A 72089-nucleotide genomic window follows, 5' to 3' on the forward strand; every position below is an offset into this window, starting at 1 on the left:
ATTAAAGAAAAGTATACACAAAGACCTATACTCAAGCAATCAAAAACACTCAAACATAGACACCGTTCCCCGGCAACGGCGCCATTTTGACGTGGGAAAATTAGGTCGTTGGACTAATCCTCCTAAGCCAAACAAAATTTATAAACACTCAACAAACCTAAATACAAGTATAGAGGTAAGTCAAGGGTCGAACCCAAAGGAACGGTAATGTCTAAGTGCTTTCAATTATGTGCCTAAGCTAGGTTGAAGACTAAGGGTAAAAGAGGACACTAACAACTACTAAGACAAAGAAACCAAACAAATAAAATGCTAGGGATTAGGATTCACTTATAATAGCAACGAACAATGCAAATTGGTTTAGGAAGTTGACTAAGTCAAGCAATGTGAGGGAAGATCAATTATGCAACCAAAAGAGCATATCAAGCTATTCTCCTAGAGGTCTAACTAGCGTCAACTACGATAAACTCTAGCTAGGAAACATCACAAGACACCTTAATCGTGTAAATGCAAGCCACAAATCAATGGTCCGTATCAATGTGAACTTACAATGCAATCTAGTGTGAATAACTAGGGTGATCAAGCCTAAATCAAACACACACATGCACATAATCAATTAACCAATTTAATCACATCATCAACTCCATCAAAATCCCCAATCTACATCAATCCATTACATAATACAAGCTTCACCAAATCCCTAACCAAACAACTACTCTAGAAACATCATCAATTCAACAAACAACTAAAGTAATCAACAATCAAGAATCAACAATCAAAGAAGAACAATTACTCTAATCAAACATCAATCATCAAATCATCAAAATCCAATCAAAATCAACAATCTAAACATGAATACTAAACAAAACAATAAATGAGATAGAGTTTAGAAATGCTCATTGATAATAGAGTAGATCTCAAATACAATTGTCACCATTGGATCTTCAATCTCTCAATCACCATTGAAATTCTTCACTTTCTCTCTCTAAAATCTACTCCTAAAACTAACCCCTAAATCTAGAGAGAGAAGCTCTCAACTAAGCTAAGAATATGATCTAATTCTATTATGAAACTTCTCTTTTCAAAAATAGAAGGAAAATAACTATATATACAAAGGAGAAGGTCGGTTTTGATGCCCAAGAAAAGACCCACGCAGGTGCGGGCGCTCGGAGGAGAGAGAGAAGGGCGCACGGGACACACCCAGAAAGGTGCGCCCGCACACACCCCATGTGCGGCCGCACACGACATATGTGCGGCCGCACATACCCCGTGTGCGCCCGCACAAAACTGGCAGCCTCCTTTCTTCTTCTTCGTCCTAGCTCATGTGGTGCACACATCCTAGATGATGGTGATGGAGGACAAGGTAGGAAGTAACTTTCTTGGAATTCTTGAAGAATATAAGCCATGAAAAGAGCATAAACAAGGCCTTGAAGCATGCTCCTTGGATCCCCCTTTGACTTGAAACTCTTTGCACAAGCATTAGGCATGAAAAACGATGAAAGACCATGGAGAGGAAGCTCGGGATTTCTTGGACAATCAATCACAACCTACAAACAAAGGAGAAAAAGCAAATAAAAGGGAAAAATAACAAATAAACTAGAAAATGCACAAAATAGAGAAACTAACCACAAAAAGCATAAAATGAAGAAAACAAGAATAAAACTAAGGAAAACTAAAGAAAGGAATAATAAAATGGAATGAAATTCATCCAAAAAGGGACCAAATGAGTGCCATAAATGTCACTCATCAATTAAAAAGCAAAGATTGAATGTGTCTGCATCAGATTCTCAATTATCTGAAACACAAAAGCTGATGGAAGACCCTAAAATACAAAGGGCTATGGATGAAATAGTAAAGCTTTATGATGATTTGAGAGATTTATCTCATGTGTTTCTGTCAACATGGGAGGAGCATCGCAAATATCCTGACACTGATGGTAATAATCAAGAGGATGGCAAAAATCAAGAGGTTGCAGATAAACGTTACAATTTTGAACTTAATGCTATAAATCTGGATGATGAAAAGGAAGAATCTGAAAAAGAGGAGGAATAGGAAAATTCTAAAAAACAGAAGGAAAAGGAAGTGGATAAAAACAAAGATGACAAGGAGAAAGAGAAGAATGAAAAGGAACAAGAGAAAAATGAAGAGAAATAAGAGAAAGAAGCTGAAGTTGATAGCCAAGCAGTTGATGCTGATCTTACTAGTGTAGTAAGCTCGGTTAATAAGAGTATCCTAAAAGATAATGTTGTTCAAGAAATCAGTCAACACTTACAAAGAAAGGAATTGAAAAAACAATTGAAGGTAAGATGTTAACAAAAGAAAGTAAATATTGTATGAATGTAAATTCAAATCAATTAAATGTAGATAGTGTATGATTTCATTGATACTAATTCTGCTGTTTTATTTCAAGTGATGGTGATAAACAACCTATTACACAACTAAACATTGTGCTTAAGGAAATCCACGAAGAGATAGCTTCAAAGATAAACATCAATATAGATTGTGGAGAAAAAGATGTTGAAATTGATTTTGTTTCAATAACAATGAAAAGCAACAATTCAAGAATGAATGAAATGCAAGAGCTGTATCAAGTAGTGGTTGATTAATTCTTTGTGAAGCAGAGTGCATTCAAACGGTAAGTTATGAATTTTTTTAAATTTTAAAAATATTCTATCTACTTTACTTAATATTTAGTTTACTTTAAATAATATTGTATTTACGTTACAAACATTGTAGACCATATATATGGGAAGAAATAATATGGTCAAGTATATACAGGTTGTATGCATGATACATGCCAAACATTAAAAAAAAAAAAGCTTCATTAAGTTTGAGGCATGAAAATTTAATGAAGAAAAATAATAGCATAAATCTCAGGCATCTTGGTTGTTGGCCCTTGCTGCATCAGCATAACAACATAGAGTCAATTTTCCCATATCCCACCTTCAGCATGAGAATCTCTAGAGACATTGGGGTTATGCTGATAATCATGAGACCATGCCAACTAATAAATGTCAATGAACAAGTTCAACCTATTAAGCTGACCAAATTCTGCCACATCTCTATCAATTGCCAACTCAAAGTTTCTTTCCTTATGCCTCACAGTGAGTCATAAACTATTATTGTGTTTAGGATAAGTTGAAGTCAAATCAAACAACTTAATCTACATACAAGCACATCAACATCTGTTTCTTGTTTTAGAGATCTTGCCACTTTTTTACATAACCTTACACATTAAACTATCAAAGAATAAGATGTATATGAGAAAAAAAAATTCACTTATAACACTCTCAGGCTCTCAGCTATTCAACCACATAGGCAAGATCTAATTAACTAAGCATCATTAGATGAAATTTTTTTAATTTTAAAAATATTCTATCTACTTTACTTAATATTTAGTTTACTTTAAATAATATTGTATTTACTTTAAAAATATTAAAATGTGTGCAGTGAAGAGATTGTGAAATATAAAGCTCCTCTCATGATAGAAAGGGATGACACAGTATCCTTAGCTCCAACTGTCCCCCCTCAAATGATAAAGTCCAATATACTTCAATGTTGGTCATTTCTTTTGAATGATTCACGATCGAAAGAAGATCCATCATGTTTTTTCTTTGGCATTGACCACAATGTAAGCATTAAATTAAATGTTTATCATTAAATTAAATGTTTAACTAAATACATAATTAAATGTATATGATCTAATTAAGTACTTTTTTTATATCCACATTAATATGCAGAGACCTCTAGAGCTGTCTCTCATGTCACTAGATCTTTCACAGCCAACTCCAAATGAAAAACAAAAAGAATCTCTTTCAACACACGCAGCAGAATTGAATCAGGCATGGTATGATTAGATGTGCCTCTGTGATGCAAAGGAGAAAATTATGACAGCTTAGTTGGTATGTTTAATTATTTATGTCAATTAAACTACATTATAAGGCATTATAATTTTGAATTTGTAGACTAATAAGTCAAATTTTAATCGAAGATCTTTGTTCCAATCTGTCTAAGTGACCACTATAGTTTGGTAGTGGTTAACTTGTTGAAACATACCATTCAATACTTGAATAATAGGGAGTATGATGACAGGCATAAGCTAAACTATAGAATTCTTGCATCTCTTATGGTAAGATTTTTTAATTTATCAAAAGTAAATTATTATTAATATAAAGTAAATGACATTACTATTAAAGTAAATAAGTTTGTATTAAAAGTATACAATATAATGCCTGTAAAAAAAATAAGATAAAATATAAAGTAAAAGATATTCTCATTAAAGTAAATCATATGTTATTTAACATAAATCATATGATAAATTTATTTTACTTATATATTGCTTAACAAATGTTATAAGTGGAGGAAATGTCAAACTTTCTAAAGAGAATTAATCATGAAAAAGCTAATGAAATACTAGAATATGAGTTTGATTAAATTAACTTCAAGTGGAAGACACCAAGCTATACACTTGATTGTGTTGTTTTTGCAATGATCCATATGATGTGTTTTTCTAGAGACACTTTTGATTCTGACCTTGATTTAGCAAATAGGAGAAAGGTGTATCGTGTAGAAATATGTGCTGCACTTTCTTTGGCAGAGATAAACACTAAAAGAAAACATGCTGTGGAAAAAGTTTCAGGGTTCAGAGTAGTTAGGAAACTTGAGAAGGAGAAAGGGGTGGAAGATATGATATGTGTTTTTGATTTCATGAAAATACACAAGGAAGTAATGGAATACATGAGCTTGAAATGTCACCAACTGATTAAGTACTTAGCAATCAATGATGATGAAAACTTTCCAAACAAGAGGTATGTTTTATACTTGCAAAAAAATAAATACTCCTGTTGCATTATATATTAAATTGTTTGGCATAAATTTAACTTTATATTTAATTTAACATTACAGCGAAGTAGTAGGTTGGTATATAGATTCAATTGAAATAGTAAGGGAAGATTGTAATACTTTGCTCAATGAATGGAAAGTTCAACTAATCTGATCACCGATTGGGCAAACCACCTCAATAACAATGAAATGCAAAAAGACATGTCTGAAAATGACTTGGTCAGATTCTTCTTTGGATTAGACTTCATGGTAAGTTATTTACATTTACTTTAATTATATAAATATTGCATTGAATAAATATTTGCAATAATCTTTTGAATTTTTTTGCAAGATGCTTTAACTATGTGTTTGAATGCTCATGGGAAAAAGGGAGTAACAAGTTTGCAAAAACTATGGATTGATTAGAACAATTCACAATCATTGGACTTGGATGCACCTTAATATGTAAGACATAGAATAAATATTTAAAGTAGAAAAATATATGTTTAAAGTAATAAAAAATAGCTTTAAAGTAAATATGTGTTAAAAAAAATTATGTGCAGGTATTTGTACCTCTGAAGAAGGAAGATCATTACTTTCTTGTTGTCATAAACTTCAAAGATGAAACAATTGATCATTTGGACATCACTTTATACGAGAACAATGAAGAATATGAGCCTGTACAGAGTTTTATCTTAGAAACGGTAAAACATCAATAGATTAACAAAGTGTCTTTAAATTCATTTTTTAATGTATCATATTATATTAATATTCATTCCATTGAAGATCATACAAATGCAGAAGTTGTTTTAAAAAAGAAAGCATCCAAAAGCAAATGATATATTGTCCTACAAGCTGAGAATAATTGAACTTGCATTCCAAAAAGAAAGAGAAGAAAATTACTCAGGAAGCTATCTAATGTTGCACATGAAGGTGTATGATGGTGTTAATGGGAAAGGATTGGGAACAATAAAAGAGGTAATTTAACATACTTATCTCTGAAGTACTTAAATTCCTTAAGTTAAATGGATTACTTAGAGCATAATTCATTAAAACTAAATTAAAGTTTTTTTTTTATAGGAATTTCAAAGATTGACACACCATCATATAAAGACAGTACTTGACCTACTTCTTAATGACAACAATCATATGCAAGAGAAACTGTTGACAAATGTTGAAGATTGGGAAGAGAAGAAAGCAAAAACAGCATCTAGTGTGTACATGTTTTAAACATATTTGAATATATCATAGGCATTATAGTACTTTTAAATTGTATAGTATTAATCCAAAACATTAGTATGAAGGTTTAAGTAGTATGTTTGTATGAATAATACATGTTATTTCTCTAAGTTGAAGTAGTAGAATTATTCTGTGTGAAAAATGGTGCTAGATTTAAATGTAGAAGAAATCAATCAAAAGGTAAATGAAAATAGTGTTAAAGTAATAAGAAGTATGTTAAAGGTAAAAGAATAAAGTTTAGAAAATGAAATCTTTCTGAAATATGATATTTGATTTTAAAGTAAAGAAAAATATTGTTAAATTAAAAGAAAATATACCAAACGTAAATAAATTATCATTATAGTGAAAGGAACAAATTTAAAAGAAAAAAAGTTCAAAATAAAGTTAATATGAGGCGATTTTGGAGGTGGTTGTGCAGCTGGAAGGAGGGGGGTTAAGGTGGTTGTGGAGGTGGTTGTGAGATATGAATACAAATTATATGTTTGAGTTCTTTGTGAAAAATGGTGCTAGATATAAAAGTAGAAAAAATCAATCAAAAGGTAAATGAAAATAGTATTAAAGTAATAAGAACTATGTTAAAGATAAAAGAAAAAAGTTTAGAAAATGAAATCTTTCTGAAGTATGGTGTTCGATTTAAAGTAAAGACTAATACTGTTAAAGTAATAGAAAATGGACCAAAAGTAAATGAATTATCATTAAAGTGAAAGGTACAAATTTAAAATAAATTTTTGTTTTTTTGAAATATGTCATTGTGTAAGAAGGTTTATGCTTAGGTGAAGATACATGTCAAATAAGTGGCTTTGTTGACCCGGATTATGCTAGAGATTTAGATAGAGGAAGATTTACTACTGTTTATGTGTTTAAGATACATGGTGCTCCAGTTGGCAATCACTGTTACAAGCTATAGTGGCTCTATCTACGATAGAAGCCAAGTATATGGCTATGGCAAAAAGAGTTAAGGAAGCATTGTGGTTGCGGGGACTTCTAGATGATTTGGGGTTAAAGCATGATAGTGCGAATCTAAACTATGACAACCAAAGTGCTATTCACTTGGCCAAGAACCAAGTTCATCATGCTCGTACCAAAAATGTAGATGTAAGGTATCACTTGTATGGGATGTCATAGACAAAGGAAGTATTTATCTTGTGAACGTGCATACAAATGAGAAACCTACAGAAAATCCTTGTTTTAACATAAAAGAATCAAATTGCTTGTACCACTGTCAAGGAGATCGACTGCTTTAATCCGTAAAGTGATTTCCTCAAGTGACATACCTAATTTTCTTTACCCTCAACCTTAAATCCTTCGAATTGGTACATATAAATTTCCTCATCCAAGTCACCGTGTAAGAAGGTCCCATGGTAAATGTGGTTCCATGCTATTTTTAGAAATATGTCAAGTATTTTTCAACCGAAAATGGAAATCATGCTAATTATTCTAGGTCGAAAGGAGTAGTATAGGATATTATCTTCAATTTTGTAAATAAGGACATTACATAAATCACACAATTCATATGATATAAAATATCATAACGTAAATGAAATATTTCATAAAGTTAATGTATAATAGCAAAAGTAAATAAAATGTACTTTAATTTTGTAGTACAATTATTTAGAGTAAATGTAAAAATATGACAATAATAAAAATTAAAAAAATATATTTGTTCAGTATATCTTGATCTTGATCTTCCGAAACTTCTTTAAATTTCCAAGCATTATAATAACTGCACAAAAATAAACATCAAAAAATCAATGACAAATTAAAGTAAATAAATTACAATGTAAAGTAAATTAATTTCAACTTAAAGTAAATGAGAAAAGTACAAAGGTAAAATACCAAAAAAAAAAAGTACAAGTATAATAATACCTGCACAAAAATAAAAGTAAATCAAGTTTAATGTTAAAGTAAATAAATAACAGATTAAAATAAATGGAACACATTTAAAAGTAAAATACCTGGAGAACTACTTGTTTGGACAGTTTCTACTGTCATGTGAAACACCGGATTGCCCACAAGCCCTACAGGTTCTACCCTTTTTGGATTTTTCTTCAGAAGCTATTTCTTTTGCACTCTTCAACCGCTTTGAACTTCTGGCAAAACCTTTATTAAGACACTGATTTGGAGGCAAGATGTTTACATCTACTTCATTTGACCCAACCAAAACTTGAACATCAACATCTTTCACCTCTTTTGAACTAGTTGCATTTTCAGGATTATTCTTTGTTAGCATATGCTCCTCAAATGAAGATAATGTCCTAATAAGCTCAGATAAATCATCCTCAGATTGGTCAGATAAACTCACACAACTGAAAATCTTGGACCACACATCACTCACCAATTGCTTCTTCTTATCATACTTAGAAGCATCATCCAGAACAACATTTATGGCTGAAGCGTTCTTCAGAACGTCTTTTCTTCAACGATTAAATATTTAAAAATCAGGAATTTCACGTATAGACTTGCCTTTCATAATAAAAAGAATGTGTCTACATAAGATGCATTGACTCTCAAACATTTTACAGGTACAACTTGACTTATATGTGGCCAAGTCAAAATTACATCAAAATTTTTCCTTTTCTCGTGATCAACAATTACAAAAAACTCCACACCATCTCCATACAGAGAACTACAACTTTTAACACCACATGAGAAACAGGGTGCCTAGGATTCTTCTTGAAAATCATAAAAGATGGCACGAGTATAAACAACAGAAGCGTGCTTTTCCAAGTGTAAATGAGTAAGCAATTAAGGCTCAAATGTATTAAGCCTGTTCAACTCATCCTGTTGATGCCTTTTAGCATCAAGAGCAGTTTCATAACGGACAAAGAATTCAACACAGGTCACATGGGGGTTTGTAAAATTACAAAAGAAACTATTTTCACCTTCAGACCTAGAAGTAGAACGCGGTAACCCAACCATAAATAAGTCCATGAAATATGCAGGGATCCAAAGATGTTTAATCTTAAAAATGTATGCAAACCACTCATGATTGACAAGGTTAAATTCCTCCATAACATTGTTCCAGCCATCAACAAATACATGAAGATCAATTTCTCTATCCCAAACTACTGCACTTAGCTTTTCCAAGAACTCAGTTTCATTACAAAATTGAGTTCCAACCTTTTCAGGTACCTTCCTCATTATATGCCACATACATAACTTGTGTTTAGTCTTGGTAATAACCTTTTATATGGAAATACCCATTGCAGGATCTTGATCAGTGATTATACAAGAGGGTTCTCTTCCCATACACTTCAAAAAAGTTTGTAATAGCCACACAAAATATTCTACATCTTCTTTAGATAATAAAGCAGCACAAAATGTAACACATCTCTTATGATTATCAACTCCAGTTAAAGGACAGAAAACCAATGAATATTTATTTGTATCATAGGTAGAATCAAAAGATAGAGAGTCCGCAAACAATTGATAATCTCTTCTATAAATAGCATCAGCCCAAAAAACACGTGTCAAGTGCCTGCTTTCATCAACACAGTAATCAAAATAATAACACCCTTTACTGGTTTTCACTTTTTATTTAAGGTTTTGAACAAACATTGCACCATCAGCATTAGAGATATAAACTATTAAGTCCCTAGAAAAATTTTTGAAATCATTTTTACTGTCCTTGACATTTTGAAACCCACCACAAAGTTCTTTCATGATCCTATAAGATATAACAGCCCCTATATTTAACTTTGAGTTGTCAAAAATAAAATTCTTATGAGCAAAATTTAAACCAACTTCATATTTAGTAACCTGCCTAATAATAGGTGTAGAAAAAGAGTAAGAATGAGGCTCATAAAAAGAATAAACCATATACTGGCCACCATTACAAAACCTAAATTTAATCTTAGCAGGATATCCAACTCACTTTACAGTCTTTTTCCTTACACATGCACCTTCAACTTGTTTACCAGCTTTCTTATTATTTGTCACATACCCTTCTTTGCTACATAATAAATATTTAATTACAGTAACTCCTTTATCATTAGAATCATACTTATTCTTTTGTAATTTAGTAGTACTAGAATAGACTTTAAAACCACACTCATTGGCATATTTGTAATAAAAGGCAATACCATGTTCAAGAGTATCAAATTTCATTCCAACAAAGGGTTTGTTTTCCAAAGAACAACCTGGCATATACTCTTTATCACCTCCAGAATTATAATATATCCTAGGAAGCACAGGCTGAGTGGGTGTTTAAAAAATTCTTAAATTCGTATCTTCATTAGTGACAGTAGCAAAACAATTCTCTACACTTTCAGTCATCTTCCTGAAAAGTAAATGAAATCAGAGAAAAAAGTAAATAAACAATAACAAAAAGTAAACTAATTTTAAAAAGTAAACTAATAAAAACTATTAGAGATATACTAAAAAGTTAATGACTCAAAGCAAAAAGTAAACTAATTACCTCAATGAATAAAAAAAAAATCGAAGAATACGAAGTAATTGAAGATCAAAATCGAAGAATTTGACAAATCAGTGAGCGCAAGTGACCATTGATCGCTCGCAAAAATCTCCTACGAGAGAATTCAAACGGAGAGGGAGAAAATACGGAAGAAGAGAGAGAAAGAAAATGAAGCAGCACCTGAAAAGAAGGGAGGTCATTCAATGGACGAAATTACAAAAATATATATTACTTATTTATACATATATTATTATTTTTTTAAAAAGAAACCCCCTCATGCATGTTTAAATAAGTAAAATGTTTTTAATTTTTGCACTATTCATCTAATTCACTTTGACTAATTTTTGTGATTGATGAACATCCTCACAGGCTCCCTTTCAGTAGGGACCTCTGTTGGGTTTCAATGAGTCTAACTCACTGCGGAAAATAAAACCCGAGCCCAAGAACAAACTCACAATTAATATTACAAAATGCATAAATCACAAGATTAGAGAAAGACTAAATTACCCTTGTAGTGTGCTTCGTTCAACCGGATGGAGCTCTTACTTGAGAAAGCCGAGCCTCACAAATGGCGAGGACCTCCAACGAAGTTCACCCACAACGCGACCCGACTGGTCTACTACTTGGAGGTTAGCCAAGTCCGACCAAAAAGACTACCCGAGTAATTAATGAGCTTATAAGTTTTCTCTCAAGTGGAGATGCCTAATTGGGCTCTTACTCAAGTGAATAATCCCAACTCCTAAGGTTGATATTTATTGGCAAAGGCTCTCCAAAATTCCCATCATCTTTCCATGTGGGAGAAATGATAGTGTGAGAAAAAGAATGATTTAATTTAATTCTAAATTAAATTAAATATTCATGCAACAAGTAAACGACAAGTGGCACAAGAACAAGGAGGGTAGGTGGGAGGACCACCAAGCCTTGGGGACCAAGGTTGGTTATCCGCCCACCTCACGCCACATGGCAGCAGCCACCTTGGGCAACAAGGCGTGTTGTAGCAGCAGCCTTGTGCACCAAGGTTGTGCTGTTGCTGGGCTTTGTTGCAAGGCCTGGCTAGCAGCCAGCCTTGCTGTGCGACATAGCCAGCCCGTGCACAAGCCAGCCTTGTGTGCTGGGCCTTATGCTGGGCGGCCTTGTTGCTCCATGCGGGCTGCTGCTAGGCCTTGCCGCAAGGCTCGGCTAGCAGCTAGCCTTGCTAAGCGCTGTGCCCCGCCCACGCTAAGGCCAGCCATCGTGTTGGGCCTTAGTGCTGGGCGGCTTGGCAACCTGCTTGGCTTAGCATGCTAGCTAGGCGTTGTGCTACGACCATCAGCCAGCACGCACAAGGTCACCTAGCATGCTAGGCCCGAGTGGTGTGGTTGGTGTCCTCGGCACATGTTCTTGTCCTAAGTCTTGTTCTTTCATCGAGGTATATCAAGACCTTTACACTAGGCATCCGGGCCTAGGTAAATATGTCGTTTGACAAATTAAGTCAATTCACTTGACTCACCACGCTCAGTTTCAACGCTCTAAGCTCGGAATCCGACGTCTTTGTTCGTAATACTCGAGTGACTCATTAATTCCTTCCGAATTAAATCGTCGTGTCGGATCGTTAGTTGCTTGGGTGTGACCCGAAGGGTTCATTCAAGATTAAGCTGTAATATTAATTATACATTAATATTATTGATCGGAAGCAGCCTCCACCTAGGCATTCCGATCACTTGAACTTATTGAATAATTAGCTTTCCATTAGCTCCGAACCCTCTATCGGAATAATACACTTATTCGAAGGACACCATTCCTTTCAACCTCGACCATCTTAGCGGAAGTTTCCTTCCACTTATTGAAGAAGGCAGTAAATCCTTCGTTTTCTTTCTATTTCAACATCTTAAGTTCTCTATGGTCAGTTTCAACTTGAATGTTGCATTTGTACCTATCTATGAAAGTGTTTGTAATGATTTCCCTACAAGCAATCGTTTCCTTATCTAGGGAGAATAACCATTATTGACAAACGATTTCAAGAGATAGTGCAAAAAGCGAGGGGAAGACCCTCTTATCAATTGCCATTATTGTCTCAAAAGCTCTCAAATGAAAATAAGGGTTATTGGTTGGTTTGAACTTAGGGGTGTCATCGGCTTTGAACTTCTGCGGAAGAAGTTCTCTATCCACTGAGACCCCTTGTAAGCTAATCCCATGAAACTTGTAGTCATTGGATATTCGGTTAAGGCTATCCTCCATGTGCTTGATAGTATCAAGTTGTAGTTGTCTGCTAGGGTCATTGACTTGGAGAGCGAGACTCTTGATCATCTCAGTAAGTCCATTGATGTTTTGCTTGATCTCATCAACTTCCTGTTGGGTAACCATTGTCACGAACCTTTTTCTGCGCCGAATGGGTTTGTCAAAAGTAAAACTTGAACGAAGGTGTTGTCCTTGATTAAGAACCCTTCACTTCTTGACCAAGTGTTGTCATATTAAACCATTGACTTTTTTAATGACTCGAATCAAATTGACTTTGACTTTTATTGGTTTAAAAGCAAAAAATGGGTGCATTCTACAGCGGTCATTTGAAATATATATATGACTACCTTATTATTTTAATGATAAATAATATGAGCGATCCATTTTTTCACACTATAAATTGGACACAATTAGTATTCTAATTTCTACAATGCAAATATAATTTTTGAAAATTTTAATCCAACATAAAATAAATATTTTTTGAGAAACTATAAAATAAGAGTAAAAATTACATAAATAAAACTAAAAATTTGATAAATTAAAAAAATGTTGATAATAATATTTTATAGCAAAAATAGAGTTATATAATTAATTACTTGGATAAAAATATGTTAATTATGAACTATATAATCATTAAAATATTATGATACTCATATTTAAAATGACCATTGTAGAATTTTCACATATTTTTGGGAACCAAATATAAGCAACATGGTTATGTTGGGAGGATAATATCCGACTTACCCCCCTATAAAAAATGACGGAAAAACGAGCACACAAGACTCCTAGACATGGTCGTAGACACATATATACAAAGTGTGTGCTATTGATTAGTGAGTGAGAGTGGCATGCTTAACACTTGTGTAAGACCATGGGACTATGTGACTAGACTCGATTAATGACCAAATTATAACCTCGGTTATTAATTAAGTAATAAATAAGGCTCAACACGAAGACCTGAGTAGAAAACTGGACCATCGCATGACCAATGGCATTGTCGAGTCGCATCAGAACCATCGTTGCGCGATATCACTATCACGTCGCGAAGGAAACTGACGCTTCGCGACACAAGCCAAACCTCCGCGTCCATATTGAAACGTCAGTTTTAACTTGTTTCCAGTGTTCTGCTTGAAAAGGGTGAGCCTATAGTTGTGCTAAGTCGTGTTAAGTCCAGAATTATTAGACTTTAATAATCCAAATTAATTAATTAATTAATTAATTAATTAAGCAAAGTCCCTTAGTCATTAAATCAGTTTATTAAATCTTATTTTTAATCACAATCAAACAAACGGTTAGTTTAATCACACATAGGTTATGCACAAGCAAAATATGGACAAGTAGTCAAATAGTCACAATATGATGCAATGAGTTTGCAACCTAACCATGGCTCTAGTTCTCTAAAGTTCAAGGATTATGGTAGTCAAAAGAGGGTCCATGGTTATTAGTCCGGATGCATCGCGCAGAAGCCTTACCTTTGGAAGGATTGGTGCGTATAGATGGGACCCTGCTAGTTAAACTTGCATCCATGGTTTGGTGAATTCACAAACTCGGATGTACCCTTCGTTGCACGGAGCTTTTGTTTGGGTAGATGGAGGGTGAATTCCCAAGGACTAAATCCATATGTAGAACACATATGGGTTTCGAAAAAGAAGAAAAAAATCAATCAGGAAATAAAATCGGCTAAACAGTACTCGAATCGGTCAAAACAAGAAAGCGGATTTCTGGCTTGGTATTGGAAGAACTCGGCGCGAGAAAACAGGACCATCACGAGGAGATGGCCTTATCGCGCCGCATCGCAATAAAGCCATCGCACTGCATATGATACTGCTATCTCGCGACAGTTCCTACATGCCTCAGCAGCTTTCTGTGTTCTCGGGATTTTCCAATTTTCGTAGTGTTTTTTTTAGATTTTAGTTGTGAAAGATATTTCCCAAATTTCCTATGTGTAAAAATCCTATGTTTTTTACGCATTACGGATGATCTTTCCAATGCGGACCTTTTAATGCTTATGCAACAATGTTAATCATAATTACGTACATGAATATTTAGAATGTTTCTAGCCTCATCCACTCATTCTAAATTAATTCCAAAATAAATTATAGGAATTAAAATAGAAATCCTCCCCAGTGGAGTCGCCAAAAACTGTAGGGAATATTTCAAGTCACCCAACTTTGAACCCCACTGTGATCATGCATTTAAGCATGGTGGCATCCAAAGGGAAGGAACCTAGAGTAAAAGAGTCGCCAACAAGTTTTAGGAACTTGTAAACCGTTCATGAGGTGAAGGTTACATCCCATTCACGATAGAGATCGCTAATTCCATAGTTTTCCTGAACCATGACTGGATATTCGGGGATAATGGTACATATCCAACCTAAAAGTGATTGAATCTGCCCTAAATAAGCCTCTACTTTATTCTTCTCATATTCATGTGTGCTTTTCAATTAACATACAATTATCATATTGTAGACACCCAAATATGTCTCCCCAAAACCGAACCCAGTGATGAATATATTTCGCGTCGAATCATGATCGAATGAGGTGAAAGTGTGGAAAGTCTAATGTTGTGGTTAGTTTATATTAAAAATCTTTCTTTCTGTTTTCAAAAACCTGCTCTATTTTATGAAAATAGCCAATCCAGTTTAGTTTGGTCCATGACAGGGGTCCAATAATGGTGTAGTTGGATTGGGCTCGAAGAGAGCTTTCCAAGATATATTATAAGCCCAATTCCAATGAATAATGAGGAAGTTATGACCAAAATAATTGGGCCCGGTTTGGTTCTTATATGCGGCCCAATGATCTAGAGGATGGCCTATTATGAATTATCATTCCTAATGCAATTAGGATTGATTATAGTCTTCTAGAATTTTCTAGGAGGTTCTTTTGAATCCTAAAGGGATTAGAATTGATAATTATGTTTTATGAGTTTTATTTGGAATAAAAGAAGTGTTTTAAATGAAATTACGATTTTACTCTTCGTACGGATTTTACGACTTGATTTTATCGAAAGATAGATTCAGCGTTGAAATGCGTGGAAAACCTTCTGCATCGCCAGACGACAGTTTTGTCGCCTGGCGACGAAGCCTGTCGCCTGGCGACAAGCCCTGTCGTTGACGACAGAAGCGTGTTTTATTCCTTTTCGAACTCTGATTCGTTTCTATCAATTCCGGACTATTTTCTTATAAATAGGGTCCCTAGACCTCCGTTATTCAATAACTGGAATTCTCTAATTCTTCTCTCTCTCTAAGCTAGAAGCTTTCCTTCTCTCTCTATTCTCTTTCTAGCCTAGCCTTTTACAAACATAATTCCTCATACATTAGCACTAGACACATCTAGCCAAGTTTGAAGTTGCCTTCGCCCTAGACGTGAAAGGTTTGATATTTCTGAGGGTTTGGTCCCAAATTCCTATTTCAATTATTTAATTTAATTGTTTGATTTTATATTTTCCTTGAAGTTACTGACGTGTGTATTTTGTTATTAGAAAGAGATACGAGGCATCGAAGTAAGTAATTTAATTGCTTTATTGATCTTTTGATATAGAAATCATCCTTAGATTGTTTTGTTGATTCCTAGTATCATGTTAGGATGTTTTATTGCTTCCTAGTATCATGTTTAGGGTAATTTCTAATATCAAGTATGATTAAAAGAATGCTTCCTATTTCTTTCCTAATATCATGTTAGTATCATGTTAGGAATAAAGCTTTGATCTTTATTGTTTAGCGACATGCTAGGGTTTGTTATTAATCTTGTTAGTATCATGCCTAGGATCTTGCTATTATTCTTATGCTTTATTGAGATTGAGATTATGATTATTATTATTATGTTGCTTGATATATATTATTTTTGTTATTGCTTGATCACGCCTTTTATGCATGTTTAAAGGGAATTTGTACTTGTAATCACGCTTAATAAGATAATTAATAATCTTGTTTAGGCTAATATGATTATAATTCAAGTGATCGCCAATAATAGTTTTATTTGTGCATTAATATTCAACCAACATAGATAAACAGGTTTAGGGTTAACCTATTGATTGCATGTTAGTCAGAAAGCGCACATGAATACAAGAAGAATAAAGTAGAAGCCTAGTTAGGGCAGGTTCAATCTCTTTTAGGTTGGATTTGTACCTTCATCCCCGGACTTCCAGTCTTGGTTCCATACCTATTGGAGTTAACGATTTCCTAGATCGTTAAGGGGTGTAACCTTCACCCTGTGAACGGTTTACAAGTTCCTAAAACTTGTTGGCGACTCTTTTGCTCTAGCTTCCTTCCCTTTGGACGCCACCATGCTTAAGTGTATGATCACAGTGGGCTCAAGTGTGGGATGCTTGAAATATTCCCTACACATATTAATCCTAAACATGTTTAATGTATGTTGGTTGATTATTAATGCACAAATAAATCTATTATTGGCGATCACTTGAATTAAAATCATATTAGTCTAAATCAAATTATTAATTACCTTATTAAGCATGATTTCAAAGTACAAATTCCCTTTAAACCTGCTGGAAAGAGGTGTGATCAAGCAATAACAATAATAATATCAAGCAACATAATAATATTAATATTAAATCCGCAAATCGTCATCATCATAATAATCATCTCATCAAAGCATAATAATAATAGCAAGATCCTAGTCATGATACTAACAAGATTAAAAACACATCCTAGCATGTCACTGAACAATAAAAATCAAAGCTTTAATCCTAACATGATACTATGAATAATAATTTAAGCATGATTTCTATATCAATTAAATAATTAAGTAATTAAATTACTTACTTGAATGCCTCGTACCTCTTTCTATTATAAGAATACACACGTTAGTAATTTCAAGGAAAATATTAAACAGTAAATCTAATCAAAGAATGGAAATAGATATTTGGGACCAAACCCTCAAAATTATCAACCTTTTCCGTCGAGGTCTAAGGCAATTTCAAGCTTGGTTAGGTGCTTCTAAGTCTCGTGAAGGACGTATGGTGTATCTTGTAAAGAGGTGTAGAAAAGGCTTAGAGAGTAAGAGAGTGAGAAAGAATAAGCTTTAGCTTAGAGAGAGAGAAGAGATGATGATTGTGGGTGATTTGAAAACGGGGAAAATCGTCCCTATTTATAAAGAAAAACGACCGAAAAAGATCAGAGTAGAGTCAGAATATGACTCGGAGTAAAACAAGCCTCATCGCGACGCGACAGGGTTATCGCGACGCGATGGCTCCATCACACAGCGATAAGCCTGTTGCAGCGCGATAGACGTTGTACGATAAAATTCGTACGGAATCCGTCTTCCAACCAAATTGGGTTAGTCGGAGTCCGTTGTCTTTCGAAGAAGATCGAAAAAACCTTGTCTTTCGAAGGAGATAAACCCTTTTTTTCGAGGGAGACATTATTGTAACCTAAGAAACAAAAAACTTAAAAGAAAATAAAGATTAGGGCTTTCCACCGGTAAAAATCCGATGGAAGCCCATTCAAAATTGATAATGGAGGCTAGAGTTTAGGAGAGAGAGGAGGCTAGGGTTTTTTTTTTTTTATATTATAAGGCTTAATCTTGATATATATATATATATATATATATATATATATGATGTGAATCAAGAGGGTAATTCTTTTGAAGAGCCAATTACATTGATTTTACGTCCAATAAGGTTCGAACTTGGAGGGAAAAGTCAAGGAAGAAGGAAATTTTATACTTAGTTTTTTTGTAGAGTTTTGCTTGCAAGTTTTTACCTTTCACTTGAGAGGGTTTTTCTTGGTTTAAGCACTTAGGATTAAGTTTATTTTCTCTTATTTAGTTGCTATAAATTTCCTAAGTATATTAGGAAAGTTTTTAGTTAATTAAGTAAAGTTTGTTTAGGATTAGTTTCCTATTCTAATTAGAAGTAGTTTCCTATTTTTGTTAGGATACTTGGGGGGCAAGGTTAGGGGTTTGTTCTAATCCTTGTAGGGATGAAATTAGCTTATTTTTAGTGTATAAATAAGGGATTTTCGTGGCTCTTAGAGACATGAAAAAAAAATTGAGATTAATAATATTGTTTTGGTTTAACTTTGTTTAAACACTTTCTTTGCTAGTTTTCAATTCAAGGAGTTGTTTTGATAATTAGAACGTGCAATTCTTAGTTCTAGGAGTAGTCTAAGAGTTGTTCATCAAAGTATCTAGTTCTAGGAGTAGTCTAGATAATTTGATTAGGCATTGAATCCGTTCCAGGAGTGGTCGTTTTCAAGGTCATATCCAGTTACTTTGACTCGTTTTTGGTTCGAATTTCTTGTCAAGAACGAATCTTTATTCTAATTGTGTGATTTTAGATCTTTTATTAGGTTAAAGGGATTTAATCCACATCAATATATATATATATATATATATATATATATATATATATATATATATATATATATATATATATATATATATATATATATATATATATATATATTCACACTTAGTTCAAAATAAATGCACATTTCATCCTTCTCATTCTTCTCAGTATAAGATCCTCCTCATTGGATCTCAACTATATATATATATATATATATATATCCTCATTGGATCTCAACTATATATATATATATATATATATATATATATATATAATCGACAAATAAATCATACTCGCCTTTGGAACCCTTTACCTTATCGATATGATTAAAAAAGACATAGCAAATCCATTCTATTGTCAAAATATTTAAAAAAAAATTAAAAAAAAAAAAAAAAAGGAGAGAGAGAGAGAGAGAAAAAAAAAAAAAAAAAGCAAAACAAAGTAAAAATGAAAAAAAAAGTCACAGAAATCAATTACATCATATTTAAGGCGAATCTAGTGGGACACTTGGCAATATAATATAAAGAGTTTTCCCTCCAAAATAACTTAATAAAAAAACCTTATTTTTATGCTTGTATCTAAATTTTGACTTTTGATTTGTACAAAATCTAAAATAAACTTCTATAAATATCACATTGCCCATAATAACTAGGAAAATTTGATTTAAATAATCCAAATTTTGACCGATTTATTTTTAATAATCCAACCTTTAGATAATTCTACAATAATCCAAGCTTTACACCCCATCTTTTTCTATTAGGCCAAATTGGTCACCAACCTATAACAGTAGGTTACCTTGCCACGTGGCATTTTGATTTGTCTAATTTTTATTTTTCAACTTTTTTTTTCATTTCCCCTTCCCCTTCCTTTATTTCCTCCATAACTCCCGGCTACCAACACAAGAGCAGCCAGCCTCCCTCAACCCACCACCAGAAATCCCACCCCCAGCAACAATGCCTCTAAATCCACCAACAGCAGCCTTCTACTTCCTCACCCTTTCTTCCCTATTTCTTCACCATCAACCTCCAGTTGCCTACATTACCAGCCACCCTCCCTTTATCCAACCTATGAAATCCAAGAAACTCATAAAAGCACTCACCTCCGTCGAAATCCACCCATCTGTGCAAAACCTAGTCGAAACTTAGAAAACACTCACCTCTATCGAAACGAAACCCAGAAAACCCACCCGCCCACTATCGAAATTCGAAATCGCTAAAACCCACCCCCAATTGAGGAACATCTTTCCAATCGCCATTTGAGTAGCCTTCTCAACCAACTCAGCTAGCTCAATATAATGCGAGTCAATCAAATCGAGTTAGAGTTGATTTGAATAGCTGAATTAGAATTTGTCGACAATAAAGAAGAAGAAGATGTCGATTTAGCAGAACGAGCTGGCAATGCAATAGAAAGTGAGAAGAAGAGAAGAGAGAAAATTAAAAGGCAGCCATTAAAATTAAGGCTACCCATTTCAGCAAGGTTCAAACAACGGTGAAGATCGAAAATGTGGGTGGATATCTATTTATTATTATCCTGATCAAATTAATTAATTTCTCGAAAAAATAAATTGGAGATTGAAGAAGATGAATGGGTAGAAGAAAAGAGGGGGAAGAGAGAGAAAGAGAGAGAGTAACTATGGTTTGGTGGAAGAGTGTCGACTCATTTTAGTTTTGTGAGGGAAATAAAAGAAGAGATGGAGATAGGAGGGGAGGGGGGAGGGCGGCAGAGGGTTGGAGGGAGAGGGGTGGCAAGGGAAGGAGGAGAGAGAGGGGTTTTATATTTATTTTTTTGTAACATTTGGGGGAAAAAAAAAAAAAAACCTTACCTGCTATAAAGGTAACTGGTCATTTTAGCCTAATAGAAAAGAATAGGGTGTAAAGTTGGGATTATTGTAGAATAATCAAAAGGTTGGATTAATAAAATTAAATTAGTCTAAGGTTAGATTATTTAAATCAAATTTTCCTTAAACTATTACATATTTAATTATTATCTTTCACATATATATCATACTTTTTTTTAAACAATACATTTCATACTTATTTTTTTGAAGAAATATATTTCATACTTTTTTAATACTGTTTTATACTTTTTTTGATAAAAAATATTGTCATTATAATTATTTGAAAACCGTGCATTATATGGAGTTTAATCTAGTATATGTATAAAAAGAAAAATAGAAAGGAGAATAAAAAAAATAATATACATACTGTAACACTCCATTCTTTTGGAACTGGAAGCGTTAGCGGAATTACGCCTGAATGGGAGGCTACTTAACTTCGAATGACAAAGTCAAGCTTAAACTAGGTCTAAAAGTCAAGTTTAGCCATTCAAACAATCAAATTATGTTGTATTAGCCTAAACTCGAACTAAGCGAAGAAAAAGGAAAATAATAAATGAACTTAAACATAGGCAAATCAATTACATTCAAAAGCCAAGGGCAAAACAATCCTTATCGGCCAAACAAAAATCAAACTAAACCAAATTCAAAGCACTTAAACAAACAACTAACAAGAAAGGCATACAAGCCTGAAAGTTGGTTTTTAAACTCTCAATTCCCTACCCATCGTCACGTAGATCAAATAATAACAAATAGAACTTGCAAATTACAACAACGTTCCATAATCAGTGGAGAGCAACTAGCAGTTCTCCCTCAAATCAGAAATAGAAGATTTCTGACTTAAATTAACAGAAAGAAACAACAAAAGAAACAACTAGAAAACTCAAATGAAATCACTTCAAACCATCAAACCATACAAACTATGACATATTTCAAAATAAACTTAAAACGGGAAATTGATATTAAATCACTTAAATTCAATCATAAATTTATATATAAACATCAAAATAAATAATAATTCATCCTTTCAATATTTCAAACTCAAAACATTCAAAACTACAGAACTGACATGGAGGTAACGCTAGTGGCCTCGCAATCCACTTCTTAAGGTTTATCAGGACGAACCCCCGATCATCTCACAGAGACTGTGTCTAAGATTGGTCAAATCCAGGTTATGGGTAGATGGTTATAAAGTCTTACACACCCCTAGACGACAACAATTAACCCAGGTTGAGCTACCTAAGACTTGCAATCAAGGTAGTTAGCATGTTCATTAACCATCGGGAAGCAGCTCGGCCTCACACCCGACTATGGCCCCACGCACAATTAAAAATCAATTAAAACAGATAATATAATATATTTCACTCAGAAATCTGCAGAGAAGCCCAAAATGGTCTTACACTCAATTCAAACTGCATAAGAAAATCATATTTCTAAAATTCAATGGAAATTCCATTTCAAAACACATTTCAACTTAGTAAACCACAAAAGGGTATCGTCTGAGTTTGGGAATATAATTAATTATCGGAATTAAAAAATTAAGTTCATTCACAACTCTTGGCGAAGTAACGCTAAAGACTATGTTATTCTTCTCTAAAGCATTACGACATCGACAATACAATTACAAACTCACACATATCAAAACACACGTCAAAATATTTTACTTTAGGGGTTAATATTACCCCAAAACTTCATACACCACTTACTTAAAATATAATTTCAACTAATAGATAATAGTTATAATAAAAATTCCATAAATTCATTTGATAAAACCAAAAATCCTAACTGCAATTTCATAAAACAACCAAAACAGAGCAGCAACATATAAGTCCAAAAATCATCATAAAAACCCTTCCAAACATACTTCAAATGCGAAACAAAAATTAGGGCACATACATATACTCAATAAGCATCATATAAAACTATTTCGAACTTAAAATTCTAGAGTTAACATACTGAAATAAAATCATAAACACAGCAGCCCCAATTTTAATTACAGCAGCACCATTCACACAAATCAGCCCCAAAACCCACCTTAAACATGAAACTAAGCTTAGCCCATTATTATACATGATCTTAAAACATAATAGGCCATAATAAACATCAATTTAAGCTTAGAAATTAGGCAATACACATCTGAAAATCACCTAAACTACACGCATAGACTGACTTTCTGGCAGCTTCTACATTGCTTGTTCTAACCTCTAAAAACATATCAAACTTGTTTGGAATCATGCCAAAATAATTAGATGATATCCTTACATGATACTAATTTATTTTGGGCAATAAAATAAATCGAAACAATCAGATTTAAGACCTTAAACGCACGCCCAACTCACTGTAATTCCAGTTGCGGATTTCAGCTTCCCTTGCCCAAAAACAAGTCCGAAACACGCTCAAAATCAAAGTTTCACTCATGGAACTCATACCTAATTAACCCTAACATGATACTAATTCAATTAATGCATAATCATCATATAAACCACAAGAAATTTCCGTTAAAACATGCAAAACGTTCAGCACATATAACCAGTCCATTAAACCCCTATGTTTCTGTCTGAATCTGATTCCCCCAAGAACTCGGACCTGAGATCCTGATACTCCTATCGGCAAGATGAGAACCTACACAATGAGAAGAAGTTAGCTAACCCCGGGGTGGTCCGGGGATAACCACTCCGATGACAAAGTCAGAAAATGTTTAAGAGAAGAAGATAAGTAAGAGAGAGAAGGTAGAGAGAGAGAGAGAGAGAGAGTCATTAATGCCCTCATTAATGAGATCTTACCTACTATTTATAATGATCCACCTTGACAGGTGGCTCTCATCCATGCAAAGCCTCCTGTGCCAAGTGTCGAGCTTTTGTTGCCACGTGCCGAATTCCGACAAGCCGATATGCCTGCTTTCTGGCGCATATCGGCGCCTTCTCACAATTGTTCAAAGTTTAGTCACGTGCTTTTACAAGATATCGGTCATACCCAGATATCATCCCATACAATTAGCCCCCCAAGTGAGGACGCATGATCATGCATCATCGTTCTCAGTTAATGTTCCTTATACCCGCTTGGCCTATATTCAAACACTGCATCAGACGAAGCTTGAGGACACTTCAGAGACTCACATCTTGTGCTGAGAAGATTTGCCTCTATTTTTAAGCTCTATATTCTTTTGCTGAGAAGATTTATTTTAATTTATTATTATTAATTTTTTGTTGTAACTTTCAGGACAACTTTTGTATAGTTTTATAATCCCATATTGTATCCATTTGCATTATCTTTGGCATTAGCTTTTAAATTTATACTTTTTATACCTCCTCGACGCATTACTTTGTTAAATTCTAGTGACTCCTTTTGTTCCCCCCCCCAAGTGACCTTGTGTGCCGATAGCAGACAAGGTCTACTTGTTACAGAATATATGAGAGCGAAAAACTCCGTTTTCCCCCCAGGTGACCTTGTGTGTCGACAGCAGACAAGGTCTATTTGTTACAAAATATATGGGAGCGAAAAACTCCGTTTTCCCCCCTAAGTGACCTTGTGTGCCGATAGCAGACAATGTCTACTTGTTACAAAATATATGGGAGCGAAAAACTCCGTTTTCCCCCCCAAGTGACCTTGTGTGCCGATAGCAGACAAGGTCTACTTGTTACAAAATATATGGGAGCGAAAAACTCCGTTTTCCCCCCCAAGTGACCTTGTGTGCCGACAGCAGACAAGGTCTACTTGTTACAAAATATATGGGAGCGAAAAACTCCGTTTTCCCCCCCAAGTGACCTTGTGTGCCGATAGCAGACAAGGTCTACTTGTTACAAAATATATGGGAGCGAAAAACTCCGTTTCCCCCCCCCCCAAGTGACCTTGTGTGCCGACAGCAGACAAAGTCTACTTGTTACAAAATATATGGGAGCGAAAAACTCCGTTTTCCCCCCCAAGTGACCTTGTGTGCCGACAGCAGACAAGGTCTACTTGTTACAAAATATATGGGAGCGAAAAACTCCGTTTCCCCCCCCAAGTGACCTTGTGTGCCGATAGCAGACAAGGTCTACTTGTTACAAAATATATGGGAGCGAAAAACTCCGTTCCCCCCCCCCCCCAAGTGACCTTGTGTGCCGACAGCAGACAAGGTCTACTTGTTACAAAATATATGGGAGCGAAAAACTTCGTTTCCCCCCCCAAGTGACCTTGTGTGCCGACAGCAGACAAGGTCTACTTGTTACAAAATATATGGGAGCGAAAAACTCCGTTTTCCCCCCCAAGTGACCTTGTGTGCCAATAGCAGACAAGGTCTACTTGTTACAAAATATATGGGAGCGAAAAACTCCGTTTTCCCCCCAAGTGACCTTGTGTGCCGATAGCAGACAAGGTCTACTTGTTACAAAATATATGGGAGCGAAAAACTCCGTTTTCCCCCCCAAGTGACCTTGTGTGCCGACAGCAGACAAGGTCTACTTGTTACAAAATATATGGGAGCGAAAAACTTCGTTTCCCCCCCCCCCAAGTGACCTTGTGTGCCGATAGCAGACAAGGTCTACTTGTTACAATATGGAAGCGTAACCTACCCTTTTCTTTTTTTTTATAACTAATTTTTTTTTTTGAAGTGGGAAAAGTAGTACACGTGTCGTAAATCCTACCGCTACTTTTTGAAATTAGTTGTCGACTCAGGGCCGTTGGATTTCTGAACCGCCTTTCACCTCAACTGACTTTTCAGTTTCTTCTTTTAGATCAAAATTCCGCCATTTTTCATTTCATTTCTCATTTTTCCAAAGCTTTTTCTCAGTCTCAATTGTTCTTCAACAAAAGGTTTACTTTTCTGACTTTTCTCGATTTCGGTCTACGCTTCTCAGTATATTCGGCGTGCTTTTCTTCTTCGTCACTTCTCACCTTTAAGTTCATCGTATCAACGACTTTCGTCGAAGGTATTGCTGCTCCCTAACCCCTTGATTTTGCATGTTTGTTTTATTTTCTCATTTTTGAATTAAATGTCTGAAGATAGTGTCGAAGAGAATTTCCCTAACCTTAGTACTGCTAGGCGTCGTTTAATTAGACAATCCCTAGGCAAAGAAACCGGTAGTAACCAGGGTAATTCATCTTCCCTTTCTGATAATATTGATTATCCATTTGAGACGTTATCTACTGAAGAAGAGAAACGTGCCTTTATGCTACATAGGACTATTGCCCACCGCGAACGTGCCTATTATCCCACTAACCCTGATATTCCTGCCGATATTGAAATTCTTGACGTCGAGCCTGTTAGTGTCCACTATCACTTACGCAGCTTTGCTGGGAAACGCTATTTTAATCAATACGACACTAACGTTGGCAATATAGGTATAAACACCATGCCAAGGGTAAAGAGAACCAGTTATCAGCCTCGAGCTGCTACCCGTGAGGCTGCTGAGGCCGCCAAAGCAGCTAAGGCAGCCGAGGCCGCTAAGGTAGTTGAATCCAGCAAAAGACCTGGGCAAGGTCAGGTTGTGAGTTCTTCCGAAGAAGAACCAGTGGCTGATATCCCTACAAACCCTCAGGAAGGCCCGTCATCCCCAGTTCATGAGTCAGCCATCAACTCGGTTTTAGGAGATGACGAGACTCAAGAAGGTAGTATCAACAATGAGAGCAGGGAGGACATTGTTGACATGACGGCAGAGGTTATCCAGGAAGAGAACCTGGACGAGGGCTATAACTCCGAAACTGACGGAGCTGAATTCCGACAACCTATTACCCTTGCCAGAGATGGAAAAGTGGCCAAGGCAAAAATAAATGACGATTTTAGGAAAACGGCAATTGAAAAAGATTACTGCCGTCGCGCTAAGAAATTTTTCAACTTACCTGACGGGTATGAGCTGTCAATTCCCCCTTCTGGAGCCTCGGTATTAGATTGCCCAGCAGGTTCCGTGGCCGTTTATATGAAGCATTTAGACTTCGGCCTTCGCTTTCCTCTACATCCCTTTGTGGCAAAAATCCTGAAGGCCTGGAACGTCTGTTTAGTTCAGGTTACTCCTCCTACTATTCGGGCCGTTATTGCCACCATCTGGGTCATGCTATATCGAAACTATCCCCTAACCCTTAACGTTTTTAGATGACTGATTACTCTGAAGAGAGACGGTCAGTCAGATGGGTGGTGGTCCTTGTATACCCAACCTCAAAAATATACCGTCCACCCCAAACTGACAAGCTGCAAGAACTGGCAAGTGAGGTTCTTTTTCATGTCGGTTCCTGAGGACTTTCCTCTAAGAAGAACCTTTTACCAGCCTTACCCCCGTTTTGACTCGATTCCCGAGAGGGATCTCGGTAAACATGAAGAGAGAGCCGTCAATCATTTTGACGTCTCAGAATTTGATGAAGGTGACGGCAAGGTCCGCATAGTTCCTAAGGTGTGGGTTCCGAATGTGAGTTACATTCTGGGCAACGCGTCGTTGTCTCGTGTCGGTCTCTGTTGGACTGACCATTATGGTACTGTTTATTTTATTGAATTTCTCTTTCTTTTTTTTTTTTTTTTAGTATTATCTGTACCTAGCTGATTGAATTTTCATTCTTTGCTCTCAGGTATTGACAAGTTGGACAACAGGCAACTCGGCTTATCTTCCGACGGGAGAAGAGTTCTCAGACGTTGCCCTAAAGCTTCAAGCCCTTACGATACTCTTGCTACCGTTTGCGGCCGCGCTCCAGCTATTAGTGCCAAAAGAAGAGCTGAGATCATGGTCGATGACAATGCCAAGAAGAGAAAGACGACATCTCTGGCCAATCGGCGAGGCGGAATTGTGATCTCCAGCCCCAGACAATCTGAAGGGCGAGGTGGGAAAAAGAAGGACCAATCGGAGTCTGAGAAGACTCCACCCACCACCAAAACTAAGAGCCCTGAGGCCATTGTGAAGAAGGTTGTTCAGGGGATTGAGATCGAAGATCTCACTTCTGTCGAGTCCCCTCGTCAGCTTCAGCCATCCGTCACAGTTGCCCCTACTACGGTTGGCTCTGATTCAAGTATTCCGGGCCTGACGTATCGGTCCAATCAATGGATTGAACGAGTCTATGGAAGGTTTCCAGACGAAGTTTTGAAGGGTTTCGCCGTCCCTGCTGGTCATTCCGGAGACCGTTGGCAACCCAACATGGATGTCGGCCGGAATGAATCTATGATTACCGATGACCCAATGCAAGGTGAGAATCTCGGTTATCGGCTTTTGAGCAATCTTACTCTGCCAATGGACAGGCCTGCTGGTCCAATCGGCCCCCTTGCTGCTACTCATATGCATAACATGATGAAGGTACCCTAACTCCTCCTTTATATATTTTTACATTTGGTGTACGGCTTTGATATAGACTTATTCTGTTTACCTTATTCTTAACTGTTCATATATATATATATATATATATATATATATATATATATATATATATATATATATATATATATATATATATATATATATATATATTCAGGCTGTCATGTCTGGTACAGAGCTCGTTGAGATGTACCGCTATTATCAGGAGAAACATCATCAGGCCTCTTCCAGCCAAAGTGCCATGCAGGAGATCATCAACAATGCTGAAAGAGCCTTAGATGACTTGAAGAAAATAAAAGAGAGATATGACAAGGAGATGTCGGAGCTAAAGGTTAAGGCGGAGAAGGTCGCCAGTCTTGAGCTAGAGATGCAGAGTCTGAAGACTCAGATCACCGAGAAGAATAAGGCCATTGAGCGCCTTCCCTCGGTTAAGAAAGATCTCCACGATGCCAGAGTTAAAATTAAGAGCCTTGAAGAAAAGGTTCAAAAAATGGAAGCTGGCAAACCTGGTATTCGTCAGAGAGCGGTTGGTCGTTATATAGCTTCCAATGAGTTCTGCTCCAAGCTCCAAGATCGTTTCGATGGAGGTTGGACGGCTGCTCAGAGATGTGTCGCCCACGCTGTCGGTTGGAAGAAGGAAGATTGGGCTAAGGTTGAAAAGGCTTTCAACGAGGAAGCCTACAAGATCCCTTCCGGCTTCGAGGCACAGCAATTCTCTAAAGAGGACTTGTACAATCTGGTGCCAAGTGCTGATGACGGCCCCAAAGATCCCAGCATTTTGGATTCCCCAGTGCCTGAGAATGCACAAGCTTGAAGGGGCGGGCAGTCATCACCGACATCTTCTTGTGGGTCTTGTATTATTGGACCTTATCAGCTATAACTCTCTTTTTATCGTCTTTTGTATGTTTTAACATTTATTTCGACAATGCTGTTTTATCGGCATATACCCCTTTTTTGTGGTGATGCCTGTCGATTGTCAACTTTGTTGTTATATAAACTTAACTCATTTTCATTACATTCTGTCATTTATCAGTTGTTTACAAATTTAAACGTCTCTTATCATATTGAAATACAATTAGGGATAAAATACATAAAACAATTCACAAAAGATAGGGATTTACTTGACACTCAGCAGAGAGTTGTCTGACATCTGACAACTTCCAGCAATTATCAAACTTGACAATATCATAATCATGCTACAACGGCCTTAACAACTATCACATAAAAATTACCAAAGCATGATATCCATCTCATTCCTTACTCCCCCCAGTGTACATAGTTTGTATTAGAACTATGTATACTAAGTAGTAATCATTTGTTGCTGGTCCAGATTATAACATTGGTCACCTACTGCTTTGTTGTTTCAGCCAGTTAGGTACCCTCTCGGCGATCACTTTCTGAGCTACGCCTCATATCGGCGTATACTCGAATTGATTTTGCCGGTATTATATTTTGAACCAGCAACCTCGTGAGCTAACGTATACAACTGATCAGGTTGTATATCTATTAACTTCACGGAAGCGGTTTTGAGATGTCCGTCCCATTTAACGTTGTTCTGTTAAATGGAGGATGCCTATTTCCAACACATATTATCTGAATACTTCTTCATTCATCACTGATACCCTTTTTGACATCAGCTTCACATGAAAATTGTACATTACACATAGTATTTCTTCAATACAGCCGAGTTTCATACATTCTTCAAGGGTGCCCCGTCCAAAGTTTCTAGATAAAACGATCCTTGGATGACGACATCTTTAATTCGATAAGGTCCTTCCCAACTTGCAGTCAGCTTTCCATCTTCCTTTCCCTTACCGGTTGCCGCTGTTCTTCGCAGTACCAGATCTCCCACACTTAACGGTCGATGAGATACTCTTCTGTTGTAGGCCCTTGACATTCTTTCCTTAAATGCAGCTGACTTAACTGCTGCTTTTTCTCTGAGTTCTGGCAAGAAGTCTAACTGTTGTCGTAGGAGTAAATCATTTTGGTCTTCACAGTAATGCTGAATCCTGAATGTCGGCAACCCAACTTCTGTTCCAAAAACTAAAGTATAAGGTGATTCACCTGTGGCCTCTCTAATTGTTGTCCTGTTTGCCCACAATATCTCTGGTATCAAATCTGCCCACAAACCCTTTGCATCTTCGATCTTCTTTTTAATTGCCGTTATTATTTGCTTATTTGCTGCTTCTGCCTGGCCGTTAGACTGTGGATGGCATACTACTGCATAAGCAAATTTCACCTTGTACATCGTTAAGAGATCTTTGACTAGCTTACAGTCAAATTGGGTTCCATGATAAAAAACCATCGCCATCGGCAACCCAAATCTTGTGAAGATGCTTTTCCATATAAACTTCTTCACTTCTGATGCCGTTATCTTCGCTACCGATTCTGCCTCAATCCATTTTGTGAAGTAGTCAATCCCCACTATCAGAAATTTTCTTCCACCCGTGGCCGATGGGAATGGGCCTACTATATCCATTCCCCATTGGGCAAAAGGGATTGGATTTAATATCGGAGTCAGGTCGTTAGGGGGCAAGTTGATAACTGGGGCAAACTTTTGACACTTCTCACATTTTTTAACATAAGCTATTGCATCTGCATTCATTGTCGGCCTGTAGTATCCCCTTCTCATTGCTTCTCTGGACAAGGCTCTCGCTCCGAGATGGTTACCACAGCTACCCTCATGCAATTCTTCTAACAATCTTGCTGACTCAAAGTCCGTTATACACCTTTGCAATGGCAGTGAAAACCCCCTTTTGTATAACTGGCCTTGGTACATGACAAACCACACACTATCTTTCCTCAATCTTTTCAACTCCCCCTTATCCATTGGCCCTGCACCATGAATGAGGTATGCTAGTATTTTATCATACCACTGGTCCCCAACATCAACACACAGAACTTCTGCCGACACAACATCTTTGCTTCTCTGCTTTAAAATCTCCACCATGACCGTCTTTTCCAAGTCATTAAAACTTGAACTTGCCAATCTTGCCAGCGCATCTGCTTGAGCATTTTTCAATCTCGGAACCAATTTGATCTCAAAGTATTGCAACTGCGCTGCTAACTGCTTCATCTTCTCCAAATACTTCACCATGGCCGGCTCTCGAGTTTCATACTCTCCACTGAATTGACTTGATACCAGCTGAGAATCAGTTGTTAAAACCAGCCGTTTTGCCTCTGCCGCTATTGACAACTGCATTCCAGCTACTGCAGCTTCGTACTCGGCTTCATTATTTGTTGCCTTGAACTTAAACTTCATGGCATATTCAAACATTTTTCCGTCTGGGGCCGTTATCACAATTCCAGCCCCTGCCCCCGTTGCTGTAGCTGAACCATCAACTGATACCTGCCATGTTCCCAATTCTTCCTCTTCATCAGTGTATGTGGTTTCAACAATGAAATCTGATAATGCTTGAGCCTTAATTGATGTTTTAGGCTTGTAGCTTATTTCATACTCCGACAACTCAACTGCCCATGCCAGTAATCTACCAGATGTATCCATTTTATGCAGTGATTTCTCTAAGGGGTGATTGGTTAGCACCTCTATTGGATGTGCATCGAAGTAAGGCCTCAACTTCCTAACTGCCACTACTACTGCTAACGCCATTTTCTCTATCACTGGATATCTGCGTTCTGCCGCATTCAATACATGACTGACAAAATATATCGGCTGCTGTCGCTTTTTCCTTTCCACTAACAAAACGGCTGCCACCGTTTTTGGCGATGCCGAGATATATAACTGCAACACTTCTCCCTTCTCGGGCCTGGCAATTGTGGGAAGAGATCTAAGATGATTCCTTACTACTTCCAGGGCATCACTTTGTTCCTTTCCCCACTCGAATGCCTTATTCTTTCTTAGTATCATGAAAAACGGAAGTGCCTTATCAGCTGACTTGCTGATAAATCTGGTTAATCCTGCCATCCTGCCAGTCAGTCTCTGTATATCACGAATGGTTTTTGGTTGTTTCATTTGAAGTACCGCATTCACCTTATCTGGATTTGCATCTATTCCCCGTTCACTGACCATAAAGCCCAAAAACTTCCCTGATCTGACCCCAAACACACATTTCTCCGGATTTAGCTTCATCTGATACTTCCTTAACGTCTCAAATGTTTCCCTCAGATCCGCTATATGGTCCCCTTTTTCTTTACTCTTCACTATCGTATCGTCCACATACACCTCAACATTCCGACCTTTCTGCTTCTCAAATATCTTGTCCACCAACTTCTGATAGGTTGCCCCTGCATTTTTCAACCCAAACGGCATTGCCTTATAACAATATACACTGACATCTGTTATAAAAGCCGTTTTATTCCTGTCAGCCTTATGCATGCTGACCTGATGATATCCTGAAAACGCATCCAGAAAACTAAGCATAGCATGACCAGAGGTTGAGTCTACTAGCCTGTCTATCCGGGGTAATGGGTAGCAATCCTTAGGGCAAGCTTTATTTAAATCTGTAAAATCCACACACATTCGCCACTTCCCTGTCGGCTTTCTCACCATTACTACATTCGCCAACCACTCTGGATATGTGCAAGGCTCAATGAACCCTGCCGCTAAGAGCTTATTTACCTCAGCCTGAATTGCTTCTATTTTCTCAGTTGAGAAATTGCGTTTCTTTTGCCTTATCGGTCTGAATTTTCTGTCAACATTCAACTTATGCTCCATCACCTCTGGATGTATTCCCGGCATCTCACTTGCTGAGAATGCAAAGACATCTGCGTTCTCACGCAACAAGCTTATCAGATTACACCTTGTATCCACATCCATATCAGCCCCAACCTTCACTGTTCTACTCGGGTCACCTGGTTGCAATTCAATTTGGACAGTTTCTCCCCCCGGTAACGGCCTTGGTGTTTCCTCAGGCCTTGCATCAAAGTTTTTCATGGTTAAATCCTGAACTATCGGCTCACCTTCCCTTATCGGATTACATGGTATCGTAGCACTACCAACCGGATTCTTCAAAGTTGTCACATAGCAGGCTTTTGACATAACCTGACCCCCATACACCTTCTCTACAGCTCCTAAATTCGACACATAAGCTATTGCCAGATGGTAAGTTGATACAACGGCCTGCATATCATGTATTATCGGTCTGCCGATAATTGCGTTGTAAGCCGACTTAACATCCACCACCAGAAACTCTGCCATCACATCTCTTGCCTGTGGCCCATCACCCAGCCTTACCGGTAACACAATACTCCCTTCTGGCCTTACAGTCAACCCATTAAACCCGATTACAGGATATGATACCAGTTTCAGGTATTGCCTTCCTATATTCATCTCATTGAAAGCTTGCATAAACAACACATTTGCTGAACTACCTCCATCTACCAGCACTCTTTTGATGTCAGCCCCATTTATCTTGGTTATTAGGACTAACGGATCATCATGCGGGAACACTACACCCCGTGCATCTTCTTCCGTGAACACTACCTGGGGTATTGACGCTGGCCGAGGACGGTTGTCTACATCCAAAGCACAAACTAGATGACGGTGCTCAGCCAAATGCTTCTTTGCTCCACTAATTGTCCCTCCATGAATTGGTCCACCCGTTATCACATCTACCCTTCCAGTAGATAACGGTGGTATTCCTGCATCCCCTTGTCGGACTATTCCTCCTTGCGCCCTTTCAGGCCTTGCCTCTATCCGTTGCCTCTTAACTGCTTATGCCGGTTGCTGATTCCTGCCTGCATTCAACCGGTACTGTGTTAAATGCCCTTTTCTGATCAATTCCTCAATGTTGTCCTTCAATTGCGTACACTCCTCCGTATAATGCCCCACATCCCTATGGAACATACAATACTTCTTCACATCCCTTGGCCTTGCCTTCATGGGAATCGGCTTTGACCAATCCTCTCTGTTCTGATTCACTGAGTAGATTGCTGCCCTTGGTGTATTCAGTGGAGTGTAGGTGCTATATCTCATTGGCAGCCTTGTCGGTCTGGAATCTTGCCGGCTTCCTCCTCCCCTTCCAAGGGCAGGAGCTCTCGGCCTACTTCCTCCGGACGATGTCCCTTCATACTGACTTTGCCCCTTTCCGAGAACGACATGTCTACTACCTGCCTTCATTAATTCTTCACTCTTTATGTAATCATGAGCTTTGCTAAACGCCGCTGCTAATGTCGGTAAATTTTTCCTCGTAAGGTACCGTTTGAAATCAGAATCAACCAAGCCATTCATTAAAGCCATCACAGCTATTTCTTGTTGCAGTTTTGGGATGGTGTTTGCCTCATTGTTAAATCGCCTAATGTAATCCCTCAAAGATTCATCTGGTTTCTGCTCCACGGCCATCAATTCTCTAGAGGTTCTCTGCCTCACACTGTTGCTGACATACTGACCCACAAACATCTCAGTCAATCGGCTGCAGCCCCAATCAAAGTAGTCGGAAAGACCTTACACCAGACTGCATCCGAGTTGGTATATAGCATCATGTGCCCCTCATAGGACGTTATGAATCTTGCCGGATCCCCTCTTCCATCATACCTACAAGTCGGCATTTTCACCTTTTCCATTGGCTGGTCCAAAATATGCTGGGCAAACGGGGACGCCTTTAACTGTACCACTGTTCGCACTGCCTGCCCATCTACCTGCGAACTTCTCTGCTGCTGGGTTCTGGTACTCACGGTGCGACTTGAGGATTGTTCAACCCGCCGTGACATTGTGTGCAATCTTATCGGCGATTCATGTCGGGATCTTCTCGGCGAGTTCATCAACTGATTGTGTTGCTCCTCCTGGTTACGGTGCGGTGCTCCTCTATCGGCCTGAGCGGCCCCCCTTTCAGCCTGTGCCGCCTCAACCTCCTTTCTCTTCCTACTCATTGCACTCATCACCCTTGCTGCCGTTTCCAATTCATCTAGCGTGAATGCCGCCATAGGATCTTCTGCCTCCCCTCCACCTGCGGGGGAGGTTATCGGCATGTGAAACTGGTTACCCTCTAAGGCATGGGTTTCATCCACTATTTCCACCTGAGGTTGTTCTACTGGTATTTCATTGTTTCCGGCCATGATTATCGTTGTTATATATATATTTTGTGTGAGGTTCTTAGGCGATAGAAGTGATCAATGCCCCCTCCTTCTAGTGCCAAATTGTTTCTGTCTGAATCTGATTCCCCCAAGAACTCGGACCTGAGATCCTGATACTCCTATCGGCAAGCTGAGAACCTACACAATGAGAAGAAGTTAGCTAACCCCGGGGTGGTCCGGGGATAACCACTCCGATGACAAAGTCAGAAAATTTTTAAGAGAAGAAGATAAGTAAGAGAGAGAAGGTAGAGAGAGAGAGAGAGAGAGAGAGTCATTAATGCCCTCATTAATGAGGTCTTACCTACTATTTATAATGATCCACCTTGACAGGTGGCTCTCATCCATGCAAAGCCTCCTGTGCCAAGTGTCGAGCTTTTGTTGCCACGTGCCGAATTCCGACAAGCCGATATGTCTGCTTTCTGGCGCATATCGGCGCCTCCTCACAATTGTTCAAAGTTTAGTCACGTGCTTTTACAAGATATCGGTCATACCCAGATATCATCCCATACACCCTAAAACCATGTTTAAACCTAATGAAATCATAATCATCACAAAAATACCACACAAAAAACTAAGCTTTGATATTCATTACATATATGCATGAAAACATGAATAAAACTCACCAAATTGAGCATTAAACCATATGAAAAACCTGCAGCAAGAAGGGTAACAAAAATCACAAATGACAATCTACCCTAATCATGTTTCTACCCATCAATCCAACCCCAAAACCCTCTAGTTCCAACCCAAGGGAGTAAAGCTAGTTACCTCTTGAAGTGTGACCAAATTATAGACTAGAAAGAGGTGAGTAGAGCCACGAATTCAGCCCCTAAATCCACGCACAAGACACGTTCAAGCAGCACTCTTGAAAGCCCTCAAAGTTCTTCGGTTTTGACTCTTCGAAAGAGGAGGAATTTGGCCACGAATTGAAGTTTGATTAAGCAGCAAATTAGGCTTAGATTTCCCCTTGATTTGCCTTTAGAAGCTCACGAAAAAGATGAAGAGAGAAGACAGTATGTACACCGTTTTTTTGGTGAAGAAAACTGATGAAAACTAGCCTTGTTTTGTACATGCTACAGACAGTCCACTTTAGGTGTCTTTTTAGCGTCGAACCTTCTTTTTTATTTTTTATTTTTTATTTTTTTTTTTATTTTATTTTGAGTCAAGCTAGTCTTAGCCCATCTTCTACTTCTCTTATTCCTTTAATCCGTGTCAACTCATAATATAGGGTTTTAGTTTTTTATTTTTATTTATTTATTTATTCCCATGAGTCATAACTCTTCTAGAACTCTATAATTAATCTTTTTCTTTTGTGATTATTGTGCTAACCGTAACATGAGTTCTTTGGTTGTGTTTGATCTTATTTATGACTAACGATTGCTAATGGACCATTTTGACCTAGTAAATAGCATAAATATTAAAATTGGACAAAATTAATCAAGTTAGTTTGTCTTTTAATCTTCCGTGCTATTTGGTCCTTGTGTCCTTTATTTTTTCACAACATCCTCATGTCTAGCCATGCGATCATACCACAAGTCTTAATAAACTCACCTAATCACACTTGTTGAGTCATTACACACACTTTGTCTTCGAGTAATGCACTATATTTTTTATGATCGTATACTAGGACTATGCATGCGTTGTTTTCTGTTGAAATAGGAATGAGTGTATTATTTCCCATTGGTTTTCGAAATCCTTTCATACACTCTTCCTTTCCAATCCGAGTATTGAGTCAATGCACTAAGTGAGTTCATTTTGTTCCACAATACTTGAGTCTAAGAATCACTAGGAAAGAGTTGGAAGAATAAGGGGAACGTCAATCCTTCCTTCTTTTCTTCCAATCAAAGCATCAGCAATAACAAACTTCTTGCCCCTCCTAACGGCAAGAAGGAAGTCATACGCAACCATGAAGACGAAGCACAAGACGAGCTTTCCATACAAGATTTCATGCCTTTTTCTTTTGTTTCAACCCCTTTCTCCTAATAAGCCTAGCATAGGTTTCCCTTATCCATGTGTCTATGTGTCATATTTCTTAGCTTTTCCATCAATGAGAATTCCTTTCCTTTATATCTCAATCATGTCATTTTGCATCACAAAAAAAAAAAAAAAAAAAAAAAAAAAAACAAAACAAAAAAAAAAAACTTTTGCTAAATTAAGTACAAGGTATACCAATGATTTGAGGCACCCTTTGCAACCTATCATTTCCCCTTAAACCATTCATTCAATCACATTTCCATTTTTTCATTAACCACTTTGAGCCTTGTCTAACGTTTGACCTTCATTTCTTCAACCCACATTCACTAAACCCAGGGATTGGAAGGTGTGTGATTTGTATAACATTCAAAAGCAAGTTTAAAAAAATGATAAAAATAAAACAATGTCTAAGGGCAAGTGTTCCAATGTCATTGATATGAACACGTCTCGAATTGCGTCTCTCATTGAGTGCTTGGTACCGTGCCTGAGAAACAAGAATGCTAAGTGAGTGATAGACCGCATGATCCGAGATTACCCACATTGATACAAAGGATTGAAAGAAAAAAAAATTAAAAAAAAAAATTACAGCAAAAAAAAATGTGAAAAATAAAACTTACAAATTTCAATTTCAAATACACAATTACACATCTTGGGGGGGGGGGGGGGGGGGGGGGGTTCTCTCGAGTCTTAAGCCTTTCACCCTTCTTCAAACCACCAGCCTTAACCACGTTACAACCCTCAAAAGACCTCTTTGAGGTGTACATACACTTGTGCAAAGTTTGGATAGTGCTACGTGATAAGTGACTTTTATGTCAGTTTTAGGGGTATTTTTAGAGTCGTTTTCCGGCTTATTTTTCAATAATTTTCCTCGTTTTAATCTTTATTTCGCTTATTTTCTTGTTCTCGTCTTTTACCCTTAATTTTGGTCATTTTTGCATTTTTATTAGTTTTTAGTTTAATTTCGTAATTTTAGTTAATATTTCCTCACTTATCTCGTTTTCTTATTTTTATTTAGTCTATCATTTTATTTTACTTTATTTATTCTACTTTCTATGTCGATCTACCCTCATGTTTGGTTTTGTTTGTAGGAATGTTCGGGTCAAGGCACGGGTTCTAATTCAAACTGAGCTCCAAGGCTTCGTTCGATCTAGCAAATCCCTCTTGCTTCAACTCTTACCTACTGCCCATTAATCCTACACCCCGCAATTCCTAATCCTACACCACACCAACATCACCATCTCCCCTGCTCCTCCTTTCATTCCAAACAGCCCTAAAATCTCATTACCTCATACTCACCAATTACAACCACCGTCCAACCAACAGCCATGTCGCAAATCCCCAGTAAACCCACAGCTCCACCACGCATCACAGCCACCACTACCCCCTGTTCTCACACCAACTCGCAACTCGCAACCACCTCCAATCACCACCTGCAACCTCCATTTTGACCCACAATAGGCCCACGAATTGCAGCCAACTCCCACGCAACTCCCAGCCACCGCAATCACCACGCACACCAGCCACCCAAAGCAGCCCAACCTCACCGAAATCCATCACCAACTGCCGCCAATTACCACCGTATCTCACACCTCCAAATTCGCATCTCCCTCACACTTCCCCTGCTCCCTCAATTCTCCACTCACAACCCACGCAAACTGCATTCCCGAACCACCGTCAATAACCACCCAGAACCACCATATTGAGGACATGCCGCAGCTAACAAACGCCCCTCAAATCGCAGCAACTGAGCAGCCCGCAAGTTTCCATTAATTTCAGCCCCTATTTCATTTACCCACCGAAGCGGGCGCTCTTTCATACGAAGCGGACGCTCCTCATTCATTCAATTTCTACCAATTTGAGTAGAAGCAATGAGCGTCCTCTTTAATGGGTATGAGCGGTCGATCCGTTTTATCGGGTCCAATTATATGGAATTAATGAGCTTCAACGGTCGCAATTAAATCAAGGATTTGAACGACTATGATTGATTATCGAATGGAGATGAAAATTGATGCGGTCGTTGATGATGATGATTGCGTGGGTGATGATTGAATTAGAGCAACCATAGGATTCGAAGAAGAAGAAATGGGGAGTCTGATGGGATTTTGTGGGTTTTAATTTTGTTTTCCCTTTTTATTTTATTTTCTTTTAATTTAATTTTATTTCTTCTTCTATTTCCTTTTATTTTCATTACTTTCTTTTATTTTATTTTTCTTTTATTATTTTATTAACCTTGTATATAAGTACCCCTTTTGGGGTTATTTCTCTCTTAACCATTAATTACCCAAAAATCAGATTAGTTTAGCTCTCTCTTTTATTTTCTATCTCTTAGGGTTAGATTAGGATTTTCTCTCTCTAGTTTAGGAGTAGTTTTAGAGAGAGAAAGCTTGGATTTCAATGGAGATTTGAGATTTTGAAGAAGCAAATTAGGGGATTCTCTTGTTAATTTTTCAATGGGCTTTTCTATCTTTATCTCACCTTTATTGCTTTCATTAATTCTTCTTTTTGCCTAATTGTTTGTTGATTTGAGTAGTTTATTAGATTAGTTGTTTGATTCTTGCTTTATTTCTTGTTTTACTTTGTTTTCTATGCTTTTGTTCATCATGATTGCTTAGATTTTGTTCTAGGGAAATGGATGAAGATTATGTTGATGAATTGAATGATTGATTGTGATTATTATGCAATTGATTCTTGATTATTGTGTATGGATGATGCTTATATGGATTGGAATCTTTCTAGCTAATTGATTCTATGTTCTTAATTGTGCTTTCAATCAATTATGCGAAAGTGAGTTGTTTGAGAGTCCAAATTCTTCCATACCTATGCTAGGTTAGTTGCACGGGAGTGAATTAGCTTAGTAGGATAATTAGCATGCTTAATTACGTGGCAGTGAGTTAAATGTGTTGATTATTCCTAATTGAGGTCATTTTCATCTAATTGCAATTTTGTTGTTGAATGCATTTATGTAATTGGATTTCACTTTCCTTAGTTTTTGTTGTTTGCTCTAAGTAGTGTTCTAGTTGTACCTCTCTCTATCTCTCGATCATCCTACTAGTCTAATTAGCATAAATTGATACACTTAGTCTTCGTGGATCGACCCTATACTTACCACTAACTAGCTTAGTGTAAGTTTAGGTTTATAAATATCTAATTTGATTAGGTTAGTAGCCTAATGACATACTCACCCTCGATCACTACGTTCGGCTTGATTCCTAACGGATACGTGGGCAACCTCATATTGAGGTGCGGCCACATTCATATGCAAGATCAAGTCAAAGAATATCAAATGCTTATCCCTATCCATCAAGAGCTAGACTCGGGGACTTAAACCTACATCATTTAGCCTACCCAGCCTAAAGAGTCATCATCTTTGACTATTCTCAAATCTATTTCCCTCGCCATAACCTTTACAGTTAACCTTAGTATCACATTCACACTGCGCACTTCTTTCAAACATGCATAACCATATCATCCTTCCCTTAGGAGCCCTTTATCATGAAATCTTACTTCAACAATGCGGGTGCTTCATAATATTTCAGGACAACATTCATTAAAAGAAACATGACATACTTTCTTAGCTAAATGACCTAAGCAATATTTGTTGTTTCATACGTTACATATTGTGCTTAGATTCCTAAACTAAGCAATACTCATCAAGATTCTTATTTCATGCAATACTCAACAATCACTTCATCTATAACGTTCATCAAGATTGTTTTTCATACACTATTTGATGCTTAGTTTCATGACCTAATTGCATTCGTGGATTGTGTCACATGATGTAATTTTCCTTAGCCTCTTGGCCTACGAACATTCATCATGCATACATTGTTTTCAAGAAGAGCAATTCAATTTGACAAGAAAATCCATGCGATCCATTTCGCTTTGCTCAATGAGGAAGTTCAAATTTTCTTCACTTTTTCATGTCTTTTCTTTTGGGGAAGTTCAAAAACTTTTTCAAAATTTTCTCAGCGAGGAAGTTCAAAACTTCTTCATATCTTTTCTTTTGGGGAAGTTCAAAAACTTTTTTAAAATTTTCTCAATGAGGAAGTTCAAAACTCCTTTCCTTTTTTCATCTTTCTTCTTTTGGGAAAGTTCAAAAACTTTTTCAAAATCATTATCGAGGAAAGTTCGAAAACTCTCACTTCATTTTTCACGTCTTTCTTCTCCGGGAGAAAGTCGGTACCCTCCACTCATGAAAAAATATGACGGAAATTTTGGCTTTTGCATTTTCATTTGCTTGTGTCTGCACACACACTCAAACTATACACACCCAGTCACAAGTCATACAGATGTCATGTCATCTCAAGTCAAACTTGGTAAAGTTAGTTGGTCAAGTCAATCATAGTCTTTACAAGTCCATTGGCAAATTTTATTTTGCAGGTCTTAGTTACAGCACGTTCGAGGATAAGCAAACCATTTTCCGCCCACATTCGGGGATAAGCAAACCATCTACAGCCCACGTTCGAGGATAAGCGAACAATCTACAGCCCACGTTTGGGGACAAGCGAACCATCTATGACCCATGTTCGGGGATAATCGAACCATCACCATCATCAAATACTCAATGATCATCACTCAACAGGCGCTCAAGGCGGAGTAGCTCACGATAGCTTTTAGTGAGGCGAGGAAGTTATCTTCATCCAATAGGCTGCTCGAGGAGGAGTAGCTCACGATAGCTTTTCTTGAGGCGAGGAAGCTACCATCAATCAGAAACGTTTTTTACCAGGCGTAGAAAATTGTCTGTCGTTGCCACCTCTCAAGGCGAAGAAGTCAACGATTATAACAGCATTCCCGAGGCGACGAAAAATCATTTTCTAACAGCATTCCAGAAGTGTGGAATCATCATCTAACAGCATTCCCGAGGCGGGGAAAATCATCATTTAACAACGTTCAAGAGGCCTGGAATCATCATCTAACAACATTCCCGAGGCGAGGAAAATTTATCATCTAATAGCTTTTCTTGAGTCATTCTCCGTCCCTATCGACTACTTTGACTATCGTTTTCGAAACTGACATTTCTACAAACTCGGTCAAAGTGGGGGCTTCCACTACTAAAAAATAGGCTGATAACGATGGAAAAAATTCGTCGAAAACCCGTTTCCGACGAAAATTCTGTCGGAACTTGTTGTCAGAAAACCTTTTGTAGGAAATTGAGCCTTTTCCGACGAAATTTCCATCAAAAACACTATTCCGACGAAATTTTTGTCGGAAACACTATTCCGACAGAATTCAGTCCGTAGGAAGTGATTTTCAGGCCCTCTGAAGTCCGTCAGAAATTTCCGACGGACTGTATTCTGCCGGATTTTTGCAACGGAAATTCCATCGGAAAATTCTTTAAAAAAAACAAAAAAAAAAGGCCTCCGACCACCCCCCATCACCACCCCACACCACCAGGTACCACCCCAAACCACCAGCCCCCCATCCAAACCCCACTACACACCGACCCCAACCACGCACCACCACCGACCCTATCCCACCACCACAACCAAAACTAAGCCCAAAAAAACAAATAGCCCTAAAAACTATAAAGTAACCCTAAAAAACGAAAATTAACCCAAAAAAATGAAAATTTACCCAAAAAAATCAAAAAAAATACCACACAAAAACACAACCAGTAAATCTACATATTCAATAAGAATTTCATTGAATAAACGGATAATTAACCAACAAAAATTAAATCAAATATATAAATATACAATTACCTAATAAAATTTACAATCTATCATTTCAATTACATATAAAATTAACTAGATCTACAAATCTATCCTAAATTAAAACAAGATCTATAAAAAAAAAAGACCTTGAGTGTAATTAGCTTGCGGTTGGTGTTGTATCGTTTTTGTTGCCGGTGTTTGACGGAGCATGCTATTGCGGTTTATGTTGGTGGTGGTTGACGGAGCTTGATGTTGTTGTTGGCGTTGTATCGTTGTTGTTGCCGGTGTTTGATGTAGGTGAAGAGAAAAGAAACGAAGGAGAGAGAAAGGGCGGTGAAGAGAAGAGGAAAGGAAAGAGAAGAAGAAGAGAAGAGGGGAGAATGAAGGAGAAGAGGGAGAACGAAGGAGAAGAGGGGAGAGAGAGAAAAAGAAAGAGCAAAACAAATAAAAGGAGAGAGAAAGAGAGGCGTAAATAAGAGAGAAAGGGGGAAGGGGCAGCATTTTAGGGTTTAGGAAAATTGATTTTAATTTTTTTAAAATTACATTCCGACAGAAAATTCCGTCGAAAATTTCCGACAAACTATAAATCCGTCGGAAATTGTAAATTACGACGGAAAATTGCGTCGGAAAGCACATATATTTTCGTGTCCTTTTTATAAAAATATTTAGACCAGTTTATTTTGGTCCATAATCTAGGTCCAATGATTGAATTTTTGGATGGGGCTTGAAAAGAGTTTTCCAATGATATATTATAAGCACAAATCCGAGTTATAACGAATAAGTTATGGCCAAAATACTAAACTGCTGCCCATCGCAAGAGTTTTATTCTGATTCGAATTCGAATCTTTTCTTGATTCTACGACCCTTCTTTTTTCTTTATAAATAGATGTCATATCACCCCTTTTCAATCATTAACAATCTTGTACACTAAATCATTCTCTCCTCCTCTCTTATACAACAACAATCATTCTCTCTTCTCTCTCTTAGCCTAATAATAGCCTTCCCTATTCTCTCTTCATACATCCCTTAAGCACTCCAAGGAGTTCATACTTGACCCGAGGTTCCATCCTTAAACTAAGGCATGAAAAGTATAATTATCTGAGGGTTTAGACCAAATCAACTCTACTTTTTATTTAATTTAATTTCACTTTGATTTATTTTTATTGAAGTTACTAATAATTTATTCATGATGTAGCAATTCAAGCAAACGCGGAAAGTGAGTAATTAATCACTAAACTACTCTTATTTTATTTTATATTACTAGTATAATGATTAGGGTTATTATTTTAATTTGATTTGACTAACGATATTATTGTTAAATTGCTTCCAATATAATGTTGATTTTATTGTTATTGTTGATCACCTTATTGCATGTTTAAAGGGAATATGTAATTGAAAATCACGCTTAATAAGATAATTTGGACGACAAATTTAGGTTCCTTTTTAATCTTGTTGTTTAAATGAAGTGATCACTAATAATTAGAATTATATGTGCATTAATATTCAACCAAATTTAGCGTAATTATAGTTTAGAGCAAATTGAATCTTCGCTTGTATGACTTTAAGATCGCAGGATTTACTTTTTACTATAAGAATCGAGTGGAGGCCAATACGGGCGAATGCGACTCCATAACTCACTTCGTACCATCATCCTCGATCCTCCTTTGTGGTTTTGAACCATATGGAGTTAGTAATATCATGGATTATGAATGGGTGTAACCTTCACCGATCAATCGTTGTTGCCTATTGTTGTCCCTTATTCGTGGTTGCCTTAAATGATCCGTGAACGGTTTACAAGTTCCTTAAAAACTTGTTGGCGGCTCCCTACTTTCCTTGTCCCTAATCGTATTATGTCAATTCCCACTTCCTATGAGTGCCAAGCGTATTAACCACATACTTAATGTAGGCGCACTTCGAACGACGCCTACAATAGGCTTCTACCTCCATTAATGCTTCTTGGAGAGTGAAGACTCTCTTTCTAACGAGGTCGGACTTAAAAGTTGACCTGTCCTTCAGACCCTTGAAAAAGTCTGTGTAAGCTACATCGTCAGTCAGCCCTTGAATCTGGATTCTCACCAGATTAAACCGCTTGACATATGAGCGAAGCCCTTCTCTCTTTCCTTGTTGTATTGTACTTAAGTCGAGACTTGTTTTCTTTGCAGGGATCTTCATTTAGCAGTTGGAGGCAAAAAAGAAGGCAAGCCTCTTGAAGCTATCAATACATCCGGCTGGCAAGTTGCTGAACCACTGTTGGGCGATACCCTTCAATGTAGCCGGGAAGCATTTGCACCAGCTGACATCATCCAACCCCTACAAATACATGAGGTCGGTGTAAGCCAGAGGTGGTCTTCAGGGTTGGTGGTACCATCATAGGTACCTACCAAAACATTTTTTACCTTGGCCGGCTGTGCCGCCTCGGATATTTCCTTGGTGAACACAGAAAGTTGTTCACCAAGTCTAAGCAGACGGAGCTGCCGGTCCAATGGTTGGACGATGTATGCCGCTTGACCCCTAAAGAGGGTCGGCTGCATGTATGGCTGGGCATACAGCATGTATGGCGGCTAGGGTGCATACTGGGTCAAGCCAATAACATGAGGGCCTGTATGGACGGTGTAATACCCCGTTTTTTTATACGTATTTTATTTAAAATAAGTATTTTGTGGGGTATATAAATAATTTGAAATGAATTATTTATGATATTTTAATTATTTATTTTAAACAAGTTTGGAAATATTTAAAAGGAAAGTTTTATTTAATTAATTATTTTATTAAGTTGGAATTTAATTTAGGAAAGTTATATTTTAGTAAAGTTTTATTAGGAAAGGGATTAGGAAAGAGCGAAAAGGGAAAGTTTAGATAAAAAGGGTTTCTAGAGAAAGGGGTATAAATATTCAACACTTAGGCAAATTAAACTTTGCCCAGAGTGGAGAAAACCCAAGGTAAACTTTCTCTCCCTTCTCCTTTATTTTTTTTCTCTCTTTTTCTTTCTTTTCCCCTTCCCCTTTTTTTCGGATCACCACCGCCGGCCACCACCACCACCGGTGGGCCGCCGGCAGCAGCGGCGGCGCCACCAGCAGGCTGGCAACAGCCGGCTGTGATGCCGGCCTGCTGTCCGGCCACCCTTTTCTCGAAAAAAAAATTAATCTTGTATGTTTTATTTTTGTTTGAACTTTAGATCTAATCATAAATTATGGGTTTTGTGTTAATTTTATGATGATTGATATTAAGTATGGTGCAAATTAATTTTCAGATTTTATTCTAATTAAAAAGCCCCAATTTTGAAATCTTAGATTCGTAAATAATTGATTATTGAAGGATTATGATTAAGGGTGGTTTAAACCTTTAATTTAAGGGTTTTAAAGCATAATTACAACAAGTTTTTATTAATATATATTGTTGGAATTTTTGGTAGTATGCTAAAAATCAAGTTTCTTTAAAGAATTTTAATTACCCATTAATTGGGATTAAAGTATGAGGTTTTAAATAAAATTTCAGCTTGTTATAATTAAATTATGAGCGGTATAATAAGAGTATATATTGCTGGAAATTTGTGTAGAGTGGATTTTAATACTCTATTATGATTTTGGTTTGTAGGAGACTTTGAAGTGAGTGATTTCTATTAGTCGTGGCGAAATTAAGATCATATTCAAGGTACGTTTGCGTACTTAGCATATTTTTGATGATGTAGTAGCATGCTAGATTTGATTAATTAATTACAAGTAGTATCATGCTAGATTATGATTGGAAATTGTGATTTAGTTGATATTAGTGATTGGATTATGAAGAATGATTTATTTGTGATGGATTAATGATTGGAAAATAATACTTTGGCATGTTGAATATGAACCACACTTTTATTTATGACATGATAGAAAGCATATTTAATTAAACTAGATGTTTAATTTGGTTTGGAATATTAAAAGGGAATTTTATTATGGTTCATATAATTTTTATTGATGCTATAAGCATGGGAAAGGAGCTATGTAAGTGTCTATGTACACGAGGAATAAATTGTATGTTGGTGCCATAGTGCACTTAAGGTGTTTTAACACCGAGAGATAGGATTTTTGGCGCATTAAGCGTTTAAGGTGTCTTTGACACCGAGGTAGATTTAAAAAGGGTTCAACATTAAATATTAGGTGGTCACTAATTATTCAATAATTAAATTAGAGAGTCATCACCAAGTTTAATAATATGTAAATAACATAAAGTGAAAGAGATTACGCACCAAAACTCTTGGAACGTATATACCTTGAGTATGAACATATGGGGGGAGTTATGAGGTTTTATATTTAACCATAACTTCTACTGGGAGTACAGGACGCTGTATTTTCCTTTTATTATTATGCGCAGGAATTCCGCCACCTTCGAATGGTTCTTTTATACTGGCATTGTTAGCTCCCATATTAGTACCCCTTTATTGGGGCAGGTTAGGGGAAACCCGTTCGATGCGTAATCAAAACTAAATAAATTATTTAGTTAGTTAAGAAGTTTTGCTGTATGTTGTGTGCTTGAAAACAGGTGCAATGACAGGCTAAAGTCATATCACCTAATCAAAAGTATTACCTAAATCCTCTAACTAAGTAGATAGGGAAGTAGGGTCGAATCCACAGGGAAACTGATCTTTTTACTCCTAATTAATTAATATAATCTAAATTATTAAGTACCAAATTGTTGTTATGGAAAGGTATTAAACTACGAAGAATAAGTGTAAGGGGAAGATCAATAATAAAGAAGACTAGGGTATAGGTTCACCAATAAATAATACTCCGGGGTAAAGCATAATAATCAACCATTAACATTGCATAGATAACATGGACCTAACAGGCTCTCGAAATTTATTAGATCTGAGTCTCAATGAAATTAGCCTGTAATATTAAATTAACATCTGCTCGATTCATCAATTCAATATTGCTATATTTTCACAAGCCATAATTGTAAAGCGTGAAAACGATTCATTAAGATAATATCATGCAATATCAATAATCAATAATCGTCAATCATCAATGCAACAATTAACCAGATCATAAAGGGCTCTCGCTACGTATTACGATCACAGGATTAATATGTCGGTATTAAATCTCGTCTCTCGAATCTTGACTTAACCATTTATAGATTAATCTGCCTATTGACACTAGACCTAAACATCAATTCTCCTCTCTCGAATCTTGAATTAATATTGTCAAACTCATGCATAAAAGATCTGCGCAAATCTAGTCACAGAGTATTTAATCAATCAATAGGAAATTAATCTAACATTGACAGTTAACAACAATAAATTACCCCTTCATATTATTTATGGATTCCCACAAACCCTAGAAAGTAAACTACTCAGACATAGTTAAAGCTAAACTAAGCAAAGCGATTAAATAAGACATGAAGAATTGAAAGGAAGAAATTACTGAAAGTAATTAAGAAAGATATCGTACCAAGACGGCGGAATTACAAGGTAATCAGGAACAAGGGAAAAGTTGAGAGAAAAGTCTAGAGAGAGAAAATACTAAGTAGAGAGAGAAAGTAAAAGGGAAAGAATAGTCATGAATTATCATCCTAAAACGTACTTAAACAAAAATAGTTAACAATCCTAATTAGAAACTAAGTGCCTCGACAAAGGATCCCTTCCAGAATCACGCGCCCGATCGGGCTAAGGGCCGCCCGATCGGGCGCGCCTTTATCCTCGCACACTCAACTCAGCAGCACCGCCCGATCGTGCTAAGCCTCGCACGATCGGGCGCGCCTTAGGCCGCACATCATTGGCTTGCTGCGCACCTTGCCCGATCAAGCTAAGCTTGCCCGATCGGGCCCTTGTGGTTCCTCAAGGTCTTGGACCTGCGATTGGGCTCGACTCCTCGGCCCAAACCTCGGTATTCCAAATACCGAACCCTTAATCACCGGCTCGATGGATCTAGCCGGCCTTGGGCTTCAACGACGGTCATGTTCCTCCAATGCTCGTAGTTGCTTCATAAAAACCCGGGAAAATACTCCAAAGGTGCAATTCCCTACAAAACTCAACCAAAACTACGAAAACACTAGAAAATGCATATTAGTAACAAAAGTGGCTCTAAGGAGCCAAAAACACTACTAATTATGACCAAGGGATGGGGGTAAAATACTATATAAAATGGACATATCAAACTCCCCCAAGCCAAACCTTTGCTTGTCCCTAAGCAAAGAGCTCCTCAATGAACAATAAAACATTCCTCACCCCAATATAAAAACCAAGCACAAACGATTCAAGGCAAATCAAGTGAACATGCTTCAAAATCAACCAATCTTATTCATCTAATCACCCTTCCTCTCCAACACTTGTCAAATAGAGCAAACCACAAGAGCATATAGAATTCAAGACTAGTGCTCACACACTCAACTCTCATTTATGTGGCGAGTAAAAGATGTACTCGATCGCTCTCCGTCCCAACCCCTTTAATGTGAACAATGCCCTCCCAAACTTATACACTCGTGTGTTTAAAAAGACATACACTCAACCTAATAGTCGACTCGGAATATGTTAAGTCATAACTTGCATTGATAAACAACACTTTCACATTTACACAACTCTATGCACAAGGTCAAAAGGTCTTTTAAGCTTGTAATGTAAGGCTAGGGTGAAAGGGTAGGATAAATTTGGGAATATGTGAGAGAAAAGCTTTGCAAAAAGGGAGTCATATCCTAATAAACCCATGATCAAATATAATGATCATAAACATCTCCAACAAAACTAACTCCAACACAAATCCACCAAATATAACTCCAAATAATATAAACAATCCCAACTCTTACAATATTCACTCATAAAAATATGATAATAATGAACTAGAGTGAAAAACAAACTTTGAACTCATAACTTGAAATATTTCATTGAAACTCATCTTTTTTTTTCTTTCTTTTGACCAACCTTCACTTAGAACATTTGAACATTAAACATTTTTTTCTTTTTTTGCTCTTTTTTTTTATTAGAAGTTCACTTTCTTTTTTCCAATTTCTCACTTTTTTTTTTTTTTTTTGAACTTCTCTTTTTTTCATCACACTTTTTTTTTTCTCAAATATATACACAATAAAACTCATCAAAACAAAAATATGATCAAGAACAAATAACTTCTCAAACCCACCCAAATTGTGCAAATACTAAGCACACCACAAACTCCCTCACCTCACTCACTAATAGCTCCCCCAAGCCAAGCTTGGGACTAGTAACCAATGGGGCAAACATGGCTTGTAATGTGGCTAAATAAACAATGAAAGGGCACAAGCAACAACATGGGTAGTAAGAAGGGAACAAATGTATCTAAATAAATCTGAAGGCTACCTAAAAGAACAAATGCCTTCGTCCTCCACATGTGCATAATAGTGAGCCATGAAACACTACTCATCGTTGCAAACCAATACTCAAATTCACTGACATACCAGGAACTAAACACACATTCCTAACCAAATCAACTAGTCAAGCACTATATTCACATGTAGTTGGACAAAATTGACGCATGTTTAGGAATCCAAGCAATTAAACTTCAAATCATGATCAACAAATCCACAATGCTCAAAATCAAACACCAGGAATCAAAACAATTTTTCTCAAGTATGGGGCACAGGGAAGCATGATTTATAATTCATTGGTTCGTATTTTTTTGATTTTTTTTTTTATTTTCCAATTTTTTTTTTGTGTTTTTCAAATGAGGAAAGCAATAAAACTAAACTAGAAAGCAAATAAAACTACACTAGAAAGCAAGTAAAAAAGAGAGAAGGGAAAGAGAGTTACCAAGCGAAAGATTACCCCCCCAAGCCAAATCAAGCAATGCCCTCATTGACTTGGGAGTGTAACCTACTCCTCATCCTCATCCATCCTCGAATAGCCGCTCCCACCATGGCTAGGGCCGGCCCCTCCATGGCTTGAACCACCACCATAACCCGAACCATCTGCAAAATAGTTAGGGTCCACATTCCCCCCAAGCCCACACCACCAAAATAAATTGGGACCCTAGACCTACCCGATTCGGCCGCATTGGCCACCCTTTGGAAATGTTGGGCCATCCTATGAACTATGTTTAACTTGTCACTCCTAGGGATCATGTAAGACCCTAATAGTTCTAGTTCATCCCTCCTCAAGATCTAAGATTGAAGTAGAGTTGAAGGTTTGAAAATGGTGGTTTTTTAGAGAGGGAAAGTAAGATGAAGAAGATGAAATAAGGAGAAAGTGAGGAAAGAAAGAAGAGGAAAGAAAATAAAGGGGGGGACGGCCCTAATGCGCGCCTGATTGGGCGAGCCTCGCCCGATCGGGCGAATTTCCAGAATATCAGAACCTCAGTTGTGCGCCCGATCGGGCGAGCTCCGCCCGATCGGGCGCGAGCACGAAGTAAATTTTTGCCTAATTTCTCGCCCGATCGGGCGAGCTTCGCCCGATATTTCTTTTCCTTCACTCGATTTTCCACAATAATGCGCCCGATCGGGCGAGCTTAGCCCCGAAATCAAATTTGCTTGCGCGCCCGATCGGGCGAATTTTGCTCTATTTTTCAGCTTCACTCGCGCGCCCGATCGGGCGAGCCTCGCCCGATCGGGCCCGTACCAAGCCCTGCAGTTCATGCTTTTCTCCGATTTCTTTTCTTCTTCAAATTTTTCTAAGTCTTTTTACCTGTCAAATTCATACCTGTACAACAACACTTATAAATGGTAAAATATCACTCTCCTCACCTCTCTAGAATAAAAATAAAAATAAGAGAAAAGGAAACTAGTCTAGAAAGCAAGAAATACGGGTTTCCTCCCGCAAAGCGCTGGTTTATCTGGGTCCCGCACGACCCTCTTACCATGCTCTAGTTAAGAAGCGAAGCCCCTTGGCCTCTTGCCTGGTCGGGTGGTTCTTCACCCGATTGAGCGATTTTCAATCCGCGGCTTAACTTTCTAACACGCCCGGTGAGGAGCCAATTCACCGTATTGGGTGGGTTCTCATTGGCTTGGACTGACGGTACTTTGCTATTATTCAGTTGAGACCCCTTTTTGACCGTTGGTTGTCTCAATTTGTCACTTGGTTGAGCTATCACAACGTGGTCTGGTGGGACTCTCAACATAATCTCGGTTTCCGCCACTTGAGCGCATGTCTCCACCTTCTTATCTTATAAACCAAGGCCTACACAGTATAAGGCTCTCTCTATTGCGTCCACCTCCTCTTTCCATCGGCTAGTTGTACCTGTAGAAGATGCAGCATGCGATACTGCCTCCAAGGGATCTCTAACAAGATCTTGGGGCTCATTAGAGCAATTTTCAACCACATCAATTTTAAAACACTTCTCCTCTAACATGGGGCTTTTAGGGGTATTATTCAAATTAAAAACAATTTTGTCATCCCCAACTGATAGTGTCAATTTACCACACTTTACATCTATAATTGCTCCAGCAGTATTAAGGAAAGGTCTACCCAAGATAATTGGGGTACACAGATCCTCAGCCATATCAATAACAACGAAATCAACAGGTATATAAAATTTACCTACTCTAACCGGGACGTCTTCTAGAATGCCGATGGGGTATTTAGAAGATCGATCAGCCATTTGGAGAGTAATATTAGTAGACTTTATTTTACCCATTTTAAGTTTTGAACATACGGATAATGGCATGACACTAACACTAGCACCTAAATCACACAATGCATTATCAATCATTAAATTGCCAATATGACAAGGGATAGAAAAACTACCGGGGTCTTTTAGTTTGGGTAGAGATTTATTTTGTAGTACAGCACTACATTCAGCAGTAAAAAGCAACAGTCTCTACCTCACTAATGGACCTTTTCCTCATCAATATTTCCTTCATAAATTTTGCATATGCAGGTATCTGTGTAATTAGTTCTGTAAAGGGAATTGTTACCTGCAAATCCTTCACCATCTCCAGTAACTTACCAAACTGCTTATCCATTTTAGTCTTCAAATGTCGATTTGGGAATGGTAGTTTGATAATTGGTTGTTGAACATCATTATTCTTGTCTTGAGATACAACCTTCCCTGGCGGTTTACCCTGCAAAGTAACATCAGAAATATTAGTACTACCCTTTAGCCCTGCAGGGCTACGATTAGTATCCTTTGGGATAAAGGAATCAGGATTAGCAATTTTCGTTAAAACAGGTTCATCCTCTTTAGGCACAGGAGGCCCATCATAGTGTGAACCACTCCGAAGGGTAATTGCGAACGCCTGCTCTGAGGGTTGTACTGGTTGCGATGGTAGGGTTCCTTGTGGGCGAACCTGGAGAGCAGCGGCTAACTGTGCAATTTGAGTATCTATAACCTTATTGTGGGCTATAATCGAATCAATTTGTGAGTCTCTACTCTCCATATGCTTCTGCATACTAGTTAACATCGCTCTAATCTCTGATAAAGCTGGGTCAGAAGGTGGCGAAGGAGTTTGTGGTTGGTTTTTCTGGCCAGTATTGGGATGGTAATATTTCTGCTGCGGTGATGGTGCTAGTTGTTGTGGTTGTTGTGGAGGTGGAGGTATGGGATTTTGCACATTAGTACTCTTGTAGGAAAGATAAGGGTGGTTCCGATACTCAGGATTATAGGTGTTGGAGTATGGGTTATTTTGCTTGATGGACTGAAAAGCATTAACCTGCTCCATGGAACTCCTACACTCATGTTCCCAATGACCTACAATTCCACAATTTTCACAGAAAGCATCATTAGTATTATTATCAATTGTAGAAACATTAGCCATTTTAGAATTAGCAGTAGTAAGATTATCCAATTTCTGACAAATAGAAGTTAGTTGAGATTGCAAAAAGGATACAGAGTCGACGTGGTGTTTTCCTTTGTTTGCAAAACCTCTAGGATTCCCATATTGGGAATTATGGATTGCCATGTCTTCGATAACCTGACCTGCATCATCAACATTGAGGTTCATGAACCTCCCATTAGCTGCAGAATCTAAAATTGCTCTAGAAGAATTTCCGATCCCATTGTAGAAAGCTTGTATCAACTGCCACTGTGCTAAGTTATGATGGGGGCACTCTCTCTGCAGGTCCTTAAATCTCTCCCAAGCCTCATATAGTGCTTCATCTGGCTCTTGGGCGAAATTCTGTATTGCACTTCTCAATAGAGCTGTCTTCTCTGCAGGGTAATACTTGTTATAAAAATTCAAAACAAGAGTCTCCCAATTAGTTATGCCAAGTGCAGTTCTATTTAAACCATTAAACCACAGTTTAGCTTTTCCACATAAAGAGAAAGGAAAGAGAATCTCCCTTATTTGGTCTTGCGTGACCCCAGCTTGCCTTATTGTGTTACAATATTGACAGTAGTCGGCAATGTGTAGATTTGGGTCTTCACCCTTAGCTCCACTAAATTTCTTCCTTTCTATCATCGTAATGAACTGGGGCTTGATTTCGAATTGAACTCCCTCGAGATCTGGCGTAGGAGAAAGGTGGGGAAAATGCGCCAAAGATGGCTGAGAATAATCGCTGAGCTTTTTAGGTGGAATTTCTCCCATCTCTGGCTCTGATTCTGAGGAGGTGTCTGGATCGCTGGAATCAGATGGAGGATCTCTAGGAACATCACTGCCAGAACTCGCCAGTATTTGCTTGTATAGATTCTTTTGCCTATGGAAAGAGCGCTCGATCTCAGGATCGAATGGGATGTACCCTGATCTGGAACACCTGGGCATAAACAAAGAACTAGACAACAAATATGAGAACTTTCCCAAACAACTTATGTTCTCCGGGACAAAGGAAAATAATATAGACTACAAAAACAATCAGGAATAGAAATATAACCATTTCCCCGGCAACGGCGCCAAATTTTGACAAGCTAAAGTCGTATCACCTAATCAAAAGTATTACCTAAATCCTCTAACTAAGTAGATAGGGAAGTAGGGTCGAATCCACAGGGAAACTGATCTTTTTACTCCTAATTAATATAATATAATCTAAATAACATAAAGTGAAAGAGATTACGCACCAAAACTCTTGGAACGTATATACCTTGAGTATGAACATATGGGGGGAGTTATGAGGTTTTATATTTAACCATAACTTCTACTGGGAGTACAGGACGCTGTATTTTCCTTTTATTATTATGCGCAGGAATTCCGCCACCTTCGAGTGGTTCTTTTATACTGGCATTGTTAGCTCCCGTATTAGTACCCCTTTATTGGGGCAGGTTAGGGGAAACCCGTTCGATGCGTAATCAAAACTAAATAAATTATTTAGTTAGTTAAGAAGTTTTGATGTATGTTGTGTGCTTGAAAACAGGTGCAATGACAGGCTAAAGTCGTATCACCTAATCAAAAGTATTACCTAAATCCTCTAACTAAGTAGATAGGGAAGTAGGGTCGAATCCACAGGGAAACTGATCTTTTTACTCCTAATTAATTAATATAATCTAAATTATTAAGTACCAAATTGTTGTTATGGAAAGGTATTAAACTACGAAGAATAAGTGTAAGGGGAAGATCAATAATAAAGAAGACTAGGGTATAGGTTCACCAATAAATAATACTCCGGGGTAAAGCATAATAATCAACCATTAACATTGCATAGATAACATGGACCTAACAGGCTCTCGCAATTTATTAGATCTGAGTCTCAATGAAATTAGCCTGTAATATTAAATTAACATCTGCTCGATTCATCAATTCAATATTGCTATATTTTCACAAGCCATAATTGTAAAGCGTTAAAACGATTCATTAAGATAATATCATGCAATATCAATAATCAATAATCGTCAATCATCAATGCAACAATTAACCAGATCATAAAGGGCTCTCGCTACGTATTACGATCACAGGATTAATATGTCGGTATTAAATCTCGTCTCTCGAATCTTGACTTAACCATTTATAGATTAATCTGCCTATTGACACTAGACCTAAACATCAATTCTCATCTCTCGAATCTTGAATTAATATTGTCAAACTCATGCATAAAAGATCTGCGCAAATCTAGTCACAGAGTATTTAATCAATCAATAGGAAATTAATCTAACATTGACAGTTAACAACAATAAATTACCCCTTCATATTATTTATGGATTCCCACAAACCCTAGAAAGTAAACTACTCAGACATAGTTAAAGCTAAACTAAGCAAAGCGATTAAATAAGACATGAAGAATTGAAAGGAAGAAATTACTGAAAGTAATTAAGAAAGATATCGTACCAAGACGGCGGAATTACAAGGTAATCAGGAACAAGGGAAAAGTTGAGAGAAAAGTCTAGAGAGAGAAAATACTAAGTAGAGAGAGAAAGTAAAAGGGAAAGAATAGTCATGAATTATCATCCTAAAACGTACTTAAACAAAAATAGTTAACAATCCTAATTAGAAACTAAGTGCCTCGACAAAGGATCCCTTCCAGAATCACGCGCCCGATCGGGCTAAGGGCCGCCCGATCGGGCGCGCCTTTATCCTCGCACACTCAACTCAGCAGCACCGCCCGATCGTGCTAAGCCTCGCACGATCAGGCGCGCCTTACACTACTAAAATTCGGCTAAATTGCGACCGTTTTTTACGACCGTCTGAAAAACGGTCGCAAAATATGAAATTTGCGACCGTTTTGTATGCGGTCGCAATTTTACGACTGCTTTGACAACGGTCGCAAATTTTACGACCGTTTTTAGCCTTTTAGACGGTCGCTAGGATGTTTGAACAATTAAAAATAATTCTAAATTAAAATAAATCGTTTGCGACCGTCAAAGACGGTCGTAAATGTCATAATCTGCGACCGCCAAGGACGGTCGTAAATGTCATAATCTGCGACCGTCAGAGAGACGGTCGTAAATGTCATTAATTGCGACCGACAACAGACCAGTCGCAGTTTTGTGACCGCCTTTAGCCGTCGCAAATTGCAACAATTGCGACCGACCATAGACCGGTCGCAGATTTGCGACTGCCTTTAGCCGTCGCAGTAGAGTTAATGTGTTTTTTAGAAAATTGGGTATAAAATATACGGACCCTAACCCTAATAGCTACACGTCGCATTTCCTCTTTCTTTTTCTCTCTCTTCTCTTTCATTTCTCACGCCTCTCCATCTCCTTCTCTTTCCTTTCTCCTTCTCTTTCCTTTATCCTTCTTCTTCTCTTTGCTTTCTTTTTCTTCTGATTTTCTCCATTTTCGCTCTCATATTCTTCTCCATTCTTGCTTTTTCTTAAGATTTTCTTCATCAAACAAATTATGGTGTGTGGATTTTCGTCATCAAACAAAATGTGGTATTCATGGCCAAATTCGACCATAAAAATTCCAGATCTGGAGTTTGGAGTTTTTATGGTCGAATTTGACCGTATAAACCTGAAGAGGAAGAATTATTGGATAAGGTATGTTGTTTTGTTTGAAAATTATGTTTATTTTGGTTTATTTTTGAATTTCATGGATTTATTTTGTTATCTAATTGAATTTCCTTGTTTATTTGGTTAAGTTTGATTTTTTTTTTCGGTTTTTGTTTGAGTTTTGGGTTTGATTTTTAGTTTCAAATTTCTTTGTTTTTATAAAAGTTCGAATTTCTTTGTTATTGGGTCTGATTTCATGATAATCCGAATTTCTTTGTTTTTGGGTTTGATTTTTATTAGTTTTCGAATTTTTATGTCTATATTCATACGAATTGTGAATTGTCTTTTTTTTTCGATTTTCATTTGAATTTTTGTTTGGGTTTCGTTTATTTTCTGTTTGTTCTTAAGTTTTTGTTGATTTTGCTCGAATTTTCGTGAATTTTGTCTTATTTTTTTCGAATTATCATGATACTAGTTCATATTTTGTTGATATTTTTTTGTTAACTTGGAATTTTGATCTGGTTTTTGTTAATTTTAGTTTGATTTTGATAAATTTGTTGATTAATTTTTGGATCTATTTTTTTGGGTTAAGGGTTGTTTGGGTGGGCGACGATGGTGGGTGAGGGTTGTTTAGGGTGGGTGCTGCTTTTTTTTTAATTATTTTTTTTTTATTTTCCTGAAAACTTTTTGCGACCGCCTAAAGCCTTCGCAAACGGCAATTTTTGCGACCGCTCGAATACCGGTCGCAATTAATTTTATTTGCGACCGTTTTGGTACCGGTCGTTGAAAATATAGGAAACGGTCGTAATAAAATTGCGACCGTCAACCAGTCGTAATTTTGTTTTTTTGCGACGAGGGGAATAACGACATCCGCTTTACGACCGTTGACGGTCGCAATTTGTTTTTGCGACCGTTTTTGTTATTTTTACGACCGTTTGTGGCGGTCGCAAAAACCTTAACTTTTAGTAGTGTTAGGCCGCACATCATTGGCTTGCTGCGCACCTTGCCCGATCAAGCTAAGCTTGCCCGATCGGGCCCTTGTGGTTCCTCGAGGTCTTGGACCTGCGATTGGGCTCGACTCCTCGGCCCAAACCTCGGTATTCCAAATACCGAACCCTTAATCACCGGCTCGATGGATCTAGCCGGCCTTGGGCTTCAACAACGGTCATGTTCCTCCAATGCTCGTAGTTGCTTCATAAAAACCCGGGAAAATACTCCAAAGGTGCAATTCCCTACAAAACTCAACCAAAACTACGAAAACATTAGAAAATGCATATTAGTAACAAAAGTGGCTCTAAGGAGCCAAAAACACTACTAATTATGACCAAGGGACGGGGGTAAAATACTATATAAAATGGACATATCATGCAACAAGGTAAGTTGTGTGTTGATAGGTAAAAGCATGTTAGTGTGTTTAACTACGCTTATGTACTCGGCTTTGCTGATTGTGTGTTTGTCGACCTTGTCTTTACCTTGGCCCTATTATGACCCATTTTTAATGGAGAGTAGTGGAAACAAGTAGAGAGAAGCTTTTCAGGTGATGAAGCATATTCATGATGGGCATGAGTGAAGAGCGAATCATGTTAGTTTCCATAAGTTTATGATATGTTTATTGCTTTAACTATTTTATGATATTATTGTTTGTGAGACTAACGCAACGGTTTGAATTTGGTTTGGTTTTGTTAAGGGCCTATAATGGTTCTAAGTTGTAAGTTTGAGTTTGTTTTACTTTGGTTGACTTTACTTTTATTGGTTGACTTTTTCAGTTGAGTCGTTTTTAAATATTTTAAATGAGAGTCTTCCGTTGTGTGTCTTTGATAGTTGCCTCAGGCATTTTCACGATGGCGATAATGTCTTAGATTTTCCTATTCTAAGTTTTAAACAAGGCAAAACAGGTATTTTAAAAGAAAGGAATTTCTATGGTGTTATAGACGGACTGGCCGCCTGACTGGCTCTCTTGAATATATTGAGAATACCTCATCAAGGTATTCTTGAAGCTGTCTTGGTAGCTCGACGTTAATGCCGAGTCAGACAGTTGTTGGTTTCTCTTCTGCTCAATGATGAGTCGAGCATTAGAGATAGTCCTTTTGCTGCCATCCGCCTGCACATGTCGAATGGCTTTCCTCTTCCCTGTCTCGGGGAGTCAGAACTTAGACAAGTCTATCAAGGGCCAGTCGTCTCCTTTGGTTTAGTATGCGAAGTGCATTCTCAGTCCTTGACGGGCTTGTTTTTCTAATTGTGAGAAGTTTTCTTGGCCGACTGGTCCTTGTTGGAACCAGCCGTCCGTTTGGTGATCAGGTTCTTAATTTCACCCATGAACATGAATTTCATGAGCTCGTCTCAAGTGACAGGGGTCGTTTCTTCTGCCGCCTGGGGTTGTCCAGACGGTAGTCCGGATGGCCTGGTTGGACCTGCTTGATCATCGCCATGTTCCAATCTATCCTTGGGACGAATGCGTCTAGCTCTAAGTGACCCGTCAGGAGCCACATGCGTTTCAACCTTAAAGTCGTTAGTATCATGGTCCGAATGAACCTCACCATCAACTAAAGGCCGTTTAGGATTAGGTGGCGATACGGTATAGACTGTTGTGAAACCATCTTAGAGGTACTCTCCTCACAGACAACGCCAAATGTTTTGGGATTTTTCTGGTCCCTTGGGAGAGTTAAGTCACTATGTTTGGGTCCTGGTTGTCTATACCTGCAAAATAACGGAAGCTCCGGTTGGTCAGAGTTCCACCTCCGACGATTAAGTTAGCCGAGGTACGGAGTAAAAAGATGCGGAGAAGTAAACATCTTTTCTCGGATTCCGAGATCAGGTGTTTCTCTGTTTTCGAGAGTAATAAATGATGTAATGATTGAATGTGCCCCAATAATGGGGGGAATCTCCTTATTTATAGATAAGGTCCTTGGAAATTGTGTCTCTGCCTAGGTTTGCGGGCTGCGCCGCTTTTTGGCTATCTCGGGAATTGGGCCTTGAAGGCCGCCATTCCCTAATGGGGTATCTGCCTGTCATGTGTCATACACAGGTTGGTCCATTTGGAGCCCTTCCTAGAGTGACACATGTCACACTATGAGAGGTCCACATGGTAGGGTAAAAATACCCAAAACAGAATTAATTAATTTGACTTGTAGTCTTAAGATTAGCTAAAATATCATTATCCGTGAAGATGGTGATCCGTGTGTGTTGTGGGAGGAAGAGGTTGACCCCGTAGATTGTTTTTAATCTAAGGTTGGGAGTATATGAATATACAACACACAAAACATCATCTACTCCCAACCATAAATTAAAAACAATCAACGGTCAACTTCTTCCTCCCACAACACACACGGATCACCATCTTTACCTGTCTAATAAAAAATTAAAAAAATAAATAAATAAACCAAAAATAATCTAAAGGCTGACATTTAAAGAATTAAAAAAATCAACAGCTAGATTAAATCATATAATATACCCTCTTTTAACTTTTGAAACCCTAATTCTCCACTTTACCACTTTCACTCCCTATCCCTCATTATCTCTCTTCACGGCGCCAATCTCCTTGCTCCTTCATTCTCTCTCTTGTCTCATGCTCATATCTCCTTCTCATTCTCATTTCTCTGTTAACTTCTCATTATCAATTTGTTTTTTTTTCAAGACTCATTATCAATTCGTTTTTTTAGGACTCATTATCAATTCGTTCGTTGCAGTATTGTTGCTACTTAGAATCTCATCCGTTGCTGCGTGCCCAGAAACTCAAACGTTGCTTCCCAGAAACACAATTCTCCTTCTCTAATTGATATCTACATGAAGAAGCTGAAGCACTCACTCGACGAATGATTTCCTTGATGTGTTCAACCTCAAGTCATCAAGCCTACTGGCTACTCTTTTACTTCTGATTATGGTTTAGTTTCTTCAGTTAACTATGGAGCGATTAACTTGTGATTATACATATAAAAAAAAGAAGAGAATTTTTCTCAACTACAATGAGAAGTCAGAGTTTAGTTGGGTTGAGCTTAGCTGTAATTGTGATGAGAATCATAAATTTTGATGTGAATTACAAAAAGTACTCAGTATTATTATTACTAGTTTTGTGCCCGAGCGATGCCCAGATTATTGATAAATTTTAAGATAAGCTTTTTTTGCTTTTGACGATGCAGTATATTTAGACATACGATATCCTATCACTTATAGAACAAAAACTTGTGTATATGTCCGATGTACGTACAGTAATATATCAAGGTAACTTTTATTGAATTTAGGGTAACTTTTAGACTTTTTTGGGTAACTTTTATCAATACAACATAAATAAATTTTATCTATACCAAGATAACTTATATATACTAGGTAAATTTTATTCATTTAAAGGTAACTTTTGATAATTTTAAGTTAACTCTGTAGCAGATGTACAATACTTTATTGTACATCCGATTTATTTAAATGTTTGCTTTTATAGAATAGTGTACTTTTTGTAGTTTTGTTGTGTATATATATATTTATGTTATTATTAACTTAAAATTATTGTTATTGAACTTAAATTATTAGAAAAAATTACCCGGAATAATCCCACCTTTGGGGCGTCCGCTACAAATAATCCCACTTTTGGGTTATTCTTAAATAATCCGACCTTTATACTCAATTCTCTTAAAATGGTTCCAACCGGTCACGCACCTTGTTATAACAAGTTACCAGACACGTGGCGACCTATGATTGGTTAAAAAAATATAATAAATTTTTTTAAAAAAAAAGTTAAATTTTTATTATAAAGAAAAATAAATAAAAAAACCATTAATTATTTAAAAACCATCCACCGGCTGTCCAAGCCACCCTCCCGCCTCCTGATTCCATGGCCGCCCACTCTTACCAGCCCGACCCCTTGTCTGCCCCCCGGCGCCGGAGCGCTGCGCCGACCTCCATTCCCCGTCCCCCCTGAACCGCCGATCCCAGCATCCCCTTTCCTGTCCCGATCCCAGCCCCCTCCCCATCCCTTTTCTAGAACTCTCCTAACAATGTCTCTTTCTTCTTCATCTTCTTCAATTTCAGAGGAAGAACTCAAACAACAGCAAAAATCCCACCATTTACAAACCTTACAATATCATCAACAAACCAAACACCATTGACCATTTCACCAAAGTCGCAAAAGGACGAAACAACCCAACCCTTTTCGAAGATACATTAATGCTCCATTAATTTCTCTCCAACATTTTCCAATTGAATAAGACAGAGAACAATTTTCAGGTGGGGTTCCTTTATAATCCTATGTTTAATTTTTCTCTCTCTTCCCCCTTCAAAACCCATTCCATTTTCGAAGGGGGTTTTGGGTTGGGTTGGCTGGGGTTTCGGGTCTGGGTGGGTGGTGGTTCAGGTGTCTGGTTTGGGTGGTGGTGAGGATGGTGGTGGCTGAAGTGGTGTGGCTAAGGTGGTGGTGTTTTTTTTTTATTTGATTTTACTCTTTTTTTGGTTTAAATTTTGGACAAATCAAATTGTGACACGTGTGAATTAAACTTAATAAAAAAAAAAGTTACCTCTTCAACCGGTTACTGGTCACTCAGGCTCATTTTGAGCGGATTGAGTATAAAGGTCGGATTATTTAAAAATAACCCAAAGGTGAGATTATTTTGGCGGATGCTCCAAAGGTGGGATTATTCCGAGCAATTTTTCCTAAATTATTTTGAGTGGAATGAAAGTATTTTTACCAAGTTAAAGTTATTTTTGCTGATTCTCTATTATTATTTTTTAACTAAATTAAATATATTATAATGAATCTCATTTTAAAGAATTTTTTGAAACGAATTTTATGATAGAAATAAAACTGAATTATAAGATATTTTTTAAAAGTTATGATTAATTATCCAAAAATCGCTTACTTATAAATTTATCATCATATGTATCATAATAAAACCTATTTGTCGCCTACGTGGTGCGACACTTGGCGAAAAATTAGAATGCCAAGTGTCTTTATCTTGTGACCTAGTTGCGAGACCGACTTTATATATTAGTGATATGATATGCTTCAAAAATTATTATATACTGTTTAGGTTAGTCAATATTCAACATTACATGTAGCAAATCAGTTAGCATATTCTATGCCTAACTTATACGAAGTAGCTTTTAGTTCATGTATACTCTGATATATTCCTTGTTTTGATAATACAAAACTCACGGATTAGCCAACAAAATGCTATTTCTAAGGGAAGTCAAATAACATTCTAAGTTCCTAACATATCCATAGTGGAAAACAATAATTTACACTTTAGTAAACATGTGTATAATTAGATTTCATTTAAAATATCTTTTAGCTTGTTCTTTATAGTAAGCGGTTTAAATAGTTCGATTTATAAGCGGTTCGGTTTATAAACGGTTCGGTTTGTAAGTGTTTCGGTTTATAATTAATTCGGTTTATAAACAGTTCGGTGCAATCAGGTTGCAATTTGTTAACGGTTCAGTGTAAACGATTTTATCCCATTTCAAATGTTTTGGGTTGGAAGCAGTTTCGGGTTAGAAACAGTTCGCTTCTTTTCCGAATCTGTTTTCTTTCTGTTCAGTTTAGAATCGCTTCGGTTCGTTAACGGGTTCTTACGTTTTTACGTTATTCGGATTGATTCGGTTTCGGGTTTACTAAAATACGGTTTAGGTCAGTTTTCGGTTTTAAAAAATCGATTTTAAATCAATTCAGTTCTCATTTGAGTCGGTTGGTTTTAGGCAGTTAAACGGTTTCGATTTGAAATTTGACAGCACTACATACGTGTATGTAATGCATGTATATACATAGGTGTGTATATATAATTATAAATATGTATAAAATTAAAAATATTTTAAAAAAAATACATAGAAGAACAAAAGTGAAAACAAAAGAACATGAATATATACCAGGAAAACATTGATATTAAAAAAAAAGAAAAAAAACAAACATGAAACTATAAGAATCTATATAAATATTACTAAAGTAACAACCACAGACATCATTACTTTTTTCAAATTGTACATGTGTCAACTTCTCCTTCATTTTTTTCCCGCCTAAACTTTTTTTTTTTTTTTCCTTTCATATTTTTCTTTTAAAAAAAATCTAAATACAGTACAATAAACTTTTTAGTTTTCAATTTTTCATTACTTTTTCTTTTAAGAACCTTTTTAAAATCTTAAGGAAAACAAATATCAACCTTTTTATATATGTGATTATTCCATCTAATTACAAAGTTCGCTAAATTTAACTGTAGACGTGAATTTTCTTTTGTTTATATTATTTTAATTTTTGTAGTTTAGTTTATGTTAATAATATCGTATGTAATACAAAGATTTTACATATTATAACTGATATGTCTTTGAAATTTACACAATTATAAATTCTTTTATTATATCCGTGCATCGCACGGGAGTTAATCTAGTATATTTTATATTATTGAAACCAATAGTACATTACTTATTTATGTACCTTAAAAACATAAATTGTAATGTAAATAATATATTGTTTAATCTATTGATCAGACTCAAAAAACATACTACCTCCGCTAAATATTAGTTACAAGTTTGGGGTATTGTTTGTGAGAAATAAAATATTCCAAAGTTGCAACTAATATTTAACAGAGGTTGTATATCATTTATTCATTCCAGTTAAAAAAGATAAAAATGAAATAAGAACCTACATCATAATCCGGTAAAAGAGGTGGTTGTGAAAGAGAGAAAAGGGAGAAAAGCGAAGGAAAATCTTAAAAAAAGACAAAATAAATCTAACAATTGAGAATAACCCTCTCAAAGGAGAATTCATATAAAGAACTAGAAAAAACCCTCTGGAGGAGAAATCCTAGAGAAAACTGTTTTTTTTTACAAAAAAAATGTCTTTTTTTTTTTTTTTTTTTTTTCTAGGTTTGAATTTGGGTTAAAAAAATTTTGGAGGGATGAGTCACAATCTCACAATTTAAAAACAGTACATAAAGGGCCCAAGGTTCAACAGTAGACCCATTATCAACCGTTAGGAAGGATTTATCTAAACTAAACACACGAGTAGGAATGGTAGCAATACCATGGAAATACACATGTAAATTCTAGAATCAATACAATGTAATTCCTCCAGTTCATATTAGACTATTAATTGACAAATTTCATTTAAACATATTTGTCAACGCATAATTTCTTATATTAATATCTTCAAGTGTTAATATGCAAATATTATGAAAACTAATGTTTGGAAAATAGATGTAGATAATCTAACAAGATCTAACATGATTATGTTTTTCCTTAAGAATAATCGCAAATTGAAATAGAAGCAACTGATGTGATTAGTGCCCAAAATCAAACTGTATTAGCTAAAAAGCCTAAAATGAACAAAAAAAATAAAGTAATTATATAAAAAAAAAAAAAAATAAATAAATAAATAAATAAATTAGTTCTCCATTATATCCCTACCTTATAAAAAGTAGAAACTTACTCTTATGAATAGTGTAATGCCAATTATACCCTTTAAAATGTGCATTTACATATATACCCTCATTAATATGTACAAGTTTTTTTTAATAAATAGTGTTTGGACAATTATACCCTCTGAAATATTTAATTACGTACTCATTTGCTTTCATGCATTAATGTTAGTTGTCTTGGATATTTATACTCATAAACATAGTTGTGTACATATTTTTTTGTCACTAATTTTGCCAATAACTAAATTTGTGATTTTAAGACCAAGCCGAAAGAGTAACTAGATATGACTAGCTATGCGCGCGCATCGCGCGCGTTAGCTGCCCTAGTTTAGATAAAAATGAGGCTTGCAAGAAAGTTGATAGAAATGCAACATCCCCGTTGTTGAAACATAGTTGACAATGCTTGGAATTGCCAAAGAAATGCCAAAGAGATGTCAAAGAGGAATGCATGTAGAGCAGCATATATATAATCCCTTGTAGCTTCAAATAGAAGTTGCAAATCACACAAATTGACTCATATTAATCTTGAAGACCAGGAACTAATTCTTAGTGTTTTCTTGCATCAAACTAAGCATAAGATGGAAAATGGAGGAAATAGGCCAATAAAGAAGGATGATATTCCAGAGTCGACAAAGCGTAAGCCAAATACGGTGCTGGGTAAGGCATTGAAGACTATATTCACCGGAAAGCCTCCAACATCAGGGGGTCAGGGAGATTCTTCAAATGGCTCAAGAGTCGCACCAGAGTAATTTCATATCATGGTATCACTGAAGTTGTTATTAATGGGGATGAATATAGTAAAAAAAAAAAGTGGTATATCACTGATGTATGTGTTGTTAATTTCTTATCTTTCATTTTAACAATGTAACCTATCTACTTTGTTGAATCTTATTGCAGTTTCTTGCTTTAAACAAATTCTGAATTCATTTTTCATATTAAGAAAATCTAAGCAGCACAAACCAAGAAAGTTTCAGTATATTCATTTCTATAGAGTCGACTCTGAATCTCCTCTAAGAGCTTGAGGATGCTTCTTTTCACAAATGACTTCATAATCAATTACTTCCTGCTGAGGCACTGACTGTCACTAAGATATTCGTTTTTTCCCCCCTCTCTAAGCAATGATATCAAACAGCACATGTCAAAATAAAACTATGTGCTGATTTTATAAAATGTTGATCAATGCATGAATTTTTATACCACTCGATCCGGAGCATGCCTGTAGGATGCTACGGCGTAATCTCTGATGGTAGCAGTTACCTCTTTTCTTTCTACCATGTACACTAGCCTACTACTTTCATATCACCACAGACTCTGAAGCTGCTCTTGCAATGTTGCTCTCAAACGTCTATTAGACTCCAGGTCACTGGCCAATTTTTCCTTCAAAGCTATAAGTTCTGACTTTCTCACCTTAGCAGCTTGAATGTCACGAGTTTGTGCCTTGCGGTTGCTATCCTGAAGTCACATATAACATGAAATTAGCTGACAGATAATAAGCAAATCATTATACTAAACATTAAACACAATGACCAATACTCCATGTACATTTTCAGTAATCTGTGAATGACAGTGAGCACAAAAATTTCAATTACATCAGCTTTAAATGGGTTTGCTGAATCATAAATCATTGCTGAGTGAATGTTGGAAAAAATGCATTTGTGATCTACTATAAAGTCCCAAGAAGAGTAACTTTGAGCATTGAAAAAGTGTAATCTCATTTCACAATAACCTAATACCAAAATGCTCAAAAAAAAAAAAAAAAATGCATATCCATGACCTAAACAATATTATGTAAAAATTTGGCTAAAAATACTCAAAGGTTGCAATATTGTGTAAAAATTTGGCTAAAAAATGCGTTATCCTGTGTAAAAATTTGGCTAAAAAATGCGTTATCCATTTCTCAAATCAATTGTTCCAATGCTCGACAGATCTAGGAAGAAAGCACAGGTTCCCTACTTCATTCCCTTCCTCTTCCCTATATCTTCCTTTATTCTTCCTTCATTCTTTTCCTTCTATGATTGCTCACAATTGTCACCAATTAAACCCACCAAAGCCCGCACCATACACAATGCAATAACCTCAATTCCATCTACAACTCTATTTGATCAGCAAAACACATCAAAAAACAAAGTTCAGTTTCCACTCGCAGCTAAGTTAAAACCAAGTATAAAAGAATACAGCTAACCTAAGTCAAATTCATCATTCCACAATAACCTCAATAACATCATATATCAAATTATCAATATGCTTATCAACATCCCTCTACGTATAACGGAAGACTATTTATCTTCATATCTGTCCAAACACCAACACTTCAAATGTATAATAAACAGAATGTACATTAGTGGGGGAGTTCATTAACTTAATCTCCTTTATAAAAGAACTTTCTTATGCAAGCCACAGAGTTAATATTCCCCACTTGAACAAAATCAAAAGTCACACTAACTTTGGTGCTCAGGATTCCTATTCAGCCAGTATCAACCACGGTGTCCCCAACTACTCAACACTTCTTGTTTCCATAAACAAATCTGAAAAATAAGGCCAATGAACGCTAAAATCATACCAGTTTTCAAACTCAGCAATTCCATATTCTAAGTTCCAAGTAATCATTTTCATGATTAACAGTACAAACAGAACTAGATACAATGTTAATGTTAATCATCCAAACTCACCTTATCCCTGCACTTAATTACCATTATTATGTAGCATTAATTTTCATGATTTCAACCGAGTTTGAACTCAATATCGCATTCCTCCCAAAATTCTTATCCCTAATTAGAAACACAATACCTCATTTTTGTGGTTCCATCATCCACCAACTTTTTTTATTCACTCTTAATCAACAATCCACTTAAAACCAAATAAATCAACAATATTCCACTGCAACTCGGCATATTTAGGAACGGAGAGAGTATTATAGTTCGAGTACTAAATTTCAAGTTCATCACATAACTCACCTTCTCATTACCACATTTCAATTCCTTGATTCTGTTACCAATTTCTTCAGCATAATTCTGAATTTCCTTCTTAAAATCAAGCATTTCAGAACATTTGAGAGCGTAAAATTTATCTCTCTCTTCCTCCAATTGCTCAAGCTCCTCTACCTCAACCTTCAAATCCCTAACCAGCAACACATTACAAAACAAATCAACACAAACTAACGAATTAAATTCAAATAAAATCGCAACTTGATCACATTGAATTCAATACAATTTCCAGTAAATCGAACCTCAATTGTTGAGCACAGGATAGAAATTGACGATCCAAAAACTCAATTTCGGATTTGAGTGACGAGATTTTGAAGTTATCTGATGCAAATTTTTGATCTAAGATCAAACATCTTTGTTCCAGTAATCTGATTTTGGCGTGTTTAGCTGATAATAATAGGGATTACTTCTTTTGTAAGTCTTTCTCATCCTACAAATTGGTAGTTTCCTTTCCAACTTTAGAGTATGAGAGGGAGTAGAGATGATGATAATGGAGAAGAGTGAAGAGGAAAAACCTGGAGGAGAGAGAGTCTTTGATTACGAGTGGACTCCATATCTCCAAGCCTTTCTTTGAATGCTGATTGAAGCGCCATTGATGAGTGCTTGCTCACTGCTAGACCTCGCAAACACGTCATTCGGGTCGGGTCAATTCAGGTCGGGTCAAGTTCGGGTCAACAAATGTTCGGGTCGGGTTCGGGTCGACTCGGGTTTTGGGTCAAATTCAGGTCAGCACTTCGGGTCAAGTTCGAGTCGGGTTAAGTTCGGGTCGGGTCAATTCGGGTCGAGTCTTTTCGGGTCGGGTCAATATTTAGGATCAATTTTCGGGCCAATTTCGAGTCAGGTCAATTTCGGTCGAGTCAACTCGGGTCGGGTCTATTCAGGTCAAGTTTGTGTTAGGTCACCGATATAAATTCACTTAAAAAAAATAGTTGGAAAATAAAGTAAAATCGTTAAAAAAAAAAATCGTGAGTACCTATTACTTAGAAAATAAAGAAGCCTTAAAACAAGTAATTAACCATTTCAGTCTATTCTCTTATTATTCGGGTCAATTCGGGTCGGGTTGATTGGGGTCAATCAATTCGGGTTAAAATTGGGTCGGGCCACTTCGGGTTTCGGGTCATTTCGGGTCGGGTCAAGTTCGGGTTTCGGGTCAGGTCATTCGAGTCGGGTCACTTCGGGTCATCGGGTCATGTTCGGGTCAACTCCATTTCGGGTCGGGTTCAGGTCGGGTCGGGTTAGTTCGAGTTCGGGTCATTTTTCGGTCAATGATTTCGGGTCAACTTCAGGTTACGGGTCGAGTTATTCGGGTCGGGTCAATCGGGTCGGGTCAGGATTGCCAGGTCTACTCACTGCTACTGTGAATTCTGCAATAGTGATTTTGGATTTTGAGTGCAGTAAAATTAAATATGATTCCATCATTGTTTTTTTAAAAAAAATTTAAGGAAAAAATGTTAAAAATAATCCCAACTTTTACGTATTCACTCAAAATAATCCCAACTTTGAATTATTATTGAATAATTCAATTTTGGGGTATATTCACTTTCTTTGTTCCCTAACTGGTTACTAACCTATTATAATATGTTAAGGTGACACGTGTCACCATATGATTGGTTGAAATTTTAAAAAAAAAATAAAAAAAAACTTACAAAAATTTGAAAAAAAGAAAAAAATTGTCCAGCCACCACCTAAGAACCACCTTCCCCACAACAACTGCGGTGACCAGAACCCCCTTCCCCACCCACATGCCAGCTAGAACTCCCTCCCCCAAGCCGGTAACTCCCTTTCCCCCAAAAGGCAAAACCACCAATCCCGCAGCCCAAAACCCCCGAAATCCCACCCACAACCACCCAAAATCCCTAAATGACCTCCCCTACCGCATAAAAATCCTAGGGTTCGATGGTGGTGGAGGGGCGACTAGGGGTTTTTATACGGTGGTGAAGGTAGTTTAGGGATTTTAGGCGGGTTTAGGTTTGCAGGATTGGTTGTTTGAGGGAAAAGGGAGCTGGTAAGGGCGGTGTTGGCATGGGCCGGCATGGGGGAGGGGGTCTGGACGCAGCAGGCTGATACCAGGACTTGGGCTAGGCTAGTGGCAAGCCTGACGCTGATGGTTGCGTGGTTGTCGTGGCTTGGGGGATTGGGGTTGGATTTTTTGTTTTTATTTTTTAAATTATATTTTCAACCATTAACGCGATGACACGTGTAAATGAACTTTGACACGTGTTCGTTAATGAACTTTTTTTAAAAAAAAAAATTTATCTATTTAATAGGTTACCGGTTACATGAGACTATTTTTAGTGAATACACCCCAAACTTGGGATTGTTTAATAATAATAATCCAAAATTAGGATTATTTTTAGTAATTTTTTCAAAATTAAATCAGATTTTAGGAATCAGTTCGCCCAATCTATTTAAAGCAGATTTCGCCCAATCTATAAAAATCACTTGTCTTTCATCTACCTTCACATTTTGTCCTTCATCACATTTTGTCGTTACTAGTGTTCAATATGGATGACTATTTTAAATGGATATCAAATAAACTCCATCAACTCAATATATATAACTAGGTTAAAATCCCGTGCAATGCACGGTTGTGAAATAAATTTGACAATAATGTTACAAAATATAAAGTATATAAAAGCTATGCAGAAATGTTTCATTTGGGTATATATGGAATTTGATTGTCAAACTAGAAAGAAAATATCATAAGGTACTTAAATTGTTCACTTAAAGATTTTGCCAAAAAAAAAAAAAAAAAAAAAAAAAAAACAGAAGCGGAAAAGACGGGAAAAATTTTCACAAGATAATGACAAGTAACATTGATTATTCGCTTTTAGTATAAGTTATAAATTGGGCGAAATCTGCTTTAAATAGATGAAAGACGAGTGATGAAGGGTGGGTGACAAATCGGATTGAATTCAGGTGGAGCTCTACTTTATTCGTCATCAATTTGCTTATCATTAATTCGTTATCCACATATTTAACAAAGAAAAAATAAGTAGTTGGTTAGTTTGTGAGTGAATGCTATTTGTGAGTCTTATAAGAATATTTACTATGTTGATTAAAGGTCTGTTCCGATTTACTGAAAATAAATGAACTGAACTAAACTGATTGGGGCTAAAATGAACTGATTGGGGCTGAGTTGAACTAAATTGAATAGAGCTAAAATGAATTGTTTATGAGAGAAGGAAATTAGGAACTGAACTGAACTAAACTGAACTGATTGGAGCTTAATTGAACTGAACTGAAATTAAGTTGAACGGAACAGACCCTTAATAAGGTGATATTATATTTGCGTTTGTGAGTCGGGTGAATGCTAATATGTAAAAGGCAGGTGTTCTACTTAGGAGTGAGCAAACCGGGTACCCGATCAAAATTTTAGGATCCGGACCCAAATTGGTTGGGCCGGGTCTTAAAATTTGAAATTGGAATTGGAACGGTACAACTGGGTCCTAAAATTTAGGAATTGGAATTGGTTCCACCGAGTACCGGTTCCGGGTATCCACTTAAATACACAACTGTTAAAATATAATACAAATCATAATATTTTTTTGGTTTATTTTCTCTTTAGCGTTTAATACTCATAATTTTATATGCATTAAGCTATTTTATTTATTTTAAATATTAATATTATTTTTTTATTTTGCTAATTAGTTACATTAAACATATTTTGTTTATTTTTTTTTTAAAAAATATATATATTTAGTTCAATATATGTGTTGGGTATC

At 37.0% G+C, this 72089-nt stretch overlaps 2 protein-coding genes, 1 long non-coding RNA gene and 1 other non-coding gene across 4 annotated transcripts; 1 reads left to right on the forward strand and 3 right to left on the reverse strand.

The window, feature by feature from the left end:
* Positions 1–7721: 7721 nt before the first annotated feature.
* LOC145578009 (uncharacterized) lies at positions 7722–9198 on the reverse strand. Its single transcript, XM_081635418.1, has 4 exons — positions 8825–9198; positions 8025–8471; positions 7910–7923; positions 7722–7780 (listed from the first exon to the last, which is right to left on the reverse strand). Exons 1-4 carry the CDS (start codon positions 9196–9198, stop codon positions 7722–7724), a joined length of 894 nt encoding a protein of 297 aa, XP_081491544.1.
* Positions 9199–29786: 20588 nt separating this feature from the next.
* Positions 29787–35110, reverse strand: LOC145578010 (uncharacterized). The gene is made up of 8 exons (XM_081635419.1): positions 34647–35110; positions 33811–34467; positions 32623–33672; positions 32439–32449; positions 32079–32341; positions 31494–32036; positions 30301–31445; positions 29787–30183 (listed from the first exon to the last, which is right to left on the reverse strand). The coding sequence occupies exons 1-8, from the start codon at positions 35108–35110 to the stop codon at positions 29787–29789; spliced, it is 4530 nt and encodes a 1509-aa protein (XP_081491545.1).
* Positions 35111–53725: 18615 nt separating this feature from the next.
* LOC145580474 (small nucleolar RNA R71) lies at positions 53726–53832 on the forward strand. The gene has a single exon (XR_014099507.1). It is a non-coding gene; the product is annotated as a small nucleolar RNA R71 (small nucleolar RNA).
* Positions 53833–65799: 11967 nt separating this feature from the next.
* On the reverse strand, positions 65800–69001 carry LOC145579192 (uncharacterized). The gene is made up of 4 exons (XR_014099086.1): positions 68880–69001; positions 68607–68794; positions 68335–68497; positions 65800–66832 (listed from the first exon to the last, which is right to left on the reverse strand). It is a non-coding gene; the product is annotated as an uncharacterized LOC145579192 (long non-coding RNA).
* Between the last annotated feature and the right edge of the window lie 3088 nt (positions 69002–72089).

Source organism: Chenopodium album, chromosome 14 (genome assembly GCF_948465745.1).
Source record: "Chenopodium album chromosome 14, dcCheAlbu1.1, whole genome shotgun sequence".
NCBI classification, from domain to species: Eukaryota; Viridiplantae; Streptophyta; class Magnoliopsida; order Caryophyllales; family Amaranthaceae; genus Chenopodium; species Chenopodium album.

Bases quoted from the DNA above. Each gene is read 5' to 3' on its own strand.
- LOC145578009 (XM_081635418.1), bottom strand. From the start codon at position 9,198: ATGAGGAAGGTACCTGAAAAGGTTGGAACTCAATTTTGTAATGAAACT. The intron at 8,472-8,824 runs GCTTAATACATT...TAATCGTTGAAG, and splicing joins CAACAGGATGAGTTGAACAG to AAAAGACGTTCTGAAGAACG.
- LOC145578010 (XM_081635419.1), bottom strand. From the start codon at position 35,110: ATGGCCGGAAACAATGAAATACCAGTAGAACAACCTCAGGTGGAAATA. The intron at 34,468-34,646 runs GTTTGCCCAGCA...TTGGGGCTGCAG, and splicing joins GTACAGTTAAAGGCGTCCCC to CCGATTGACTGAGATGTTTG. The intron at 30,184-30,300 runs GTCTAACGGCCA...GTGGGCAAACAG, and splicing joins GCAGTAGTATGCCATCCACA to GACAACAATTAGAGAGGCCA.